The sequence below is a fragment of the Henckelia pumila genome, chromosome 1, assembly GCF_033568475.1.
Source record: "Henckelia pumila isolate YLH828 chromosome 1, ASM3356847v2, whole genome shotgun sequence".
Lineage (NCBI taxonomy): Eukaryota > Viridiplantae > Streptophyta > Magnoliopsida > Lamiales > Gesneriaceae > Henckelia > Henckelia pumila.
In genome coordinates this window covers 76,784,237-76,856,325 of record NC_133120.1, presented here as the reverse complement: position 1 = coordinate 76,856,325, position 72,089 = coordinate 76,784,237, and the positions used below count along the sequence as shown (strand labels likewise).

Below are 72,089 nucleotides of genomic sequence, written 5' to 3'. Positions count from 1 at the left end.
TGCTGACAAGTCAAGCACTCTGACACCACTCTCCCGATGTCTCTCTTCATCCCGGGCCACCAATACAATAGCTGCAAAACTCTGTACATCTTCGTACTTCCGGGGTGAATAGAGTACGGAGATGTGTGAGTCTCTGCTAAAATCTCAGCTCTCAACTGATCGACGTTCGGTCCCACATCCTACCACGGTACTGAACAATGCCATCCACAACTGTATACAAGAGATTACCCCTAGCCTCATCTCTCTGTCTCCATCGCTGCAACTCCTCATCAGTAGACTGTCCATCCCTGATCCGATCTCGCAGAACTGGTTGCACCGTCAATACTGACAAGCTCGGTGCATGACCACTCGGATAACACTCCAAGTCAAATCTCTGAATCTCGCTCTGTAGTGGTAACTGTACGGTCAAACATGATACCACTGACGACTTCCGACTCAAAGAATTTGCTACTACATTAGCTTTACCCGGATGGTAGCTAATGTCACAGTCATAATCCTTCACCAACTCCAACCATCTCCGTTGCCTCATGTTCAACTCCTTCTGAGTGAAGAAGTACTTGAGGCTCTTGTGATCAGTGAAAATCTTGCACTTCTCCCCATACAGATAGTGCCTCCAGATTTTCAAAGCGAAAACCACTGCTGCTAACTCCAAGTCATGCGTCGGGTAATTCTGCTCATGAATCTTCAGCTGCCTCGACGCATACGCAATAACCTTGCCACACTGCATAAGTACTGCGCCTAAACCCAGCTTAGACGCGTCGGTGTACACCACTAGCTCCTCGTGTGGTACTGTCACCGCTAATACCGGTGCAGTAGTGAGTGCTTCCTTCAGCTGATCGAAGCTCCTCTGACAGTCTGAACTCCAGATAAACTTCGTGTTCTTCTTGGTTAAGGAAGTCAAGGGTACTGCAATAGAGGAAAAACCCTTGATGAACTTCCTATAATATCCTGCCAAACCCAAGAAACTGCGAATCTCCGAAGCATTCTTCGGAATACCCCAATTCTGCACTGCCTCAACCTTCGACTGATCAACTGCAATCCCATCTCTTGAAATAATGTGGCCAAGAAATGCCACCTGCTCAAGCCAAAACTCGCACTTGCTGAACTTGGCATACAAACGATGCTCCCTCAAAATCTGCAAGGCTGTCTGTAGATGCTGTCTATGCTCCTCAATGCTCCTAGAGTAGATCAAGATATCATCAATGAAGACTATGATGAACTGATCTAGATATGGCTGAAAAACTCGGTTCATGAGATCCATGAAAGCTGGAGCATTGGTCATCCCAAATGGCATCACTAGGAACTCGTAATGCCCATACCGTGTTCGGAAATCAGTCTTGGACACATCTACATCTTTAACACGCAGCTGATGATAACCAGATCGCAGGTCGATCTTGGATAATACTGAAGCTCCCTGCAACTGATCAAATAAATCCTCTATCCTCGGCAGTGGATACTTGTTCTTCACTGTGACCCTGTTGAGCTCTTGGTAATCGATGCACAATCTCATACTGCCATCCTTCTTCTTCACAAATAACACCGGAGCTCCCCATGGAGAAAAGCTAGGACGAACAAAGCCTTTCTCTAATAATTCCTGTATCTACTCCTTCAACTCTTTCATCTCGGTAGGAGCAAGTCTGTATGGTGCCTTAGAGATAGGCACGGTGTCTGGCACTAAGTCAATGCTGAACTCCACATCTCTCACTGGTGGAATTCCTACAACATCCTCCGGAAATACATCTGGAAAGTCACGAACCACCTCTATCTCTGATAATGATCTGCTAGATGGTTCTGAGGCCGTGACAATACTCGCTAGAAACCCCTGGCAACCCCGTCTCAACAACTTCCTCGCCTGAATAAGAGATATCACCTGAGGAAAATCACTGCTCTGAGATGCATGGAAAGTAAACGGGTCGCCTCCTGACGGTTTCACTGACACTGACCTCCGACGAAAATCAATCGAAGCTCCATTGACTGTCAACCAGTCCATACCCAATATCAAATCAAAGCCGCTTAACGGCAAAACCACTACATCTGCGCGAATGGAGTGTCCCTGTAGCTCTAACTCCAGCTCTCGGATGACACTAGAGGTAGTAATAATCTGTCCTGACGGCATAGTGACATCATAACCACTGTTGGCAATCTCCGGTGTGATGCCTATCCGTCTGATGAACTCTAGGGAGATAAACGAATGCGTAGCCCCTGAATCTAGCAATGCAAACGTGGAGTTACCTCCAACTAGAATTCTCCCTGCACGCAGAAGAATCCCAACAATTTCATGCCACTACTAAACTTTCCCCCAACAAGACACTAATAACCCTTAATTCTAATCACAAGTAAAACATGCTTCTTATTCTAACATGCAGATAGATAACCCAAATAACAACAATTTCGAAAGAAAACGAGATTCTTAACTAAAGGGAAAATTATAAAATTCTAGGAATAAGATATACCGATGATCAAGGAGGTGTCTGGGTCTGCCTCCTCCGCCTGCATGACGAACACTCTACCAGCCGTGTTCTTCTTCCTCGGGCAGTTAGCTATCTGATGCCCTGGCTCTCTGCAGTGGTAACAAACTCCTGCTCCCAACAGACAAGGTCCCGAATGCATCTTCTGACACTTCGGGCAAGTAGGAAAACCTATAGCATTAGGGGCCCCGCCCCTCTGCTGATGTGGCCTCTGCTGCTGCGGCCTCTGCTGCGGATTCGGGCCCTTAGCCGGCCCAGTAAACTGCTTCTTCGCAGGAGGCTGCGAAGATGGTCGCTGATACCCCGACTGAATCTGTCTCTTCCCTTGATGCTCCCTCTGGATCTCTCTCCTGCCCTTCTCGGAACGCAAGACTCTACTGACTGCAGTCTCATAAGTAGGGACGTTCGCCATGCGAACGTCATGCCTGACATCCGCCTTCAGACCCTCCACAAACTGCCTCATCTTTTCCTGTGGACTGTCTGAAATCAGAGGCACAAAGTGACAGCCCCTCTCGAACTGTCTCACATACTCAACCACAGATTTGTCCCCCTGTCGGAGACTCATAAAATCCCGGATCATGCGACTGCGCACATCCTCCGTGAAATACTTGGCGTAGAAGATACGCCTGAACTCTGCCCACGTCAGTGTAGGAAGGTGAACTCCCCTGGAAGCACCCTCCCACCACAGAGTTGCATCTCCCCTCATCATATACATCGCACAGTTCACCCTGTCGGTATCTGTGATCCCCATATAAGCAAAGATGGACTCCAAAGAGCGAATCCACCCTTCAGCCACCAAAGGATCGGTGGTACCAGTGAACTCCTTGGGTCCCTTCTTCTGGAACCGCTCAGCTACGTCCTCCTCATGGGACAGTCTAGGACGTGAAGCCTGTTGCTCCAACAGAGCAGTAATCCCTGCCATCAAAGTAGCATTGGCCTGCTCCAATGCTGCAAGTGGGTTCTGCGGAGGTGGAGGTGGAGGTGGAGGTGGAGGTGGAGGTGTAGGTGTAGGTGTAGGTGGAGATCCCCCACGACTGTTCATCGGTCTGGGAGGCATTCTGCACCACCACATATTTTTTTACTTAAATCGCCATGCATAACTAAGTTGTTTAAAATTAATGCTAACTTAAATCCTTAAAAATAAATCGTACTATAAACACATAAAACTTACAGACCGGTAGCGTGGATTTCTGAGCTCGCATAGCAGTAATGACCCCTCCAAGGACCGTGCTCTGATATCAACTGAAATGACCCTAACTCTATAATTAATAAATAAATATGCGGAATTTTTTTTTTTTTAAATATGTACATACATGCCCATACATATATGCACAGAATAAATAGATTTAAAAATAATTAACTTGAATAAAAATAATGCAACAACTCGAAAACTTAACATTTCATAATTTAAATATCTGAGTCATGCGTTAAATAAAATACTGACAAAAGTGAAATAAATTAAAGTTTTGCATGCACTGAAAATTACTCAAATAAAATATCCCGAATCACAACCACTGAAAATAATTAAAATGTAACATGCTAAAAATTCGAGACATGCATAAAGACTCAGACAACGGTCACGGGGATCACTGCCAGTCTGCTCATACGTCCTCGCCTCCGGTGGGTACTACGTCCTCTACGTACTCACCTGCACCATACCAGTGTAGTGAGCCTAGAAGCCCAACATGCTAACATAACAAGGATTTAAAATAATTTAAATCACTTTAATACTAATACATAACATATACAGGAATGAGCATGCTTAAAATAATATCATGACATAACATAACTTAAATTAACTTAAATATCATAATCATACATAATACATAAACATTGTTGAGCAAATTATTTTCTAACATCGCATGGTTGTATCCATAGTGTAACCTTAAATCATACATCAAATACTGATCAGCGTGGAAACCAACGTACGTGGCGGTGACGAATCACCTCTTAAATTGGCAGTAAACTGCCCTTCAATAGTTCACATATGGGGACGAGTCCCCCTTAAATTGTCACACTACTTCAACTTCCAACATAAAATATTTTCTTTTGCTCAACCTTAAACATTAAATCATGCATAAAAATTATTTCATGAATGCATGTACTTAAATAAAATGTGTGTCCTTCATATATATTTAATTTAATTTCATACTAACATATAAATATTAAAAATAAATTCCATGCATAAAAATAATTAAATATATATTCAGGATACATGCAAATTTCTCATGGATTGTACTGAACTGCTGGCCCTAACACTCAAGCCCATTTACTTAAATCTGGCCCATTAACACTGAGACTGGCCCATTAACATACTTAAGCCCAACATTACATTTCTAAGCCCAATTAATTAATTAAAGCCCATTAAAACACTCTTGGCCCAATAACAACATATTCTGGCCCAATGGGCCCAAAAGCCCAAAGACTGGCCCAATAACTTTCATGGGCCCCTAAGGCCCTTAAAAATTAGAGGACTCACTTAATTAATTAAATTAAGCCCAATAATAATTAAATTTAACCCAAATAATTAAATGGAACCCAAATCATTTTATTTCTAATTAATTGGCCCAAAAACCAATTAAATCATAAAATACTTTAAAATTAAAAAGACTCGAGCCCGGCCCACCCAACCCGGACCAACTTAACCCGACCCACCACACTACTGACCCGACCCAAGCCATAGACCCGACCCGGAACCAACCATAACGCCTAAACCCGTCGCCCCCCTTCCCCACGCTTCTCGGTCGCGGGCAGCAGCCATTCCATGGCTGCTGCAGGCCTGCTCTGGCCGCCCCTGGCCGGAGCGCCGCCGCCTAGACGTAGCCCACGTCTGGGCGGTCCTAACCTGGCCACTAACCCAGTCCCATGCAACCCACAGACCAACACCCGAGCCCCCTTCCACGAAACCCTAGCCTGCGCCTCCAAGGGAGCCGACTGAACCTTGTGGTTTCCTGGGCTCGTTTGGCTCAAACCACTCGAGCCATTTGAGTCTAGGCAACCCTCACACGCCCTAAAACCCTTCGACCAGTAGTGGTACGAACCATGGCTAGGAAAAATCATGAAGACGATCAAGATTCATAAGAACAAACGCATAAAACCATAACAACTCTCGTTTTTTTCTGAAAATTCTTGAAGGAAAATGATGCTCACGCACACACACACGTATAAACACTGATATAGTACGTTAAAATAAAAAGGGACATGCCTTGCACCGTTATAGGAAGAGATAGAAGCATGTAGAACAAATCCGGGACGACGGGACGACGAGCAAACCTTGAAATTTCGAAGAAAAATCGGCTATGGAGCCTTGGAGATTTCTGATCGATGAAGAAGATGAAGGAGAGGGGGAGAAGTTGGCTGAGAGCTTAGGAGGCGTGAGGTTTGGGTAGAATTAGGGTAAGGTTTTAAATTTAAAAAAATAGGTTTTTAGGATAATAAAATATTAATAGGGATTTTTAATTATGAAATATATATAACTTAAAAACTCTAACTAACAATTAAAATCTGATAATAAATTTAAAAATCCCGAAATAACTAATTAAGGGAATTTTAAAAATACTAAAAAGTCATTATTTTGGCTTATTTTGAATAAAAACGGACTCCTAAAATTATATAAAATTAAATACTAAAAATATTGAGGAAATAAAACTCAAAATAATATTTTTGGGCTCTAAAAAGACTCATAAAATAATTTGGATAGAAAGATGTTATTTCGTCCGTCCACGGTCCCGTCTACACGATCAAAAATAATTAAATACCAAAAATCATAAAATCACCAATTATGGGTTAAATGCTTAAAAATAAATTAAATCATGCACAAATAATTCCACATAATTATTTAACCCATAATCTAAAATTCTAAATAAATAAATTTCCTAATTATGCATGCGAATTCACGTATTTAAAATATCGGGTGTTACAATCTTGATACATTGGCAAGACGCGCCTTTTTTTTAAAAGGAAAATTGACAGAATGGTGTCACATGGCAGCATTACAAAAGAACTACAAAAGGATAAGGGGTATAGATAAACACACTCCTTTATGTTGTAGAGAAAATGATCTTCCAACAATCATTTAGAATAGATCACAGAGATTTAAAAGAAAAAAATTCAAAAATAATCCCTATAACAAAAGAATGAGAGGTTCTTGGAAACAAAGGACAGTTTGGCCCAAACAAAAGGCCAGATCTTATAGATCAGGGAAAATAAGTGGACCTACAAGAACATCCCCAGCAACAAGCTCATCTCAAAGCAGGGGAAGAATACCATATAGAAGAACTTTCATAAGAACTCATACGAGAGTAAATGAAAGTTTTAAAGATTGCAACTGCTGGACATGCGGAGCAAGGGGACATATTTCAACAAATTGTCCAGAAAATGAGAAGAAATGAGTCAAACTCTTTGAAGCAACACCTGACATAGACCTGGCCAAAGGATGGTTTTGACCCGGACCCGACCCGAAATCGGCCCGTGGTCAATAGGCCGGTTAACCGGGTCAACGGGCTGGACCCGAAACCGGGACCGGACCCGCAAATGTCCGATCTGGTCCCGGTTTTTCCTTTGGAAAATCGGCAACCTAGCGGGTTGGACCCGCCGGGTTGGAATCGTCCAACCCGATGGGTTGGACACGTGGCGCCTCCATGGGCGCCCAGATGATCCAACGACCACTTGCTTGTGGCCGTTGGAGCTCTCAAGGGCCACGATTTTGTGGCCGTTGAGAAATCATGGCCGTTAAAACCCCGGCCAACCCGTCGGGTCTGCCGGAAACCTTTTTTTTTAAAAAAACCTACTTTTTATCTCTAAATACCCCCAACCCCCTTTCATTTTGTTTACACAATTTTTTCTTCATTCTCTCCATTCTCAATTTCCTCTAATTTCTTGAATTATCAAAAATATCAAGTCTCGATTATTGGTTTTTTGTCAATTATTAATTTATTTTCATATTTATACCAATGTTCGGAGCGGGATCAAGTCGTAGGGGTGACAAAGGAAAAGTTTTGGAAAAGAGCATCATACCACCCGAGGTCGAGTATCCTCAATTCAATGTCGATGGCTTTGATCTTGAATATTCCGATGATGAAATTCAAGAAATTTGACAAGAGGCGCAACAAAGACAAGAAGTTGAACAACCACCACGTCATCATGCAAGTCAAGAAAGTATGAACGATTTGGCGGACTCTCAAAGACAAACTCGAGCGGTGCCTCGCCCGACATCCGATATCTTCACCAAACATTTCGACAAGGTGACGCTTCCCTCCGGTGATTTGCAAGCCAAATGCAAATATTGTTCAAAATGTTACAAATTTAAACAAGGAGGTGGTTATGAAACTTTGACGCGGCATATCGAAAAAAATCATCCCGTGGAAATTGGGATTGATCGTACTCAAATTCAAATTTCGGCGTTCTCTTCTCAATCGGGTAATGAATCTCAACAATTTAAATATAACGAAGCTAGATTTAGAGAAGAAACGGCTAAATTTTGTGCGGTTGAACAACTTTATTTTAGTTTTAGCGATAAATTATCTTTTGAAAATTGGCTTTCTACAAGTGCAAATCCTTCTATTAGACATATTCCAAGAAATAGTCTCAAACGCACAATGAAAATTTTAGTTGTCGATAAAAAAAGAATTAATTAAGGAATTTTATAGTTTGAATAATAAAGTTTCTTTGTGTTCCGATATTTGGAGTGATCATTGGCAAAGTTGTTCATATATGGGTATTACATGTCATTGGATTAATAATAATTGGAACATTCAAAAAAAGTTGCTTGCATATAGATGTTTCAACGAATCACACACGGCACAAAATATTTCTCAACTTATATTTGTTATTTTAGAAGAATATGGTCTAACTACTAAAGTTTTTTCAATGTATTTTGATAATGCTAGTGCAAATACTTCTAGCATTAGTGAGCTTATTGAAGTATGTAAACCATCACTAGGTGACAAATTTTTTCATAGTAGATGCACATGTCATATTTTAGATTTGTGTGTTCAAGATGGGCTAAAAAGTTTAGGCACACATATTCAACCAATTAGGAACGCTATTCATTATTTATGGATGCACCCCCAAGTTATGAAGCAATGAGGAAAATTTTGTAGACTAAATGGTATGAAGCCTAAGAGGTTTGCACGAGACGTTCCAACTCGTTGGAATTCAATATATAAATTGTTATTATCCTCTTTTGAGTATAAAAATTTATTATGTACATTTTTCATCAATTTGTTCAAGCTCGTGATATTTATTTGTTTTCAAATCAATGGAACATATGCACTAGTATTTGTGAAATTTTAAAAGTTTTTAATGATGCTAGTGACCAAGTATCCGGTGTTTATTATCCTACTTCACATTTAGTTTTAACACATTGTTGCAACATTGCTTGCATTTTTTATGAACATGTTAAATCTAATGATAATGTTTTATCTCAATGTATTCTAGTCATGAAAGTAAAATGGGAAAAAAAATTTTGCTCATTCCTGAATTTTTTTATGTGCTTTTGTTTTAGATCCTAGACTTAAATTAGATGGCTTAAGCGACATGTTAACATTATATTATGAATCTTTGGAGCCTATTGCGGAAACGATTCCTACTATCTCATTGATTTTTTTTAATATTAAAAGTCATTTATTTGATATTTATAATGAATATAACATCAAATATGGTGGACAAATTGTTTCACATGAAACGCAATCCACTGCAACTAGTAATGTTATTTCTAAATTTACTAAAGCACAACTTTTATTAAGAGAACGGACAAAACGTCCACGAGGATCCTCAAGTTCCAGTCAGGAACTTGAGAATTATTTTACCACTACTTTTGATTTTAGTGATACAGATGAGGAACACTTCGACATTTTAAGATGGTGGTCGCAAAAAACACAAATATATCCAATTTTGTCTATAATGGCAAAAGAAATTCTAGCTTTTCTGGTTTCAACAGTTGCAGTGGAGCAAGCATTTAGTATTGGAGGAAATACATTGGACGAGAGACGTTCTAACTTAAGGTCAAAAAATTTGGAAGCACAATGTTTGCTCAATGATTGGTCAAAAGCCGCTACTCGAACACGCCATATTCAAAGTGATGAAGAAGACCAAGATAATACCGAAGGAACATCCGAAACTACAACGGGAGGAAATGCGAGTGAAGTAGAATAAAATGTAATAGATTTGTAATATAATATGTTGAAATTCTAATATATTGTTTATTTAATAAATGTAATAGATTTTTATTATGGAGATATGAAATATTTGATTGAGTTTATTTAAAGAATATGTCTTATAAAAAATTTGTTCAAAAATTAAAAAAAAATTGAAGTTGCACACTTGCCCCTTCAAATTTAATTCGAAGGTGCACCGCCCCAGCTCTGAAAAAACAGCGCTGGAGCGCTGCAATTTTTTTTTTAAAATTTCACGGGTTGGCTCGGACCCTGAACCGACAGTTCACCGGACCCAAACCGAAACTGCTGGTTCATCAACCCGAACCCAGCGGGTCCGACCCGTGGCCAGGTCTAACCTAACATGGATGATGCGGTCTTTTTTCAGGATCTTGTCCAAGAATATCAGTTTGAAGATATACCCTCAGACGAAAGCATATACGAGGAAGAAATACTTTGTAGTCAAGAAAAATCTTAGGATGAATCAGAATCAGAATCAGAGTAATGAGGAAGTATTTAGGCATGAAACACATGAGAGTTTGGCTGGATTCTTTAGTCAAACTACTATATCTCATAATATGGTCCAAAGAATTATGAGAGAAAATCCTACTTTACAGAAGTATCAAGGATTTTCGGCATGACAAGTTGAAAGAGTCTTAGGAAACTTATGGCTTAGACAAAGAAGACATAATTTGATTTATAAGGTATCCAGAAGGGAAATGACGATCCCTATGGAGTTAACCAGTAATCAAATTGAGATGCAGTTAATTCCCTTTGAAGAAATTAGAGAGGAATTACAGAAATTGAAAGCAGAAGTAGCAAAGACAATGTATTGGATTCATATTGGAGCAATCCAGATTATGATCAAAGCTACTTTTAAAGAAGGAATAGATTCACCCATAGATATCGTAGTGTGCGATAAAAGAATGGGGAATATTCAAGATGCGGTTCTAGGAACTATCTCGGGAAATTTGTGTGCAGGAAAAATTGTGGGAGTTATTTATCCAAGAATAGCCTATAATTTAGCTGACAGAGATTTTAGTCGAGCCTTGACGTTGCATCAAAACTTCAAGGAAAAACTGAAACGACCCTAACTCTATAATTAATAAATAAATAAATATGCGGAATTTTTTTTTTTTATATATATACTTACTAAATAAAATATGCACATATATGCCCATACATACTTGCACAGAATAAAAAGATTTAAAATAAATAAATAAACAACTTAAATAAAAATTGCATTCTTTAAATAAAATAAATATCTGAGTCAAACATTTAATTAAAAATACTGCATAAGAAAAATGATGTAAAATTTGCATGCACTGAAAATATTCAAAACCACAACCACTGAAAAATAATTAAAAAGTGTAACATGCTGACATAATTAAAACATGCAATGTGACTCAGACATCTATCACGGTCACGGGGTCACTGCATGTCCGCTCATATGTCTTCGCCGCCGGTAGGAGCTACATCCTCCTCTACGAACTCATCTGCACCATACCAGTGTAATGAGCCTAGAGGCCCAACATGCTAACATAACAAGGGTTTAAAATAATTTAAATCACTTTGATACTAATACATAACATATACATGAATGAGCATGCTTAAAAATATCATGGCATAAACATAACTTAAATTAACTTAAATAACATAATACATAAACATTGTTGAGCAGTTAAATTTCTAACATCGCATGGTTGTATCCGTAGTGTAACCTTAAATCATACATTAAATACTGATCAGCGTGAAAACCAACGTACGTGACGGTGACGAATCACCTCTTAAATTGGCAGTAAACTGCCCTTCAATAGTTCACATATGGGGACGAATCCCCCTTAAATTGTCACACTACTTCAACTTCCAACATAAAATATTTTATTATTGCTCAACCTTAAACATTTAATTATGCATAAAATTATTTCATGAATGCATGTACTTAAATAAAATGTGTGTCCTTCATATATATTTAATTTAATTTCTTACTAACATATAAATATTAAAATAACTTCAATGCATAAAAATAATTAAATATATAATCAGGACACATGCAAATTTCTCATGGATTGTACTGGACTGCTGGCCCTATAACTTTTATGGGCTCAAAAGCCCATAAAATTAATGGACTAACTTTATTAAAATTTTAAAAGCCCAAATAAAATTATTTAGGAGTCCAAATAATTTTATTTCAAATTAATTGGCCCAAAAATCAATTAATTCATAAAATACTTTAAAAATAAAAAGACTCGAGCCCGGCCCACCAACCCGAACCCGGACCAACTTAACCCGACCCACTACCCTACTGACCCGACCCGGACCACAGACCCGACCCGGAACCAATCCCTAACCCTAAGCCCGACACCCCCCTTCCTTTCTCGGCTGCGGCCGTGAGCAGCAGCCACTCCTTGGCTGCTGCCGGCCTGCTCCGACCGCCCCTGGCCGGAGCGCCGCCGCCCAGACGTAGCCCACGTCTGGGTGGTTCGAACCTAGCCCCTAGACCCAACCCATGCAGCCCAGCTCCTAGCCGAACCGAGCCCTTCCCGAGAACCCTAGCAGCGGCCGATCTGCCCTTCCAGCCCTCAACCTGTTCGGCCTAGCCCAATTCAGACCATAGCCCAGCCATGGCTCGACTCTAAGGACCCTACCAGACCTATGAACCATCAGCCAACAGTCCTGGACCGATCCATGTCAAAAGAAACGTGAACATGCATCAAGAATTGGAAAATATAAACACCTCAAACCATAACACACTTGTTTTTCTGAAAAATTCTTGAAAGAATCCGATGCATACACACACACACCATTATCCACTGATATAGTACAAAAATTTGAGAAAGAAACATGCCTTTCACCGGAAACGAAGAGAAAAACGAGCGTGGGACGACTCCGGGACGACGAACGACGAACACACCTTCGAAGCTTAAAGAAAATCGAGCTATGGAGTCTTGGGGATGTCTGGAACGATGAAGAGGGTGATGGAGGAGAGTGGGGTGTCGGCTGGGGCTTGAATACGTGAGGTTAGGGATATTAGGTTTAGGGTTTAATTAAGTTAAAGTATAGGATAGTTAAATATAATTAAAAAGGTTTTAATTATAAAAATTATACCACTTAAAAATCTATATAAAATTTAATAATCTGATAAATAACTTAAATATATTAAAATCCCGAAATATCAAATTAATGGAATTTTAAAAATACTAAAAAGTCAATATTTTGGCTTATTTTGAATAAAATGGACTCCTAAAATTATATAAAATTAAATACTAAAAATTTTGAGGTAATACAACTCAAAATAATATTTTAGGGCTCTAAAAAGGCTCATGAAATTAATTGGCTAGAAAGTTGTCATCTCGTCCGTCCACGGTCCCGTCTACGCGATAAAATAATTAAAATACTAAAAATCATAAAAATCACTAATTATGGGTTAAATGCTTAAAAATAAATTAAATCATGCACAAATAATTCACATAATTATTTAACCCATAAATCACAAATTTAAATAATTAAATACCCTAATTATGCATGCGGATTTACGTATTTAAAATATCGGGTGTTACAAAAACGATTGATGAAAGAAGGTAATAGACCATATTCTATTACATATCAAATTTCATAAGCTCTTTCTAATACTCACCATTCGGAATTATTTATTAAAAAAGAATTTATTGAAATTCCAGAGATTTTTGGAAAGGTTGCTCAAGCAATATACCCGAAAAGAATCGAGTTTTCTTCAATCCAAGAAATAGACATTGAAATTCAAGATAAACCAGTTCTATACAGATAACTTAAAATAGAACCCAGGAGGTTATCTTTCCAGGGTGACCGAATGACAAGTAGGAGATGAGACAAATCTCCTATTCAAGAAATTCCACCATAAGAAAAGGAGTTTTCTATAATAGAAAAACTTAGATCTCCAGAAGAATAGAAAGAAGTGAAAATAGTATATATTCAAAATTACAAGTCATCGGAACCAGTTCCCTTGTAACTCGATTTACTATTTGAAACAACAGGAAAAAGGAACTTACCAAGGAGTGATAAATATTGAAGAATTGGAAGTTCAAATCTGTGGAATTCCAGGAAAAGAAGTGGATCAGCTCATTCTTGGCCTAGAGTTCCTTGAGGACCATAAACCATGGAAACGCTTTGAAAAAGGAATAGAGTTTATGACAAAATAAAAAAATTGGAGAATTCAATAAAAATTCTACGAGATGGCCAACCAAGAAAATTGGGTAAGGGATAATCCCCTAACCAGATTTGAAAACACTGTTCACAAATAGAGAAAGAAACAACTCTTGAAGTTAGTAAATCATGAACACGATTTACTAGAACGCATTGAAGAAGTAAAAAAGAGTAACAATATCTACCTACTGAGGCCTTAGAAAATTTAAGGCTAAATAGTCTTAATTGGATTACTGAGATACAACACAGCTTATTGAAAATAGCGGGGCCATTTAGTAATCTCTTTAAATAAAATGACAACCAACTCTTTCTCCATATACATTCCAATTGGGATACTGTATGAACAATATAAGACTGAATACTTTGCAGTTTATATTGATTCAGGATCAGAAATTTGTACAGCAAAAAGAGGAGTCTTTCCTACAAATTGTGAAGAAGATTTGCCAAAAATTGTTGGACGAGATTTCTCGAAAAGAATTTTAATTCTTTGCAAAGGAATAAAACAAACAGAAATCCTTATGGGAGGCGCAGGTCATACTCCTTGGTACAAGGTAAAAACACCGCCAATATATTTTCATGATACAGGAGCTGATATCTTGTCGGAAAATAACTTTTTACAAATGTTTAAAAGTATACACAAGATAACGAGTTAAGACGACTTATGTTCACCACCATTTGTGATCATAAGATTATCGTTCAAAGACTCAAGGTTGCCTTTTATCGACAAATGTCGATAATGTTCCGCAGTCAGCGTGGTGATAAAGGACAACTTTTTCACCCAAAAATAAAAGATTCCAGGAGATTTGGAGAAACCATGTTAAAAATAACAAGAGAACAATAACTCCAAATAGAAGATATGGATCTTCTGAAGGTGTAACACCCGGTATTTTAAATACGTAAATCCGCATGCATAATTAGGATATTTAATTATTTAAATTTTAGATTTATGGGTTAAATAATTATGTGAATTATTTGTGCATGATTTAATTTATTTTTAAGCATTTAACCCATAATTAGTGATTTTTATGATTTTTAGTATTTTAATTATTTTATCGCGTAGACGGGACCGTGGACGGACGAGATGACAACTTTCTAGCCAATTAATTTCATGAGTCTTTTTAGAGCCCTAAAATATTATTTTGAGTTTTATTATATCAAAATTTTTAGTATTTAATTTTATATAATTTTAGGAGTCCATTTTTATTCAAATAAGCCAAAATATTGACTTTTTAGTATTTTTAAAATTCCCTTAATTATGTATTTCGGGATTTGTAAATTTATTATCAGATTTTAATTGTTAGTTAGAGTTTTAAGTTATATATTTTGAATTTAAAAACCCTTATTTATGTATTTTAATTATCCTAAAAACCTATTTTTATTAAAATAAAACTCTAACCTAATCTACCCCAAACCCACCGATCCCTCACGCTCTCAGCCGCCACCCCCACTATTCATCACCTTCCTCAACCGAGCAGCCCTAAGGAAAGAACACCATAGCCTCGGTTTTGAAGGTCCAAGTCGGTTGTCGTCGCCCCCGTCGTCCCGGAAACGTCTACGCAATTTCGTTCTTTTAATTCTTCGGTGAAAGGCATGATTATTCTTATTTTTACGTACTATATCAGTGTTTATACGTGTGTGTGTGCGTGAGCATCATGTTTTTAAGAATTTTTTTTCAGAAAGAATCGAACTTGGATGGATGTATGCGCCTTGTTCATGCTTTTGTGTATCATGCTCACGTTTTGGTTGCCATGGGGGTGTTCAGCTGCTGGCCAGGGGTCCTAGGCTAGGTGAGGGTGGCTTGGACTCAGGTGGCTCAAATGGTCCGAGCCAAACGAGCCCAGGAGAGGGCTGGTGCGTGTTCGGCCTTGTAGTGCGCAGGATTAGGGTTCGATGGAAGGATGGGCTGGGTTCTGTGCGTGGGTAGCATGGGGTCGGGGCTAGGGTATGGTTCGGACCGCCCAGACGTGAGCTACGTCTGGGCGGCGGCGCTCCGGCCAGGGGCAGCCGGAGCAGGCCGGCAGCAGCCACGGAGTGGCTGCTGCTCACGGCCGCAGCCGAGAAGAGGCAAGGGGGATCGGGTTTAGGGTTTTAGGTATGGTCCGGGTCGGGTCAGTGGTCCGGGTTGGGTCAGTAAGGTAGTGGGTCGGGTTAAGTGGGTTCGGGTCCGGGTTTGGTGGGCCAGGCTCGAGGTTTTTTATTTTTAAAATATTTTATGAATTAATGGATTTTTGGACCAATTAATTTGAAATAAAATTATTTGGACTCCCAAATAATTTTATTTGGGCTTTTAAAATTTTAATTAAGTTAGTCCATTAATTTTATGGGCTTTTGAGCCCATAAAAGTTAGTGGTCCAGTCTTTGGGCTTTTGGGCCCATTGGGCCAGTTTAAGTTGTTATTGGGCCTAGAATGCTTTAATGGGCTTTAATTATTTAATTGGGCTTAGAATAATTTTTATTGGGTTTAAGTATGTTATTGGGCCAGTCTCAGTGTTAATGGGCCAGATTTAAGTAAATGGGCTTGAGTGTTAGGGCCAGCAGTCCAGGACCATCCATGAGAAAATTGCATGTGTCCTGATTATATATTTAATTATTTTTATGCATTGAAGTTATTTTAATATTTATATGTTAGTAAGAAATTTAAATTAAATATATATGAAGGACACACATTTTAATTAAGTACATGCATTCATGAAATAATTTTATGCATAATTAAATGTTTAAGGTTGAGCAATAATAAAATATTTTATGTTGGAAGTTGAAGTAGTGTGACAATTTAAGGGGGATTCGTCCCCATATGTGAACTATTGAAGGGCAGTTTACTGCCAATTTAAGAGGTGATTCGTCACCGCCACGTACGTTGGTTTCCACGCTGATCAGTATTTAATGTATGATTTAAGGTTACACTACGGATACAACCATGCGATGTTAGAAAACTACCTTGCTCAACAATGTTATGTATTATGTATGTCTATGTTATTTAAGTTAAGTTAAGTTATGTTATGTTATGAAATTTTCAAGCATGCTCATTCATGTATATGTATGTATTAGTATTTAATTGTTTTAAATTATTTTAAACCCTTGTTATGTTAGCATGTTGGGCCTCTAGGCTCACTACACTGGTATGGTGCAGGTGAGTACGTTGAGGATGAGGTTGTACCCACCGGAGGCGAGGATGTATGAGCGGGCATGCAGTGACCCCGTGACCGTGATAGATGTCTGAGTCACATGCATGTTTTTGATTATGACAGCACGTTACATATTTCATATTATTTTTTTCAGTGGTTGTGAGTTTTGAATATTTTATTGGATATTGTCAGTGCATGCAAACTTTAATCATTTTTCTTATGCAGTATTTTTAATTAAATGTTTGACTCAGATATTTATTTTATTTTAAAAAATGCATTTTATTTAAGTATTTAATTATTTATTTATTTATTTATTTTTAAATCTTTTTATTCTGTGCATATATGTATGGGCATATATGTACATATTTTATTTAGTAAGTATAAAAAAAAAAAAATTCCGCATATTTATTTATTTAATAATTATAGAGTTAGAGTCGTTTCACAAGGTAACTCTAATCCATAGAAATATAGAGTTGGAGAACAAGGTATCCCTTGAAGATATCAAAAAGAGGCTCAAAGAAAGATATAACGAGCACCCTCTGGCATGGTGGAATAGAAATCAACTCAAAGTCAGCCTTACTCTAAAAAAAAAAAAAAATATGAATTCGTTAGATATAAGTCTATCCCGATGAACATAACAGATCAGAGGGATATGAGAATAATTATCAAGGAACATTTGGACCTTGGTTTAATTAAAGAAGGAGTTTCACCATATAGCAGCCCAGGTTTCCTGGTGAGAAATCATTGTGAAATAAAAAGAGAAAAACTCAGGCTAGTTATTAACTACCAAGGTATTAATAAAATTCTGGAGTTTGATGGGTACTTTATACCCAGTAGAGAACATTTAATAAGTTGCGTACGAAATGATAAAGTGTTCTCAAATTTGATTGTAAGTCTGGTTTCTACCAAATTCGAATGGAAGAAGGCAGTAAAAAATTCACAGTCTTTTCTACTCCATAAGGACACTATATTTGGGAAGTTATGCCTATGGGATTGACTAATGCACCCCAGATATTTCAAAGAAAGATGGATAATCTGTTTAAAGATTATTTTAACTTTATGTTTGTTTATATTGATGATATTCTTATAGCATCAAAAAACATAGACGAACATGTTAAACACTTAGAGATTTTCTCTAAAATTTGTAAACAAGAAGGACTGATTTTATCTGAAAAAAAAAAAGCAGTCACAGCAACAAGGAAAATCGAATTCCTTGGCATAGAGATTGATGAATCTGGAATTATTCTACAGCCCCATATTGTGGAAAAGGTCATAAACTCAAAGACATAAAACAACTCCAAAGTTTTCTCGGAGTAGTTAATTTTGCAGGGATGTTCATAAACAACCTTGCAATGTACATGAAGGTGTTCAGTCCTTTGTTAAAAAAAGACGCAAGGTTTATATGGACCGATGACTATAATAAAGGGGTAAACCAACTAAAGGAGATATGTAAGAAACTCCCAAAAATGGCTATACCAGCTGATGAGAATGATTTGGTATTATTTACAGATGACAACGACGATTGGTGGGCAGCAGTCCTTACTAAGCTCACTCCAGATGGGGAAGTACCATGCAAATACTGTAGCGGTCTTTTTACAGAATCTGAGGGAATCAGATGGCATATCAACGAAAAGGAATTTTACGCAGTTAAAAAGGCTTTTGAAAAATGGCCTTTATTTTTACTTGCTATAAAATCTACCTTAAAGGCTGATAATACTCAGGTAAAAGCTTTTTTAAGAAATAAGATTGAATCTAAACCAGAGAAAGCTAGATTATTAAGATGACAAGCTTTATGTCAGAATTATATTTTTGATATTGTTATTATTAAATCTCATAAAAATATTCTTGCAGATATTTTAACAAAGGATGGAAGGTAGTGAAGTGGATTCCATAATGAAAATGCAGAGGCATCTCAGGGAATACCTTGGGTTGCTTCAAATCAAGTTCAACCAGTTAGTCATTAATGCTGAAATGGCTGGCAGGTTAGAACAAGCTGATCAGATCAAAATATCTAATCGTATTACAGGATGTTTGCAAGCTCAAACTCAACTATGAGCTGCTATTCAAGTGCCAATTGTGAGGGCCCGGAAAGGATCACTAACGAAATCTCGCATTTAGAAGCCCATTTACTTCGCAATTTAGACAAAAATGGAATTGTGATGTTGGGATCTTGGGTAGAGATGGGGGATATTTTAGTAGGTAAATTAACCCCCCAAATGGTGAATCATTGGTTTCTCATAAACAATAAACGATAAAATCATTGGTTTTACAAGAAGAAATACAACCACTGGTTGTAGAACAAGATGCTGGGAATTCTAATACCCAAGACACAAGTGCTAATCTACCATTAGCTTTTGATGAATTGGATGAAGTAACAATTGATGAGAAGAACTCATCAAGTCAACCCTCTGCCTCTGGGATAAAAGAGGAAGAGATCAATCTTAGGTCCAACACTGATAAGGAAAAATCTAAGATTGACACTAATCAATCTATTATTTCTCCATTCCAGGTTTATCAACATAGATGGGAGAAATTGAATACAAGGAGTGAAATCAACACAAACTCTTGCAGGGTTGATGTTGCAGGAATATATCCAAGGGTTTGGCTAAAAAATAATATCAATCCTAAAGATGTAAAACTCTGGTATGAATTTGGGGCTTTGGCCTCAGTTTATACAACGTCATCAAGCTTTTCGGAGTTATCACAGTTACCAAAATGGATCCAGGAAGCAGTCCAAGAAACATGGGCAAATAATGATTATTTGTCCAGAGGAGATGTGTTTGAGTTATACTTTTTCAGTGAAGCTCCAGAACCAACAGTGAAAGGATCACACGAACCCTTTCATTTCATCAAGCTGAGGAGACCTGATATAAATAGTCATAAATTTATCAAGGATCCTAAAACTGAAGAAATACACTTGGTGTCCACTCTCGGGGAAAATGAGATCTCAACCAGAAGGGCATGGGGTATTTGAGTTTGTCTTACTGAGATGGACAAAGTCAAGTTTCCATTCAAATTTTATCAGAATTCTGTGAATGGATCGTTCCTGTTAAACACAATGACAGAGAAAACTACAGCCTTTGCGGAAGAACTCTTTGAAAAGAAGAGAAATCTTTTGTGGAACAACAAGCTGCCGAGAAGTAAAAAAACTCGTCGAAAATTTTGTAGCATGGCTCATATTGGACGATGGTCAGAGAATATCTGCCCAGAATGCCCAAATCAGAAGGAGCCAGAATTCGGAAAAACCTTTAGACCCCGAACGGATCGGAATGATTTTTCCGAGACAAGCAAAGGTGGACAAGGACCACTGAAGATGCATTTTCACAGGGGCCTACTTCAAAATCAAAAGATGCCCCGACAACCATAAAGCAGGCATGTGAGGAGAATAAAGCCAAAAAAAAAAAATGGCAGGCATGTGATTTCTTCACTAGTAAAAGATGTCATCAATAATGACATAAAAAATACAAGACAGTTGCCTCGTCCACTAGTAAAAATGTCATCAATAATGACATAAAGAAATATAAGACAGCTGTATAGATTCTCTGAAGTTTCTCGGTGAAACGGGTGGAACTACAGCTATAAATACAGGCATTTGAGGAATCTGAAGATATCGATCATTCTCTTTAGTTTTCTTACAAATAAAGTATTGTAATATTTATCTCTCTTTTGTACTAAGTTTTTTTATATGTATTTCAAGAAAAAGGCTACCATGAGTAGCTAAACAAGTTGTCTTCTCCTCTTCAAAGGAGTTAATTTATGTAATAATATTATGTCTGAATAAATTTTCTAAATCTCTCGTTCTTTCATGCTCATATTTTATAATTAAATTTATAACGCCTTAGGGTAGGAAGCGAATTAAGGTTGTGCTGGATGTCGTTGAAGGAGCTTGTGCAGAAACCATCTGCTGTGATTACGTGGTTGGAGTGTGAGGAGCACTTCGTAAAACTCGGCAGGTATGACCCGACGACATTATGGTCAAAAAGGTATTTAAATTTAATTCATCTTACGGAAGCATGTTGGACCCTAATCCAGAGTATATCGGCTGGAAACCTTGCGTAACTGATAGTCTTGCATGGCCGAGACTGATTCGATAGGTATAACAAAGTCACGTACAAAAGATTAGTTTTAATTAATTATTAATTCAAAAATGGAGACCACTAGAGAGTGAAAACAAAGAAAGGGGTGGGTAGGGAGTTAAGATAAAGAAAAGTTGATAGTGGGGAGTTTAAAATAATTTGCCCTTATTTTAAATTTAAAACTTTAAAAATATTTTATATTAAAATTTTATGTTACGAGTTATATGATTATTTAATTAATATAAAAATATATAGAAAAATTTTGTTAGAATATGGTAGATAAAAAAAATACACATACATATTTACTAAAATAAGTTAATGTCATTTTTTATAAAGAAAAATATAATATTTTGTAATATGAGAGAAGATGTACTTTTGGATTATTAAAAAATAAACTACACACCAAAATTAGAGGGTGTTTAGCTGAGCTTATAAACTCTACAAAACAAACAGCTTATAAGCCGTTTAGAGAAAATTACCAAACAAATTTTACAAGCATAAGCTTGTAAAAATTTTTTGGTTATTTTCTTTAAACGGCTTATAAGTTTTTGACAGCTTATAAACTGTTTTAAAAAAGTAAGGGTGATCTTAATTTTAAAAAAAAATCATTTCAATATTTTATATCTCCAAGATATCTTTGCATATTTTCATAAATCTTCATCATATTCTTACATATATTCATAAATCTTTATCATATCTTCCAACCAATAAGAAACCCATATCGAAAATGCCATTGAAAGGGTATCTAGAAGATGCTCATTTTCAAATGTAGACATGCTGAATGTTTATACAGGGTTCGTTCTATTGTTGTCGATGGCAAGAGCACGATTTTCAAACGACGTAACAATTCAAGTATCATGTTTCGATGACTCTGAGACATTTGTAACCATACAGCACCGCAAGACAAATGATAATCGTACAGATCCAACAAGCCAAGAACCAAAACCGCGAGCAAGTGCTTGGTCCAAGACTGATCACCATCATGAAACGTCTCGAGATTACACACCTCATCCTGGCTCAAATAATATTTTACCTGCTTCCATACTAAAGTCCTTTTTGTTCATGCAGTTCTTAAGATTATCAATCGTCTCATAAATCATAATTGTACTAGGAAAAGACGAATCTCCTGAGTAGAAAACATCAACCTTATTTTTCACTTCAATCCAACTGCATCCAGGGACCTTTGTCAGCCCTTTCTCCCTCATCAAAATACCCATGGGGTAGGTTGAAATTTTAAATATGGTTACTTTTACTCACCTTGAAACTGAAGTTCCCAAAAAAATAAAATAATCATTTGGATTGAAAAATCCAAAAGCATTTTTAAGGTGGTTGGTGGTTACTCATAATCATTTTATTTCATTTTTCCTTCTTATTCATAAATCCGTATCTGTGCTATTTATGAATGTCCTCTAAACAAAGTCAATCTGACTGCGAATAAACCACTCATAATTTAGAATATTTTGAGTTGATTAATATATAAAATTAAATACATTTATTGTCAATACAACTGTGAAGTATAAAATTTTTTTTGTATTGGTCATTTTCATCACTTCAATGTATAGTTGTATACTACTAATGGAGATGAAGTCGATGTCGATGGTTGGTGTGAGATGTTCAGTTCAAGTACCTTCGTACTAAATTTAACGATTTTATTTTCACTTTTTATTTTTTATGGACTCTAAAATTTTTATTTTTTTTTCTATTGGGAACGTTTGAGATCATTGTAAGAGCTGATTTGGCTACATACGAAGCATTGTATGTAATTCAATGAAACTTTGGGCATAAACCCTCATGGATTTACTTTGGGATTTTATTTAAAAAGTCTCGTACCAATTGACATATCTTTCCATCTTATTGATCCTCGATCTTTTTTCCATGTACACATGAACATGTGCATGAGCAACTGTTTATAAGTCAATTGTAAAGTTACAACAATTTGAGCTTGAGCTAATGAACTTTCACAATCTCAACTATTACATCGGTTTTAAGTACATGGAATTCATCGCATTTTTTATTACAAAAATAGCAAAATAAACAAAGACTCAACCGGATGGAAGTTGCTGCTTGAATGTTTCCATCAGCAATAGCTGCCATTGAAAGGGCATCTAGAAGATGCTCATTTTCAAATGTAGACATGCTGAATGTTTATATAGGGTTTGTTTTATTGTTGTCTGTAGTGACCTTGCATGGAATCACCTACTAACTGGAAACTAATAGCATGCATTAAACTTAATACAACAAAATACTTAGCAGAGTAAAACTTGCCGAATCAAAATCCATAAATTACATATCAGCTTAGTAAAATATATCCAGGCTTATTACTGTAGTGATACAAACATATCAAAAAACTTAAAAGTAAACATTATACAGCAATATCGAATCCTGATGTATAATTAACTCCTCAAGGCTCCTGCTCCCTAGTCCTGCCTTGAACTATCAGCTTCGTCCATTCTGCAACCTGCCCCGTGGAATAGGGTGTCCAAGATAACAACTAGGACGTGAGCGCTAACGCCCAGTACATAAACATGAGTAAACATATGTATATAATGTATGCAACATGATGACTGGTAAAAGGTCATCTGAAAAGTCATGTTCAGTATCGGCGCCACATGAGTGCTGCCACCACGCGGATCAACCTCTGGGTGCAACCACACTCATCTAGTACGCCAGAGTAGTCAGACATACATGTCCCCGCCGTCGCGGTACTCTCAGTGACAGACTATCGAGTATAGAGTTGAGCGGCTCTATAATCAGATATATCAAGGTATAGGCTCAACGTGTATATGCACAGGACATATGAATATGGAAAACGGTAAATCATATATCATGCCATATAATAATGCCAAATAAATGCAACATATAAACATGTATACTCGCTGGCAATCTCAGTCAATGTGTACGTACATCTAGGATAGTTTAAGTCTAGTAGGATCCTAGGTTCCAAGCCTATATTCAAAAGTTCACCGTATCACTACACAAGTTCTATAAGCCTTAACTAAGCTAATAAGTACTCCCAAAACTTAAATAGATTCCCGGACCATACCTTCGTCCATAGTAAGCCCTTTGAAGTCGCTAGTCCCGGATGACTATAACCACACCTTGGTTATTCCAGAACCTCTATTATAACCGATAGGGCCCTCAAATGTATAACTCACACTATATAACTGAAGAAGGAAACTCGGGAATTCGTATTTGAAAATGAACTCCGGAGACCCCTATTTATAAGAAATTTTCCGGTCAAGTTCGGATCGTCCGATCCAACTCACCGCCTGCATGCGAGATACGTCGAGTTCGAACCGTCCGATCGCCACTTCGGTCCGTCCGAAGTGTCCTAAATTCGACACTTGTCAAAAACCATGGCTGAGTAATCCTGCCTACTTGGCTCAGGTCAAGTTCGGGCCGTCCGATCCTACTTCGGACCGTCCGAACGTGCCTTAACTCCAAAGTCAACATGTCCTCTTCGGAACCCCCGACTTGCTAAGTTCGGATCGTCCGAAGTCCTCTTCGGATCGTCCGAACTGACCAAAATATTGAAAGTCAAATTCTTAATTCTGAAATCCGATTAAGCCCCGAAATTGGTTAATTACTAACCCTTAATCATGTTTAACATATTATTATCTTAAAATGGATTCTGGGTTACTACATTGTCGATGGCAAGAGCACGATTTTCAAACCACGTAACAATTCTAGTATCATGTTTCGATGACTCTGAGACATTTGTAACCATACAGCACCGCAAGACAAATGATAATCGTACAGATCCAACAATCTGATTCGGAAACTGATCCAACAAGCCAAGAACCAAAACCGCGAGCAACTGCTTGGTCCAATACTGATCACCATCATGAAACGTATCGGGATTACACACCTCATCCTGGCTCAAATAATATTTCACCTGCTTCCATACTAAAGTCCTTTTTGTTCATGCAGTTCTTAAGATTATCAATCGTCTCATAAATCATAACTGTACTAGGAGAAGACGAATCTCCTGAGTAGAAACATCAACCTTATTTTTCACTTCAATCCAACTGCATCCAGGGACCTTTGTCAGCCTTTTCTCCCTTATCAAAATACCCATGGGGTAGGTTGGAATTTTTCAACCAATAAGAAACACATATCTTTTGGAAAAACCTTTAGACCCCGAACGGATCGGAAGGATTTTTCCGAGACAAGCAAAGATGGACAAGGACCACTGAAGATGCGTTTTCACAGGGGCCTACTTCAAAAGCAAAAGATGCCCCGACAACCATAAAGCAGGCATGTGAGGAGAATAAAGCCAAAAAAAAGTGGCAGACATGTGATTCCTCCACTAATAAAAGATGTCATCAATAATGGCATAAAAAATACAAGACAGCTGCCTCCTCCACTAGTAAAGATGTCATCAATAATGACATAAAGAAATACAAGACATCAGTGAGATTCTCTGAAGTTTCTCGGTGAATCAGGTGAAACTACAGCTATAAATACAGGCATTTGAGGAAAGTGAAGATATCAATCATTCCCTTAAGTTTTCTTACAAATAAAGTGTTGTAATATTTATCTCTCTTTTGTACTAAGTTTTCTTTTATGTATTTCAAAAAAAAAGGCTACCATGAGTAACTAAACAAGTTGTCTTCTCCTTTTCAAAGGAGTTGATTTATGTAATAATATTATGCCTGAATAAATTTTTTAAATCTCTCGTTCTTTCATGCTCATATTTTATAATTAAATTTATAACGTCTAAGGGTAGGAAACGAATTAAGGCTGTGCTGGGTGTCATTGAAGGAACTTGTGCAGAAACCATCTATTGCGACTGCGTGGTTGGAGTGTGAGGAGCACTTCGTAAAACTCGGCAGGTATGACCCAACGACATTATGGTCAAAAAGGTATTTAAATTTAATTCATCTTACGGAAGCATGTTGGACCCTAATCCAGAGTATATCGGCTGAAAACCTTGCGTAACTGATGGTCTTGCATGGCCGGCACTTGTTCGATAGGTATAACAAAGTCACGTACAAAATATTATTTTTAATTAATTATTAATTCAAAAATGGAAACCACTAGGGAGTGAAAACAAAGAAAGGGGTGGGTAGGGAGTTAAGATAAAGAGAATTTTGGTAGTGGGGAGTTTAAAATAATTTGCCCTTATTTTAAATTTAAAACTTTAAAAATATTTTATATTAAAATTTTATGTTACGAATTATATGATTATCTAATTAATATAAAAAATATATAGAAAAATTTTGTTAGAATATGGTAGATAAAAAAAAATACACATACATATTTACTAAAATAAGTTAATGTCATTTTTTATAAAGAAAAATATAATATTTTGTAATATGAGAAAAGATGTATTTTTGGATTATTAAAAAATAAACTACACACCAAAATTAGAGGGTGTTTAAGTGAGCTTATAAACTCTACAAAATATCTTATAAGCTTGTAAAATTTGTTTGGTAATTTTCTTTAAACGGCTTATAAGCTGTTTGACAGCTTATTATAAACTGTTTTAAAAAAATTAAGGGTGATCTTAATTTTAAAAAAAAATCATTTCAATATTTTATATCTCCAAGATATCCTTGCATATTTTCATAAATCTCCATCATATTCTTACATATTTTCTTAAATATTTATCATATCTTCCACCGTTGAATATAACTTAACATGTGCGGTTATCCACATATGATTTTTTTTTTTAAAACACATATGATTTGTATATATGATTTATCCATATATATGATTTTTTATTTCTATATATATTATATATCTTTAATAATAATAATAATTAATGGGCCACGCACAGATGTAATGGGAGTAAGACATTGATTCACATTAATTGTTGTTTTTGTCATGTCTGCATCAGTCCTCCATCCAAATCTTCATTTACTTTTTAGACTTATCTCCATTTCTCAATTTCAATGTATTCTAGATCCCCTTTTTTTTTTTCTTTGTTTTTTTTTTCTTTTTTTTCTTTTAAAAACAATCTCAACTTTCCTTCCCCACTCGCCTTGATCAGCTCAAATAGCGTCAATTAGTATGGTTTTTTTTTGTTAGGGGGAAAAAAAAAAGATGAACAAATCTATTTCATTAACACGTCCATGCATGTTTATAACTTTGTTTAAACATCAAGGAATCTCCTAAGTAGTACCTTGACTCTCCGCGCGTCGAGTATTTCCGAGTGACACAAATTAATGTATATATCGTGTGTATAGATATGTCTCCGGTACCACAATGAAAAACATCATGAGAGGAGAAGTACTTTAGGTTTAGCATAAAATAATCTCTATAAAGCAATTGAGGTCTGCGATAAATTTTCGTGCTTAAAATAAATTATTTTCAGGGCCACATAAAGAAAGAAGATGAAATTTAAAAAAAAAAAAGTTGGTGAGATACGAGAGTTTGTGGTGATTCAACCCAATCAAAACAAAAGTTTTGCCATAAAACAATCATTATTTTTTTGCTTTACACACAATTTTTTATTAACTAAAATTATGTAATTATTAATATAAATACAATATTAAAAATAATGAGTGGCTCGTCTAAAGGTGGGGCCCTAGGCGGTAGCTCAGCCCGCCTTATCTCAGGGCCGCCCCCGATGATCTGTTATATATCACGTCAGCAATTAAACTAATATCTGAAAATAAAAAAATAAAAAACAGCATACCTAAAAATCAGAATTTGACGAGTTACATAACCAAAAAAAAAAAAATCATTTTCTTAGTATTATATATATATAAGTTTCATTCTCGGGAAATTAGTAAAATAATATTAAACACAAAAACTCATGTAAGACAGTCTCACATTTTAATGTTGTGAGGATTTATTATTTAGATTATCTAATAAAATATATTATTTTTTATTATAAATATGAATTGATCGAATTAACTCGCTCACAAGAAATATACGTACTCCTAACTTAAGGAGAATTCGGTCCTACCCATGGGGTAATATCCCATAGGTGGTGTGAACTTTTATGATTGGTGCAAATTATGTGAGTCCCACATAATTATGTGGGACCCACATGATATGCACCAATCACATACTTCCACCTACCCCATTGATATTATCCATGGGGTAGCATCGAACTTACATAGTACGTTCTTTATTTTTAATATAACTTATTATTAATTGCAGCAGTGACGAGGTAGAAACTAGGAGGGGGTGGGGAGGTTAACCGACCTCAAAGAATATCAGCTGACTTATTGAAGTGAATAAATAAATAAATAAATACTTAAAAATAGTCAAAAAGAGTTCCTTTTTTTGGTCCATACCATTATTAACCCTTCACTTTCAATGGCTACAATTACCTTCCAAAATGCCAAATTTGTGGCGACCCCTAAAGTTCCATTATTGCTTTATTGATTACTTGGATCTTGTTAGGTCACATTTGAATCTACGTTCAAATATATCATCAATATAACACCAAAATGTTAATAAAAAAAATATTAAAGAAATTGAGAGAATTGATTGAAGCTTGAAAATATGACCACCAATATATTATTGAAAAAGAGGGGAGAGATATTATCTAGGTCTCTCGATGAATTCACAAAAAAACGACTAACACTTGATCTGAAAAATTCATTATAATATGCCATAAAATTTTTAAAATTGAATAATTATTTCGGAATTTATTTTAATTGATTATTAAAACTCATAGTTTTAAGTATGATGTTTTCATTTAACAAAAAAAATCACTCGCTGTCAAAAAATATTATGCACAAACATAATTCATCCACATCGATCCATATGCGTTAGCAATTTCGATTGATTCACACTATAATAGATTAATCGGGGGAAAATAATTCAATACAATATAATATTGGATTCTATTAGTGGCCATTTTACCAAAATGTGCATCTAATTAATATAACAATGGGATTTAAATCTTTTATAGTATATATCAGTTCAAATATTAAATCTTGATCGCTCTCGTAACAATTATATACAACCATCAATTCCCAACATTTATGTAAACACACACACACATGTGACATACGCATGCAAACTCTTGTTGTAAGACTATTTTATGGGTTAATTTTGTTATGGGGATTTTCGATCCAACCCAACACATGAAATTACTTTATATTAATGCAGTTATAAACCAGGTCGACCACCTTACATATATATAAAGATTTGTGAGACCGTTTTACATAAGTGATTAGAGGTGTTCAAACTTATGATAAAACCGAAAAAATCAGAAATCCAAATCGAAAAAATCAAACACCGAACCAAATCGAAAACCGAAATTTGAAATTCGGATATAGATTTTAAAACCGAAATTTATTTGGTTCGATTTCGGATTATATATGTCAAAACCGAACCGACCGAAAAAACCAAAATTTCATTAAATTAATAATTTTATTTATATATTTATTCATATTATATATTTTTTATGATATGATATCTAATGAATAAAGAATCATTTTTAATAATTTTTAGTTGATTAATGTTGTTTATTTAAGTCTTTTAACCTTTGAATTTAAAGGTTTTACAAAAAAAAAAAATGTAAAAAGATAACATATTATATTTTAAAATAAGTTTAAAATATTAATTAAATAATAGTATCATACCCGAAATAAACGAACCGTTTTAGTAGAAAATCGAACCAAGCCGAAGGAAAACAGTTCGGATATTGGATTATATATTTCTAAAACCGAAATCGAGAAAATCGAAATAAAAAATCGAACCGACCAATGAACACCTCTAATGAGCTATGAATGATGAGACACAATGTTGTTGAAACCAGATCGGATTGGCCGGTTCGACCGCGAACCAGTCACGGTTTCGGTCCGAAATAATCCCAAAAAAAAAAATTTAAAAAAAATTAATTTTTTTAAAAATCTAATTATTTATTATTTCCCATAAAAATGTATAATTCTCATATCTAAAATTTAATATTTAAAATTTTTATTTTTGGTTTCATATACATGCTATTTGGTTTTAAACTTTTTACAAATAGTATTATAGTAGTATTTAAACTTATTTTGATTTATTTTTTATTTATAAAATATCTAATAATTATTTTCATGTATTGATCATATATATATATATATGTGTGTGTTTTTTAGATTTTTAACTTTGGTAAATTATATATTATTATATATATATATATATATATACATATATATTTAAAGTTTTTAAAATTTAAAATATTTAAGTATTATATAATATTATTATTTAATACAACATAACAATATTTCGGTCCAATGTTCAGTTGAACTGATCCCACCGATTGAATCGTTTTTTAAGGGTTTACTGGTTCGGTTACGAAACATGGATGTGATCTACTCATATATGTACATATATATACATATTTGTAAAAATATCGTTTAAATTATTATTGATTATGATTAACGAATTACTTTTTTATTTTTAGAATTTATTAAAATAGGTTGTTGTTGTTGTTGTTGTGTGTGTGTGTGTGTGTGTGTTGACATGTCCTTTGCGTACTAATATTAGAAGGAATTATTGTTTGAGTTGGTTACATTAATTAAGTAATCGAATTTCACTAGGAATACTAATTAATCCACTATTCTATTATATATACATATATATATGTATCCCCGGCCTCTTGTAATGTATTCCCATCATCCAAATAATTACCAAAATTTATTCTCTCACAGCAACAAAAAAGATGGCCGAGAAAGATGTGATCAACTACTCACACTCCATCGACATAGAACATGAAACCCATCACCCATCCAAGTTTGTCGACGACGATGGCCGACCCAGAAGAACTGGTATTAATTAATATATATATTTGTGTTTTTGAAGGTTTTATTTATTTATTTGGGTTTGTTAATTAATTATAAATAAATAAAATCTGAATTATATATATCAGGGACGCTGGTGACGGGCAGCGCTCACATAGTGACGGCGGTGATAGGTTCCGGCGTGCTATCTCTGGCGTGGGCGATAGCGCAGCTGGGTTGGGTGGCGGGCCCGGCGGTGCTCATGGCTTTCTCCGTCATCACTCTCTACACTTCCACTCTGCTCGCCGACGGCTACCGTTCGCACGGCGCCAGAAACTACACTTACATGGATGTTGTTCGCTCCCATTTAGGTACCTTTCCACATTCTTCTATCTTGTCTCCTTTTTTTTTTTTCAAATTTTTTGATATTTTGTGAGACATATATTTTTAATGAGTAATTTTTTTATTTTGTTTTTTTGTTTTTTATGGAGATTCGAATAGTAGACTCGTCTTTGACTAGCATTAATAACTCACACGAATTTCTGTGAACTTGAATAAGTATTTTGTGAGTGGGTATTACGAATCAATGTCTATGAGACGGATCGTTTCAACTCATATAGACAATCGAAAGTAATACTCCCTCTGTACGGCCTATATATGTTGTTTTATTTTAATTTTCACACGAATTAAGAAAAACTTATTGAAAAAGTAAATTTTATATTTATTTTATTTCTATTTAATTTATTAAAAAATAATTATACAATTTTCAAGGTGTAGTTAATAGGAGTATATTAGTAAAAAAGTGTAAAAAAGTATTACTAAATATGGTACATGACTATATATTTGGGACAAACAAAAAAGAAAACGTGGACAATATAATTGGGACGGAAGGAGTATTTTTTTGTTAGAAAAAATTAATATTTTGTTGATGTGATTTGTACATATTTGAGTAGTTTTAATCATCTTACGAATTTATAGATTTAATTCATATTTACGGTGACAAATAATAATTTGATATAAAATTACATTTTTTTAGAAGTCGGATTAGATTGAAGTTCAATCTCACAAAATTAACATGTAAATAATTTCATACGATTTTTCGAATACTTTTATATATAAAAATAAAATATGGTGGTTATTCTTTGCATAATCTTGGTTATTCTTTAGATTCGTGAAGATTCATAGATTGTGAGTGTGTGTGTGTGTGTTTTAGGGGGTTCAATTCCCTATGAATCTTGGAGTCAACTAGTCAAAGCAACCGAGCAGAAATCAAATAATGATGTTTACGTCAAGATTCTTTATTAATTTTGTTCTAATTGCCACAAATCCCTAAGAATTTTCTTGAATATGATTTATTTTCTTAATATTTTTTCAGAAAAAAATTTACATTCGAAAGTCTGCACTCGTAAAAACAAAAAAAAAAACCAAGTATATCGTTAGTGATGCGAAAGTTGAACAAAATTACTTTTTTTTTTTTAATTGACATTTGATAAATCATAAAGTATGTTACCCAACTCGCATTTGGATTTGGAAAGTATCACTTTTCATGTTTAATTAATGTTTCTAAATTTGTAAATATTCCACTCCTAACTTTTTATGTTATTAAATTTAGATTTTATGGTAGAATTTGATTATCGAACTGTTTTTTTTTTTAATAATAATAATATAATTTGTAGGCGGTTTGAAAGTTCATCTATGTGGGCTGGCTCAGTACGGCAATCTTGTTGGGGTCACCATTGGATACACAATCACTGCATCAATTAGTATGGTGTAAGGATTCTTCTTCTTCTTCTGTCTTTTTTTTTTTAACGATATAAATATATATATAACATGTACATAAAGGAAAATCATTCATATATAGTATACATGACTTTTTTGAAATTTTTTTTAGGGCGGTGAAGAGGTCGAATTGCTTCCATAGACACGGGCACGATAACATAACGTGCACGATATCGAGCTATCCGTTCATGATCATATTTGCAGCAATCCAAGTAGTTCTTAGCCAAATACCAAATTTCCACAAGTTGTGGTGGCTCTCAATTGTGGCAGCCGTAATGTCATTTGCTTACTCCAGCATTGGAGTTGGCCTCTCAATTGCTAGAGTTGCAGGTTAGTTATACTTTATACTTAACTTGTATTAGCTTTAAGTAATCAAAATAGTAAAGTACATATATCTTCGGGCATTTGAGCAATGTCTGATGTTATGTCGGTGTTCCGATGATCATAACATGTGTGTTTTATCTGACTATCAGTTGTTATAGTTTATGTAAATCTAATCTAAATAATAAAAAAAAAATGTATGTGTATATCTATAGGTGGTGCACATGTGAGGACTAGTCTAACGGGGACAAGTGTAGGACTGGACTTGTCTGGTTCAGATAAGATCTGGCAAAGCTTTAAGGCCATCGGAGACATTGCATTTGCTTATGCTTATTCTACTGTCCTTGTTGAAATCCAGGCAAGTACTTATTCGAAATATCCGCTCTTTTTACGCTTCTTATTTCCGACTTTCTGAACCGGAGATTCTTAGTTTCTACGCACAAAAACTTCTATCAGACGATTTCGTGAATGAATCTTGTGTGACGGACATTCGACCCGAAAATAATAAATAACTGATTTATAGTACTGATTGGATGATAAATAACTAAAATTGTCATATTTACTTCAAATTGTAAAATGTATTCACAACATTCTGATTTTCTTGGTGTTCCTCGATGATGTTCATGCTATATTTTCTATGTAAATTTCCAGGACACGTTAAAATCAGAGCCCCCAGAGAATAAGGTGATGAAGAAGGCTTCACTTGTGGGAGTATCCACCACAACCCTGTTCTACATGCTGTGTGGCTGCGTCGGGTACGCCGCCTTCGGAAACGATGCACCGGGGAATTTCCTCACCGGTTTCGGGTTTTACGAACCTTTTTGGTTGATAGATTTGGCCAATATTTGCATTGCCATTCACCTCATAGGCGCTTATCAGGTAAAACTCCTCCCCCAGTGAATTCATGCATGATTTGAAAACAAGGCATGCATGCATGATCATAATCATAATCATAAAACTTCTCCTACCAAAATGAAATTATTCAACAGTTGGTTAAATCATGAAACAGGTCTTTGCGCAGCCGCTGTTCGGGTTTGTGGAGAAACTGTGCAGCGAGAAGTGGCCGGAAAACAAGTTCATCACAACAGAACATGCAATAGACATCCCATTCGTCGGGACATACGGCATCAGCTTCTTTCGACTGGTGTGGCGCACGGCGTACGTCATAGTAACGGCCGTGATCGCCATGATATTCCCTTTTTTCAACGATTTCTTGGGCTTGCTCGGGGCAGCGTCGTTCTTTCCGTTGACAGTCTACTTTCCGATAGAGATCTACATATCACAAGCCAAGATACCAAAGCATTCTTTCAGATGGATATGCCTAAAGGTACTCACTTGGGCTTGCTTCTTGGTGTCTCTGGTCGCTGCTGTTGGATCAGTGCAAGGGCTCGTGCAGCATGTGAAGGCATTCAAGCCTTTCAAAACTCAGTCATGAGTCTTCGGTACTCAGATTTTAGGGGGTAAAGTGTAAACGATTCTTTTGGTCTATTAACTTAAATGCACCAGTTAATGGGAAAAAAAAAACAAAAAAACTTTTTCCCAATTTTATGCGTGAAACTTTGATTTTATGTATGGATACCATAATATATAGGCAGTGTTTGAAAGAGCTTCCTAGAAGCTCTCCCAAACACTACCATAAAGTGCTACTCAATTGATGTAGTTTTGTATAGCCTTAAACATAAATATTGACGTATCGATTTGATAATTTCATGGAGGTCGTGAAAATTACTTAATCAAGATTCATATGTTTCTATGAGGAGATATTATTTTCAAGTATAAAACGTTTGTATTATGCATCAATTGTACGGCGACACTCATTGTGATTTATACAAGAATGTCATGGAATCCACAAGAACATCCATCAATCATTCAATTGATGTTCTTACATAAAATCACAAAGAGATGTAACACACCAGATATATCATAGTGTGTTAATGTGAAGTCAAAATTTCAAATTTTGAAATAGGTTACTAAATCGTCGATCAAAAACGAAAACATAGGAAGAATTAGATCCCAGGATTATACGCTGAAAAAAAAACCGAATGTATGTACAAAACAAAAAAGTCTGAACACTCTAAACTAAAACAAATTTCACAAAAAAATCATCCAAATCAAAGAAGATACAGATAATCTAATGTTTGCAAAGATTAGGATTATTTGCATCAGTTTACAGTTCGATTCTACATCAACAATTGAACACCAAACGAACAGTCTAAGATCCAGTCCACATACCGGATAACAAAAGATAGATAACTTAGCTAAACCATAGCTACCCCAAAAGTCTAACCAATTTTAAGTCAAACCTCCAAATTTTTTACAAGTAAATATTATATGATACAAGAAAAATTCAGGAAAGGCCAGCCAAAAACAATCTCTGTGATAAGAGCATTTCTTGTCAGTAAGATCCGAACCGCCATACCTTCACCGTTCAAGATCCTTCGGTCTCACTCATTACAAAAGCTTGAATGAGACTCTGCGCAGCGTTTGTCTGCTCGGGCGTCCCGGATATTCTAATCATGGTTTCTGTTGCCCCAGGCATTGAATCAGATATGATTATTTTAGCTTCGGATATCTGGAGGGACAAGAAACGAGGTGGTTGTGAACAAATTGAACCTACTATTCAAAAAAATCAAATACTAAAAACAAAATTTAACCCAAACAAATTGAACAAGTGAGGATATGTACCTGCACCTACTGTGAGTATGTGATCGACAGCAAAACAGATATAAAATGTACAGCGGACAATTTAACACACAGATGGAGGAGGGAGACAAACAAATTTAGACGGCGCATAGTAATCAAAAGCGCAAGGCGAAATAAAGCGCTCAGGTGTCCTGGGTCATAAAGCGCAAAACGACACGCACGCTTCACAGAAATAAAGCACAACAAAAAAATATTCTAAAAGATAGTAAATTCAATTTATTTTTAAAAATATGAAACATGAGATATCAAATATCAAAATCATCATCATTTTCATCTTCCAAATATCAAATATTAAAATGCGAGGGCAGAGGCATAGACAATGTGAGGCAGAGACAATGCCAGGCAAAGTTGACTTGATATTGGGGTTTCCTCTGCATAGTTTTTAATAAATAAATGAGAAATCACACTTTTAATGGGCAATTTCTCCACTGTCAGAATTTTTTAAACAAAAATAGCTGTTTTTCTATGTTGCACGCTTAAAGCGCAAAAAGCGCACAAAAGTGCACGCTTCAAGGAAGTTGTGCACTCGCAGACCGTGCGCTTTTTGTGCTTTTAACAACTATGAGACGACGTTGAACATATTAAGAATCAGAGCCAAATGAGGCTACAGTCAATTGAAGAAAACTATGTGCATCTTCCATGAATCAAAACCAATGAAAAGGAAATGATCAGAAGAAAAGTCTAACATGTCGAGAAAGTACAAAAATAAAGTGGGAAACACAGGACGCACGAACGTGCATACCTCGAGAATTTGTCTCAGACATCCACCATCCTCTCCATAGATAGCAGGGACAACAAAACGTGGCACAACCACTTCCACACTCGTGCTTGTGATAATAGCTTGTTGATGTCCTCTACAAGAGTGAATAAAAAAATCTAAATAAAAACCCACAAGAACTTAGGCAACTCACTCATTTGTGACAATCTAGAGGACAAACCCTGGAAATCCACCAAGTCTTCTAGGAGGGGCTCCTGGATAGTCTGAGAATCCCATAGAGACAGGACCTTCCATAGGTCCCTGCACAACAGGAAAGCAAGAACGTGAACAAGTTCCATGGATTTGGAATACCATTGTAAATGAATAACTGTCAGCTTTAGAAATACTCCAAGGCAAAAACAACAAAAAAAAAAAATTAAGTTTCAGTTCAGTAACTTAAATGCAGAGGGAATGATTGGAAAAGATAAAGTTTTATCTTGCAAGCTTAAAACAAAGCAATGACATAAAGGTATTTACAATTACCGGAGGTCCCCACGGTCTGGGAAAATCATGTGCAAAAGGTGGGTGATCGTCAAGTGGATCAAAACCACCATGCGGAGGCCGACCACCAGGACCATCAAAATTGTTAAATGGTGGACCTCTAGCAGAGAATGATCCAGGAGGTGAAAACTCCCTCCTTCCCATGTACGATGGAAATGGAGGCACTTGGTCCATAAACGGGGGATTAGGAGGGTGACTCAGTGGTGGAAATGCATCTCGAAAAAAGTGATTTCTCAACTTTGTTGTTATTTGTAATAGAGCTTCTTGAACTACTTCGAAGTCCCCATTTACCTACACAACAATTAATGCAAGGAAAACACATGAAAAAATATTTTTCTTCATGATATTCTGACACAGATGTAAGATGCTAACATATTGTGCCACATCCACATCACAATGTAACAACTAACAAGAACATGATACACAACTCTCAAGAAATGGTAGCCAACATTATGCGTGCAGTTATACCTGAACTACTTCTTCATTTTCTGAAGCACAGTTCGGGATCTGGTCTTTACCCAATATACGGATATAAGCTCCAGTTGACTTCCTCATCTCAGAAATAACAGATCCACCCTTTCCAAGGAGGCATCCAATTTGATTAGAGGCGACAAGGAGTTTGGCTATCATAACTTTCTCCTTATTCTCAGGGGCAGCCCTAAATATTCTGGACTGTACTTGAAGCAGTGCCTCTTGTGGGGCAGATATTCCATCATTGGGGTGCTGCATTTAAAAGGAGTTCAAAGGTGGCAATTTAGCAACATATACCAACTGTTAGAAGTGACGGAGAAAAAGAACACAAAATCAAAGTTAAAAAAAATCATACAGCTGGGCCAGATATAACTATTATGCGATCCTCAGAATCGCCAACACCATCAAGGACCTTGATCTCACAACCAGTTTCATGTTGAAGTGTCTTCACTACAGAACCTCCCTTTCCAATTACCCCGCCTACCTTCTCACCGGTGCACAACAACCGGAAGCTCAGGATTTCAGGGGGAAGATTCATTCTGCCAGGAATACTGACCCCAGTATCATGAAATCCATGAGAAAATGGCGGCCCGTGTCCATGAAATGGACGGTTGGAAGATGGAAATCTTTCCTGCCTAGAAGGACCAGAGGAATGAGATGACGGACCACTAACATTGGCCGAAAGAGAGTCCTCATCACGAAGAAAACTATGAAGCAATTGCTGGGATACAGATTGAAGAGCTTTCCTAACAGCATCAATGTTTCCAGATATCTGCCACAATTTCCAAAGCAACTCATTATATCAAGTCAATGTTAAATCTATCATAAACTTTAGTTAATCCAAGAATGCAACTTCCACTCATTTCATTACAGATCCATTTGGTCCTAATCCATGTGTTTTAAGTCCCTTAACATGATGTGGATGAATACAAGACAACATACCAAGCGGTGTCCTTTCAGAAAGAGAAAATACTACAAAGACACACTATCTAGGTAAAAAAAATGATACTCAAATTTAGTGTCAAGCATTGACAACTATTGGACATGCTTCGGAATTAATTCACTGATAGATCATCAGTCTTTATGTGAATTGTGGAAATATCTGAAGAAAATCAAAATTGCTTAGAATTACCTGGACAAGTTCATCAAAAGAAGATGCACAAGAAGGTAGTTTGTCCTTTGGAAGAATTCGAATCTGAGCCCCACTTTCAGATGACATTTGTTTAATTACACTGCCAGCTTTCCCCAACAGGCAGCCTACTTGACTGGAGAAAACAAGTAACCTAACAACAAACGATGCCTGCTTGTTGCTTTCTTCACCTGTCTCCGGCAATCCGTCAATCATTTTATCAAACACAACCAACAAAGCTTTCTGAACTGCTGAAGTTTCATTTTCCTTCTCTGACTGGGAATGGTCAACCGGAAGAGACAGCTTGTCTTCATCAGTTTCCCCAGGTTTGTCTGAATTATCACCAGAATCAGGGATTTTTGTCTGCTCGTCATCTGGATTATCACTCGGTTCAGTGATTTTTGTCTCCTCACCATCAGCCTTAACTTGTTCGCTCACAACTTCATTATTCTTGTCCTTGTCCTTATCTGACCCAGCTATAACGACGACTCTTTCATCACATCCAGGAACAATCTCCTCAACATGGACCATTGCTCCAGTTTCCTGGCGTATTTGAGCTATATTGCTGCCACCTTTGCCAATGACAGCTCCAATTTTTGAAGCAGGGAAAAGAAATCGTAGGATGTTTCTAGCAGAAGATCCTCTAGAAGCTGCATGATCAGAACCTACCGTTGCTGATTTTCGCCATTTCCTTCGAACATTGACCTCTGAAAGAGGCCGCTCATGTGGTCTCTTAGAAGGTGTCATCTGAACAGACATTCTGAAGAAATCAACCCAAGAAAACAGTAGCTACTGCAAAGAATGTTAAGTGTTAAAATCATCGTGAAGATTACAAACAAATTAGAAAATATGCAATATCGTTTAGTAATCCACTTACATAGTAACATTGGACATGCTGAACATAGATCCAAATCATGTACATTTTTTTATTGTAAAATCGAATATGATACCAGCATAAAAACTGTCTAATATGAGGATAAGACATACTATCATTCATCATCATCCAAAGATTTAAGTGACAATCAGACTTCCTAAATGTTACACATTCAAAGTACACTGTTGATGGCTTAAATCTTGTATAGGTCATCATCGAATTGGAAGTCAGCTAAATGGCATCACTTCAAACTCTTCGTATAGTGGTGCCAAAACTGCAACTTATTTACTTGACACTCTCACAAAAGGAGTTTCATCTACTACGTTTATCCCAAACCACCCTTGTTTCTTCTTTCTACAGCTCCAAATAGTACTACCACTAACTTCCGAATATTTTGTACTTTTTCTCTCGTCCAAACACATGAAGTGTCACAAAGATGTGTTACATTTACAGGACGAACTCAGTGAACACAAATTCCTTTAAAAGATTATTCCAAATATATGATATCAGATCCTATGATTCTCTATAACTTGTCGGCTGTCGCTCTTACAGGCATCTCGATATAGGAATTCTCTTTTTATATAGTCAAGACTCAAAACCCAAACAATTCAAATTGGAATGTACACCAAGTTTACAACTGTATGTCGCAACATTTGTCTACAATTCAACTATTCTTAAGGTTTTTCCCCCATTCTTTGCACTGATATGAGGACATAATCAGTGTGCTCGTGGATCATGTATGTCTATATAAAAAAACAGATGATCCTGATGATTTCTTGTATCTATCTATATGCTAAAGTTTGAATCCTTTTTCTAAAAGAATGGAAGAATGTAATCTTTGTGCGTTAAAAATTGTTCGCATGGTTGGGTTTTTTTCTTCCTTTTCTTAGAAGTGAATTCAGAGTGGTTTTTCATTTTGGGAAAATATGTGAGGTTAGAGTGGTTGGTTCGGTTGGAATCAGGAGGGAGGGTAGGATTCACGTTTTTTTTTAAAATTTATGTTTAGGCAGCCTGAAAAATCGCACTTTGTGCGATTTTCAGTCTGCCAGAAATCAAAAAAAAAAAGGGACTTTACGCAGCTTCTATGAAGCGCAATCTTCATCAACTCAAAGCGCATGCTTCTTTTTCAAATGATTGGCTTTTATTTTGTTTATTTGGGTTAAATGTGGTTCATGGTAAGTGAAACTTGCTGCCTATATAACTTTGTTGTTGTCTTCGTCACCATGTTACAACTCTGATTAACCATTTGAAGTCTGAACAGTCATATTTATTAATTATGCAGATAGTATTTGTGTTATTACTATTATTTTTCACGTGTTCGCCCTTTTAACCGTTTCGAGACAAAAAAACACGTGTTTGCCCGTTACTTTTTGAGACAAAAATTTCCTTTTCTGTTATATTATATGAGTTTAAATCATCAATTTATGGTTTTTACCACTTTAATGATAGATTTTCTATTCTAGTTCTTAGAACCTTGTTATCACGTGTCTGTATTACCTTGCCTTATTTCAAAAGTCATTTAATGGATTGCACAAGGTTTCCCAAGATTAGCTCGCATCCAATTGACCAAATCAGTTTATGATTCGCACAGATAGTCCTAGACTCCTAGGATTCGACCTTACCTTATTTACAGATCATTTTATGAATTACAAGTGTTGGTCTAGGATTCAACCTTAAATAGCGCGAAGATCGGCATGATTATAAGATCATTTGTAATTAGTGAATGGTAAATTAGAAATTCCCCACTGCATAACGCACACTATATAACGCACATGATGTTACATTGCGCTACCTTTTAAGCCAACGATGATAGCATCCGGCGCGGGCTTTTCAGGTCAAGACTCGGGTACCGGAAATTCCGGGTAGCAAAAAAGCTACCGGAACCAATAACCTCACTACCCGACTTTCGGATACCCCAAAAAATATCAGGCAGCGTCGGGTACCCAAAAATCATAGCTTATAAACAGGTAGAAAAATAAAGACACAGTCAAGCAAAGAGCTTTCCCCGTCAACAACCCGCAATTCAATTGGAGACCTCGGTTTCCTCCACTCAGCAACAAATTAAGACCGAATTTAGCTAAAAACAATTCCATCAAAAACAAGAACAGATAAAAAAAAAAACATTCACCGCGATTATTGAGGCCGTTCAGCTCCAGAACATAATACAGAAGCGGCGTGTCTTCTTTCCTCTGCTTCAGTGCTTCAGCCGTGAAGTCCAATTCGAAACCCTAGCCAAGGAAATGAGGAATTGAATGAAACCGAAAGAAGTCCGTTTTAAAAAATACGTATAAATAAGGAGGAAATCGTGAGTCCCAATTTGAAGTCGCTGTCAAATAATCCATTAGAATAATATTGGTATTTAATTATATATATACAATAATAATATAATATTACCTGATAACCATGCACACACACTTCATGGTGTGACACATTGTATATTATATTATGTTTTTAATCATGTGATTTATTTTCACTTTAAATCATTCATTTCGTGCTCATGCGAAACATAAATGAAATCGATTAAAAAACAAATCGATAATAACTAATAGAAGAACAAAGACGAAGATTCAACAAATGATAGAAAAACTGATCATCTTAATTGCGTGCGAGCGAATCAATAATATTCAAATGATGTTGATAACGTGGAGACGGCGGATGAGGAGCAAAAACTATGTTCGTCTTGCATGTTAGAAGGCGGGTTTCTTAAAATTCACTGGGATTTAGGGTTTTTAAATTAACGCTAATTAATTAGGAAATATATGTGTAATTTTTTTATTTAAAAGGGTAATTTAGTCTTACTATATAATTAACGAGTTTTTATAAGGGATGGATATATTATAATATAAAATAATAAATAGTAAGTGTACGTGTGTGTACGCATATATAGTTTTGTAGTATGCAGAGTAACCGCTAGAGTACAACTTGTGGTTTTTTAAAAAAAAAAATTAAGATGTTTATGTTTACATCTTTGAAACATTAAATGCTGATAGAATTTTGAGTGACACATTAATATTCCACAAGAAAAGTGCAATCGAACATTTTAATTATTTTTTAAAAAATAAAAAAAATTGCATGTAAGCCGACGCTCATATTATCTTGTACACTATTGTGCAGAGTAACGCAAATATATATATATATATTCATAATATATTTTTTAGAAAAAACAAATAGTAGGAGTAGCCTAAAACCAACTAGAAACCAATTCGATTTTAGAAATTTTAGGTTCGAGTATCAACATTTTAAAAAATTTATTGACCCGATCACATTAAAAATATACAAACCTAGGTGCCCACCCCTAGATATATATATATGATGGTATTTGACTATTTTCGAACATTGATTAAAATTGAAAATTTAAAATAGTTTATCCTGGGTTACAATGGATTTCTATAGCAAATTGAGGTAATTATTTTTGTAAAGTGAGTACAGATACGAAATAGTTGTTGTAGGGACCCATTGTGCAGTCACGCAGTCCTGACCTGTGACTTGACAGACTCTTATCATAGATTCACCAGTTGGAACACCGACAAATAAGTACAATGCGGGACAAATTAAGTGCTACATGTATGAGAGTCCCCTCTTCAACATACAAGACAAAGTGGTGTATTATCCGAAAAATAGCCCCATAAAAAAACATAATGGTCATGAACTATATACCATGTCCACTACATCTCCTTCATACTTCATTTAACATTTTCATATGATACGATCACAATTCGATATAAAAAAAACTATACTTTAATCAACTCATTGGAAGTTAATAAAAAAAGATCGGCTCATTTCAGGACAGATCGTTTATATTTTATATATACTCGTGTCTTTATTAGGATCGAAAATTTGTGTAGAGGAGAGTGAATACACACATTACAAATATTTTGAATTACAATAACTCATTCTTTAAATGTTCAAAAATGAACCGGACATCGAGAGATTATATTGAGTTTGATAATAAACCAAGCCGAAGACACTCAACCTCAACATTGCTCTCTAAAAATCGATCAAACATTTTGAAAATCGTTTGAAAATATTGTAAGTTGAAACATAAAAATATTTTGGTTGAAGTATTTTATCAAACACTTTGTATGCAAGATTTTGATATATTAGATAACACGTAAAATGCTTCAACAAATCATCTAAAAAGTAGCAATAAGTAATATGCAAATAAATAAAGGGACACGAATTTGTTTATGGAAGTTCAAAAGTCAAATATTTCTTTATTTCACTGTTTTTCATTACCAGAAGGATTCTACTAGAAGACTTTGATTTATACAAGTCATTTGTACAAATCCATTTCGACTTAGGACTTACCAATCGCCTAATCAAAACTCTTAGCAACTCTCAACTACGGTTGGGACAAAAAGTTTCACAACCAAATATATTACACATTCTTTAATGTCTTTATGTAAAGACTCTTACTCAATTATTCTATTAAATACAAATATATTTTGTGTGAGTGAACTATCTTAAAATGATGTTTTCTTCTATTCTTGAACAAGGAAAATGGTTGTACAAACTCATTTTGGTATGGAAGATTTATCTCTCAAAATTTATCTATTGCATTGTTCCTTACACCATTTTTTTTGTTTGCTCTCATTATAGCTTTTTTTTCTTGTATAATCTGCCCATGTTTCAGATCTACATCCAAAAACTCTTGTTTGCTCTTCAAAATGTTGTATTTACAGCCTCCAAGAGGGATATATATGTTACATCCAAGAATATGACCATTGAAAAATGTTCTGTACTGTTTTTGACAACAAAATGACCATATTTGCGTTTCTAAACAGTTGCTAGCCAATTAAGAAGAATTGATCGGTTGCATGACCAAAACGGTTGAGTGAACAAACCGGTTGAGAGACTAACACGGTCTAGAGATTAAACTGGTTGAGAACAAAAATGGTTGATTGAGCAAACCAATAGCATGAGCAAAAACGGGTGAGAGTATGTTGTCCGTTCAGTGTTTATAACTCTTTTTCGTCACTTTCTGGGCAAATTGATGAACATTAAAGTTTGAACACTTTGTCTTAGCTTTCCATGGAATTAAAGATCACGCCATTTGGTTTTTGTATGAGAAAGTTATGCTCAAAATATTAGACCTGCTAAAACACAGTCGAGAACAAATTGGTCGAGTGAATGTGGTCCGATCGAGTGATTACATCTCTTGATTCGTCAATTTATGGGAAAAGTGATTAACATTAAAATTTTAGCCCATTGTCTTAGCTTTCTATGAAATTAAGAATCACTCAATTTAGAATTTTCACGGGAGAGAGATATGCTCGAAATACAAAACTATGTACAATCTTGAGTTTTGTCAGCAACCTGTGCAAAACCAACAACTTCAACGTGATTTATCAACTTCTTAGGATCCCATTCTGACTTTGATTTGTGAATAAATTTATTTGTAGATCATGTTTGTAGATTTGATATGCATACATAATCATGGTTATATTTGGATAGCGGAGCTGAGAGATGTGACCATTAAACTAGAGCTAGGATATCGAGTTGTTCGTTGTTATAAGTTTGTATAGCTCAATCTTGAGACGATGGTTGGGCCTAGATAAAATTCGAATTAGTCCAACCGATTTGAAATATGACTTGAAGACTTTTGTGTTGGCTGTTCAACGGTTTTGACAGCTGGTCATTTGGATCACCGAGTTATGAAATATCATCAAAATACTTCAGTTCGCCAGAAATTCAGCTTAGTTGAATTCGAGTTCATCATCTCAAAACTTCCAAAATATGATCTATCAAGTATCAACTACAAAAAAAAAAAAAAAAAAAACATTAGAAACACAATAAAAAATTTTGTCATCATCAAATAATATTTCATGCATTTTCGGACTCAACAGTCACAATATCGACTATTGAAATAATTATCATCGATTGTTGTCGGTTTTATTATGAATAATATCTAAAAATCTAATGATGTGAATAGATAAAGCTAAATAAACTATTTTATAACTCTAAATCATTTTAAAAAACGAATAAAATATATAATATGCTAAAGACATCAAAATTAATTAGTTTAAAGTTTTAGTATATTAGAGCATCTGATCTAGTTATGAACCTAATAAATAGGTTTGTTTTTGTCACATCAATTATCAAGTCAAAAGTTTAAAACCGTCATATTTAAACCTTTTGTCATCATCATACAACCAAAAACGGAACTTTTTGCCACCTAAAAAAAAAAATTTGTGAACCCCACTATCTAATCACATATTAATTCCTCAATTTAATTTATTACATTTATTTATAATTTTTACTTATATATTTAAATATATAAATATTATAATAATAATTTTAATTTATATAATTAATCATATATTAATATTTTAATAATTTAGTAATTTTTTAAAAATAAAAAACATTATCCAAATATTATTGAGAACATAAAAATAAAAGAGTACGAGAAAAACAATTAACACCATTCTTAAAATAAAACATAAAAATAATTAATGGTTGGTGTAGCGTGTCATACAAAAAAAAAAAAAAAAAAAAAAAAAAATTCGAAATTTTTTAATAAAAAAAATGCAACTGTTGAAAACTTTAAGAAAATACTAAAATAAATCCAAACGATTTGGTTTCAGTAAATGCTCACAAAAATATAATTTCTAAAAAACTTTTGGGGGAAAAGTGTGTAGAGTTCAACCTACCTTAAGGATTTTATCCGAAACATAAATTCAATGTCCCATGATTTGTCACATCAACAATATCGCATTAATTATGCTCATGTGTAAAAATATTGATCATTGGATGCATGATTTGGGCAATACCCATAATATAGGATCTCATTAAGTGGAAAGAGTGTCCTTATTCTCTTCTAAATTAATCCCTTCTACTTCCATATAAAAAATAAACACGGTTTATATTCTTAAATCATATTATTTATTTATGTTTGACTTTGAATCCACTACCCCAAGATTGTGGATTCATTTTTTTAGGTCAATTTATTTAACCATAAATTTTAAACCTTCCTATCCATACTATTAATAATTAATAAAATAAAACAAGAGACTCTATTAGTTAACTATCTTCTAGTGAGCAGTGAAATCATTTTCATAATTTGCACATTATCTTTTGAATTTAGTGGGAAGTTAACTAATTTATGAAAGACTAACTTAAAAGACATAATTAAAAACCATTAAAATTTGAAATCATGATTTTATTTTGTTAATTAAAAACTAAATATAATATAAATGATTAAATATTATATAATGAAAAATATAATACAATTTATAATACTCATTAACACCCACTTTTTTTATTTTTAAAATTTTTATAATAAAAAATTACAAATAAAAAATATAACATTTTCCCCACGTTCAAATATTTTAGAAACATGAACTATATATCATTAACTTAAATAAATTTAAATTTTAGAGTAATTTAATTTATATATTTACATTCAATAATTAATAGTTAATTTACTGTTTTAATCAAAACTAATTTTAATATGCTTAATAAAATTTCAAACATTTTAAAATATTTAAATTAAAAAGTGACCAAATATTTTTTTTAAATCAAAAGTGACCCAAATAGATATGTATTCTTCAAAAAAAAAAAATAGGAGGAGGAATTTATAAGATGCATTTTTGGTTATCAATTATAGGACGTTAACCGTCCAAAAAAATATATAGGACATTAAATTTTCAAAATAATTATACAAACACCTATTAAATAAGGTCTTCCACATCAAATCAATCAAATATTTTTAACAATGTGACTGATCAAAATTTTGGTCATTAATGTTAATTATTAAATAAAACACACCTGCTAGCTACTCATTTCGTTAGCATTTAGCATTTTTTTTTATTATTATAATATTTTACTACAATTCAAACTCCTTTCATTACTTCATTTTTTTCATTATAATTAAAGATTGTACTCACAAACATAAAATAATTTAATTACCTAGAACGGCATTTTAATCATAATGTAATTATCAATTCATATATTTGTAATACAACATAATTCTTCAACTCGTAGTGCGTCTAAATCTTGTCACTAATGTATTGTAATTGACATCTTCGATTCAATCCATTGTTAAATGACAATGATACATTGTAATAATAAAAATAATATCAACTATACTCTAAATTGTGGAGTATATGAGCCTTTTATCAATAGTTAATTAGGAGTTTGATTCTCCCAAACAATAATATTATGCAATCAAACCAATTCGACGCAAGAAGTTCACTCGAGTTATGTAAGCACACTTCGCACCTCAAGAATTCCAAAGAATAGAACGCTAACAATCCCAGTAGTTCAATCAAGCAACTAATAATCAACACCTCAAGGCAGAGTTCAACAAGAATACAGAACCATTCATGATTATCCAAACACAATCAACAATGAACAAGAATTAAACAATTCAAAGTAATAAGCCAGATTTACGTGGTTCGGCACAAGATTGCCTTCATCCACGGGGAGGGAAAACCAATATCTTATTACTGAAGATTCAATAGCCTACAAATCCCAAGATCAATCGATTACAAAATAACAAGAAGATTACAGAGTTTTCCTAAATTACTCTAAGTCATTTTCTCTTTGTGATCGTCTCTTGACTTTGATTGCAGCTCACCAATCTTGGATCTCGATCAGTTGTATTGTGTGTGTGCATTGTTCTGCTCTTCTGTTGGAAAAAAGTAACCTCGCCGATGCTTTTTAACTGAAGCTTATAACTCCTCCAACGACTCTCACACCATGTGGGCTTTATTGATTTAGTTCAAGAGTTTGAGCTTTAGTTTTGGCTTGTCCCTTGGCCACCGAGACAGGCTTAGCTTTGGGCCATGCTCAAACTTTTATTTTGGCCAAATGCATCAACTTAGTAGACACCCTATCCAACAAATAACTTATCGGGCAAGTCTGTCACACATAGTTTATCTAGTGCAATTTACTAAGTTAGCATAATTTGCATACCATTGCGTTAGTGTGGATGTTTACTCAATGTGCATTGAATGATATATAGCTCATGTTCATATGTCATAAAAATATAAATAACAAAAATAATAAATGAAAATTAATTGTTTTCATGTAATTTTGCGATTTTGTTCATTTATAATTTCAATTTTAGTACGATATTTTCTCATTTTTGACAATTTTAATTTTTTTTCATTAAGAGTGTTGATGTCGCACTAAACAAGACAAAAGCACATTCTACGTTGGTAAAATGATCAAAATTGAGGGGTGAGGTAGAAAACAAATATAATAGACTAAAACTAAAATCTCACAATATAGTAGACCAAAGTTGAAAAGAGGAAAGCATAGTGAAAAAAATAAAATAAAATTCCCCTGGTATTAACTTGCTGTATGCATCAGGCCTTCAAAAAAAACTTGACATATGCATCATATAGTGTGTCAATACATTGTGAAATTGAACTGACCAACTATTATAAGACATATGTGAGATGTTCAATGTAGATTATTTGTCGTTAATTCAAGTGGTCCACCATATGTTACTTTCAAGAAATATTCGAATCAAAATATTCAAACAAATCTAGTACAATAAAAATCAAACAATCATATGAGTTGGAAGGAATGCATTATTTTTTCTCCTTTTAAATTCTAACGGGCTTAGGATGCAAGTGTTGCTAGTTCTCTCTGATTTAACAAAAACAGGTCACACATAACTAACTAATTCATATATATCGGAGTTCTCATTGACCAATTTATACCAAGAATAAACGTCATTCCAATACTTACATTATCATTAATCTCGTTAAATTTCAAACCTTCTTCTTCATCTCAAAAACTATACTTTTGCAATCTGATTCTCATCAACCTTTTCAAATTAACTTGAACCGTGCTTTTCAATTCATAATAGAGCCTCGCTGTTTGATTTCTATGCACCATATTAGACTCATGCCCACAATCTGCGACAAGCCTTTTATTGCATTGCACTCTATCTATTGCTTTTGTCCATCTCAATTTTATGTACTTTGCTTATATTTGATGCATATTCGTAACTTCTAAAACAATTAAAGTATGGTTGCACAACACACTAAATGTCTTAAAATGATGACAATAGCAACTTACTTCATTAGTCCATATATCAAACTTTACACTTCTAATCGTTATTGATTGTCCAAGTGATTGTATGCTACACGCACATTGATTTATCATGTGTTGGGTTGCAATAATTATCCCTGCGATCGAACCATGTCGCTTGGACTGCTTGGAGATTTAAAAGATTTGAGTTGCACCATTACCACCAGCTATAGCTTTTGGCAAAATGGCAAGTGCTCGTTCTTACAATTGGTATCAGAGTCAAGGTCATGAGTTCGATTCTCATTGATTGCAAGGAGTGCAATTGTTGGAAAGGAGATTGTTGGGGTGCAATAATTGTCTTTGCTTGGTAGAGCGATCGAACCATGACGCTTGGGCTGCTGTGCGGTTTAAAAGATTTGAGTTGCACCATTACCACTAGCTATATCTTTTGGTAAAGCGACTGTTGGGAATTCGTCGATCGATCCGACGCCGAGTTTCATCATCGTACCTGCGCTACAAAAACAAAAACAAAGGAAACCAAACAAAACAGAAACCGAATCCCAATAACATACGTGAGCATATCAAAGGGAGACCGGGGCTCAGAAGCTACGACTCTCCAATTCACCGGCAATCCACGACGAAGACCACAAAGGTTCCTCACAACCCAAACTCACGCCTACACACAGTAGGAATCCCTGGCCAGCCCACGAACGAGAGAGAGGGCAGCAACACGTACAAAGCAAGGAGAAGGGCTGATGCACAAAGCAAGGAGGCCGCTCAATCTCACGCCTCTCACCCTCTTCTTCCGGCCGCCTCACTCTCTCTCATTCTCTCTGCCTCACTCTCACGCACAGAAGAAAGAACCCAAGGAAGAGGAGGCGCTGCACATAGGTTTTTCCTTCATACCAGCTGCCTCACACAGAATCTAGCCTCACACAGAAACTGAAGGAACGCACAAAAGGATATGCACACTGGTTTCTGTTCTTCTGCAGAGAGAGAGGCGCACACTGATTCCTCTCTCATCTGATTAGGGAAAAGGGGGGAATTATATATGGGATTTGGAAGTGGGCTGGGTAATATAATAAGTTGGGCCAAAGCCCAACAATCTTCACCTTTTGGCCCAACGCCGGTTTACTAGTTACGAGAGTCACCTATAGCCATCATCATCGCCCCAACAGAAGACACAAAGTCAGTACTAGCAACAGAACATGTAGCAAACACAAAGTAAGCTACGACGCTGCACCCAAATAGAACACATCTGTTAAATATCGAAGTTTAAAATTTTTCAAACCAAGTTTAAACTTTTCAACAGTTTCAAAACAAGACTCGAACCAAATAAATGCTCCACCTCGCTTGGAGCCTAGTCAAGTTCTGAAAAAATATTCCTACATAACTATTTTTCACACAGAAAAATAAAAAAAACAATCTAGCAAATTTCACAAAGAAAAAAGCACATAGTCACAAAGAAACAGGTCTCACAAAGAGACAAAAAACACAAAGCTAACACATTTTCACACAGAAAACATGCACATGGTCACAAAGACGCACATGGTCACAAAGACACGGGCGAATCACAAAGAAACGCGAAAAACATGAAAACACGACAGTAACCAAGCATGGAAACACAACAATATCCAATAGGCAAATAAAACCTAGGATTCTACCAGCAACAAATGCACACAAATCCTAGACTCTATCAGCAACACATGCACACAACATAGGCTTCTATCAGCAACAAATGCACATAACATCCGCACCAAGCGGTCACATCCGCACCAATCCGTTACGCTACTAATGCAGTAAAAGAGGTCAAGCCAATATACTAGAGCGAAACTCATCGCAAGAGTTTTGATTCCAACAAACCAGTAATGCCAACACGGCGGCACACGGCGGCAACGTCGGGCAGCGGGCAGATGTGGCATCGGGCTGCAGGGCAGCGGCAGGTGGCTGTCCAGGCGGCGACAGTCCAGGGCGGCGGTTCCTCGGCGACGAACCAACGACAACCAAGCTCTGATACCACTGTTGGAAAATCATCGTCTGATCCGCCGCCATTCTAGTACACGTTTCACCTGCAAAAATTCACAACACAAAAGGGAAACCAAAACCAACAACAAAGGCAACAATAATGTGAGTAATACAAAGGGATTCCGGGGCTCAGACGCTACGACTCTCCAATCCACCAGCAATCCACGGCGAAGACCACAAAGGTTCCTCCCAACCCAAACTCACGCCTACACACAATAGGAATCCCTGGCCAACCCACGAACAAAAGAGAGGGCAACAACACACACAAAGCAAGGAGAAGGGCTTATGCACAAAGCAAGGAGGCCGCTCAATCTCACGCCTTTCACCCTCTCCTTCCGGCCACCTCACTCTTTCTCATTCTCTCTGCCTCACTCTCACGCACATAAGAAAGAACCCAAGGAAGAGGAGGCGCTGCACATAGCTTTCTCCTTCATACCAGCTGCCTCACACAGAAGCTGAAGGAACGCACAGAAGGAGACGCACGTTGGTTTTTGTTCTTCTGGAGAGAGAGAGGCGCACACTGATTCCTCTCTCATCTGATTAGGGAAAAGGGGGGAAATTATATATGAGATTTGAAAGTGGGCTGGGTAATATAATAAGTTGGGCTAAAGCTCAACAACGACAAGTGCTTAATCTTACATCATGTATGAAGATGGACAAAGAAACTCAATGTTTAAATAATTTACCAACTCATTTTCAGATATTTTGCAAATCTCAAGCGTTTAAATACATGCAGTGTGTTGTAATGATGACGCTTTTATGACCATCATAAACATTTTTATGGTGGCTTTTGATGTCTTCTTCATTTTCTTTCATTCACCATATTTTTAAATTAGCATTTGTGTACTCACTTCTAGATGTAGCCTTAATTCTAGCCCTAAATAAGTAAATATGCATATATTAAATATCTTTGACCATTTAATATTCTTCAAGAGCAAAATAATCACTTTCTGCCATACATTGAACTCCAGTTTAGCATCACAAAATTTCATGCACCTTGTAAACATATATTTAGATAGGAGTTATTTGCACCAAATATATCTGTGAAATATTGAAAATGCACACTTTTCTCCTATAAATTTTAGTAGGCATATTCAACTCCGACCTTTTATAAAATTAGCACACGCGTTCCTTCATATGAGTGATTGTTACGCACACGCCCCTCATGTGACTGGGCAAACATTTTGATTTTTTTTTTTTGCACCAAATGCCCCTATGAAATATTCAAAATACATGTTAGAACCCTTGATAGTATAATTTTTAAATTTATTCAACCCATAATACATAATTTTTATTAAGATCCAATTATAAAATATTTACCAAATTTTTTTCATTTCATTTTATTTATTTTTATTTTTATTTTAAACTTATTATCCTTAATTAATTTGTTTCTAAAAAAATATTATTACTTTATCTTGCCACCATTATTTTATTAAACTCTTTTCATATTTCCAACTTCTCTATTAAACATGCATTCTTAAACAAAGATTTAAATTCCTAAAAGTACCAATAAGTTCATGTATATTACTTTTAGATTTAGGACTACATAGTTTTGAACAAAAAAACTAAATTTTTCGAGAAGATGCATTGCACAATTTGCAGTAAATAATAATAATACACAATTTTTATTAAGATCCAATTATAAAATATTTATAATATTTTTTCATTTTACTAATTTTATTTTATTATAAAACTCACTTCGTTTTCCAATTTCTCCATTAAACATGCATTCATAAAACAAAGATTTAAATACCTAAAAGTACCAAAATATTGAACCAAAATAATAAGTTAATGCATATTACTTTTCGATTTATGACTATATAGTTTGAACCAAAATCTAAATTTTTCAAGAAGATGTATTGCACAATTTACAGTAAATAATGATACACACTTTTTATTAAGAGTCAATTATAAAATATTTATCAAATATTTTTCATTTTATATTTTATTTTAATTTTTTTTTTATTAATTAATTTGTTTGTTCAAAAAAATTATTACTTTATTTTGCTTTCATTATTTTATTCAACTCATTTCGTGTTTTCAACTTCTCTATTAAACATGCATTCAAAAATAAGAATTTAAATGACTAAAAGTACCAAAATATTGAACCAAAATATGCATTAAATTATCATTTTTGTTCAATATTTTGGTACTTTTCGGTATTTAAATCATTGTTTATGAATGCATGTTTAATGAAAAAATTGGAAATACGAAATGAGTTTAATAAAATAACGAAGTGAGTAATAATATTTTTTCTAGAAACAAATTAATTAAGAAATAAAAAAATAAAAACAAAAATTTATAAAATGAAAAATGTTTGGTAAATATTTTATAATTGGATCTTAATAAAAATTATGTTTTATGTGTTGAATAAATTTAAAAATTATACTTTCAATGGGTCAAACATGTATTTTTAATATTTCATATGGGTATTTGGTGTAAAAAAAAAAATCAAAATGTTTGCTCAGTCGTATGAGGGACGCGTGCGTAACAATCGCTCATATGAAGGGGCACGTGTGCTAATTTTATAAAAAGTCAAAGTTGAAGATGCAAGTTTAATGGAGAAATTGAAAATACGAAAAATGTACATTTTCAATATTTCATAGGGATATTTGGTGCAAATAACTCATTTAGATATACTAGTACTAGCATAAAATACGTTCATAGATACCAATTATATACAAAACTATTATTAATGGCGGATCCAGGATTATTAATCCAATCACACTATTTCAAATTCTGAAATATTCCTTAAATTCTTTTGGTACTATCATTAAATTTGAGGCATGAGTAGTAGTTACTTTTGATATTTGATGTCATCCTATTTTTTCCCCCGAAATACACCTTCCCTGTGAATACCATTTTTTAAAAAATAAATAAAGCATAGCACAATAAATCAGTGATTAAATAATAATAATAAGTTAGAAATTCAAACATCGATTTTACCATAATCATTGTAATCTCATATATATATATACACACATATATACACATTATATATATCTATATATTTACACGCACACATCATATGCGAAGGCAAATTGCAACCATGTGTCAAACGTACGAGATATCCTATCTACTGAGATAAGATAAGGTCCAGCATATCTCACCATTAGACAAAAATAATAAATAAAATAAAATATACGCAACATCACTAACTGCTCTAATATATATATATATATATATATATATATGTATATATAAAATGGGTGTGTGTGTGTGTGTTTTGAATTCGATAAAATCTATGCTGCTAATGCATAACCACTTTGAGTGTAGACACACACTGCAAGCACGACACATCCTCCTCAAAAAATAATAAAAAAAAGAGAGATTGAAATCTAATATTTTTTTATATTTTTGTTGGTCGTCATTTAAATCTTAGTCATCATACTAAGTTTCTAACTAGCTAATTACATTTATAACATACATCTCAGAAATAAATTCCAATTTATGCAACTTATCTTAAATTTTACAAATATATAGTTTATTTAGATAATGTTAGATATCTACTTCCACGTTACACACGACAAATCAAATCCATCAAACTGAATAATGGAAACAAAAACTCACCAATTTCATTAGTTTTAACAAATATGAACCAAGTTCTGCCAAATAATAGAAATACAAAATGTCAATTTCAATTTCGTGTATGCTTATTTTTAGTCACGTATCTTTCATTAATGAAACCGAAATCAGGAAGAGCCACAACCACGCGGAATCACAACCGGATATAGACAATATAATTTGTATAATTAACCTACATAAATTATATAAATTAAAATATCAACGGTACATTAGTTAATTTTTCAGAGCTGATTGCGTCAACACTACTTATGACAAGTATAAACAAAAATAAAAAACATCATATGTAAAATTAATAATGCGCCTTCGTATTTTTAAAAATCAAGCATAAAACCTCTTATTAAATGGGTAAATGTGTGAATTTGTATGGCATAAGGTGAAATGCGTTTGGTTTTTAACAAATGAAAGATATATTAGCTTACTTATTAATAATATTTTATTTAGAGTTTTATGACACTATGATTTTTCACATGGGAGTTGAGTGCAATTAGCCCAATATTTTAGGAAAGTACAATATTCGTATTATTTTATCAAACAATTAACTTTAATTGGTTTGATTATATTTCGACTTATATCGACAAATTATTGGTCATTGAAATTTAATTGAGTACATTTAATTCAAAATTAGTTTAAACCGAAACTAATAGAGCAACCAGAAACATATGTATGTTTGTAATATTTAAAAATAAATTATTAAAACACTACCTTAAAATTCAATTTCAGTTATTCTTTTTATAGGAATTGAAATCGAAATCAGAATCCAAATCAGAATGGTCAGTTTTGGTTCTTTACAGAACAACTTGTACACACAACTCGCACATGCGCATTAGATTTTTCAACAGCTATTTGTTTATTTGTGAGACGAATTAATTTTTTATGTATTGAATCGAGTCGAGTCAAATATTAATTTAATAAAATTAACTCATAAGACGATATCATGTCGATTTTTTTTGGATGTGTTTGTTTGATCATTAAGTATATAACAGCTTAGAACAGAGTGGAAGATATGAATTGAAGATGCGTGGCTCCCACGCGGTGCCTTGGTAGCATTGTTTTCCTCTCTACGCGTGTCGGCTCGTATCGTAGCTCTATATATTTTCAACGAACAAGCTGAATAAATTACTCCATTAATTTATGCGCCTCGTGTGAAGATATTCTCGAAAATATTCGACAATTTAATTCATTTGGCGATATCAAAATCTTAATTTCAAACAAGAAAACAGGTAATTAAAGGCATTGTTTTTTTTTTTTTCCTGGAAATGGCAGATTGAATTTCGTGTGAAATTGGAATTTGAACGGAATCTGAATATATACGTACGTATACGGGGGGGTGCGTTTTGTTTTGTATGCATAGACGCAGGTATAGACAGGGTTTGGGATGGGAATGATTGGTGAGATTGCGTGTGCTGAAGGAGGAGGGGTAGAGGGTGAAGGAGCGGTGGAGGAACAGAAAATGCAGAGGAAGTATACGGCGTCGGCGGTGCCGGCATTGAATGCGGCGGTGGTGGTGGGTTATGCTCTTACATCTAAGAAAATTAAGAGTTTTTTGCAGCCCAAGCTTGAACGCTTAGCAAGGTAAGTCAATTTCTTGAGTTTTTTGGGATTGCTTATTGTAAAACAAAATGAACGTTGATTGGAATTTTAATTTGATTTTTGTTTTTTTGCTTTCTGAATTTTGATCTTGGTATGTATTTGATTCATTCTTTCCTGTTGAAAGTGACGTGATTTTCTTGCATGTGTTACTGGAAATTATCTGTCTCTGAGTTGTCTTTACAGGGTTCAGGTTTAAGTCATTTTGATCTGGTTTTATCCTTTTCTGTATAGTGTGGTTTATGGTTGAAGATGCACTGTGAGTTGGGTTTCTGAGTTTTTGGTGGTTTAATTAATTTAATGAATGACATATGGTGTAACAATTAGTGTGGATGTTGCTTCTGGCTTTAAATTTCTGAACCCCTGGATACATACTATCATCAGATAATCATGTTTTGGTTTCAAAATGCAGGAAGAAGGGAATCCTATTTGTGGCTATTGACCCAAGTAGACCCCTATCGGATCAAGGTCCTTTCGATGTTGTCTTGCATAAAGTGAGCTTTTCTATTCCTTTTTTTTTTAATTTTACCTCGCTTGTTTATTTTTCAAACGTTTCGCCATCGAGGCTTTTGTTTTGTTTTGTTTTTTTTTATTCTGTCTCACTGTATCCATAAATCTTACATTCTTGAATTGTTGTGCAGTTATCAGGAAAGGAATGGCAGCACATTCTTGAGGTTGGTTTCCTCATGGGTACTGTACTTTATATTTAGCTAATGTAAGAACCTTAAGGACATATGATAGATGTCCGCATTTAGCTATTTAGGCAACTTCATGGCAGACATTGATGATACGATTGGACGCAAGTTGTCAGCGAAGCCGCTGGCAGCCTGATGTCTTCGCATTTAAGCTTATTATCTGAAAAAATTGCAGAGTGATTTACTCTCTTCTCCATAGTAAATCATGACTTGATAATTGAGGTTGGAGCCTCAAGATTCCAGCTTTTGGAGGAAGTTGTCCTTCAATGGAATATTTAGCTGATTTGCAGCAGGTTGAGGATTCCTGGTTTTATCTTTTTGGTGATTTTTTTCTTCTAGGATTACCGGTACTGGATACAGCTTTTCAGGGATATCTAAACGATGTGTTTCTACATTTTTATAGTCCTTTATTCTTTTGTTATTATGGACTTTGGTGAAGTTAAATTCTTAATTGCTTTATGCAACAAATTGTAGGTATTTATCTATTTGGCCATTGGGACATTAATAATGGATTGTACATGTATAGCTATTGAGACCTTAAATACTCATGATTGAGGATATTTTTGACATTCACTGCATGTTTGTACGTGTGCAACATACAGATAGCTTTCAAAGACGATTAGTGTAAGAAAACCAAGTGTTGTGATCTGCACCGATCAAATGATGAGGGGTTTAATATGTAAAATAAACTTCCTTTCCTTTCTCTTGAAGTTTTGGATGTTTAGCTTTTAATCTTATTAATGGAATCAATTATACTGACTGCTTCACCTATGTGTTCGCTAAAAAATCATTTCCCCCCAAAATTGGAGATGTTCACAGTTATATCCATCATTGTCATATGTTGAAGTGTGATGATAATTCAGTTGCGGAAACGTGTCAGTTAGCTTTTAGTTCAGTATCCCGGAATTTAGTCTGAACCAAATGACTATATCTTCTGTGCCTGCAGAAAAAAAATTGCACTGAAATTTTCTAGTTAGCTTGGTGGTCTATGAAGAGATGAATGACATTTGGAAACATACTTTTTGATCTTCCTGCGTATATATCACCTTACATGGTCCCATTTTGTTTTAGCATGTAATTTGTGTCGAATATTTTGTTTTGTTTTGTTTTATTTTATTTAATCATAATTAATCATCACTCATTGGAGACCAAGCTAGTGCTTGAGCAAATAAACCCAGCTAAATCATCAACCCTCACGGACTGAAGTAGTGAAGAAAATGTTGTGGTTATGAAAAAAATAAAGTGTTTGTAGCTATTATATTGTGCCTAACCTAATTACAAAAGTTGTAGTTTGCTAACTCACCTTGAATAAGTCCTCTTGATCTTCCAACTACTTTTAGTAATAAAAAATTGTTTAATATTTTTGGTTGCAAAGGAATAGTTCACCTTGTTTGAATATAGACGAGCATATAAGCAGGTTGTGTTGGGACCCCCTCTAATCATTATTTAACTTTGCTGTAGGATTACAGGCTTGCACATCCAGAGGTAACTGTTCTTGATCCTCCTGATGCCATCCAGCACGTTCACAATCGTCAGTCCATGCTTCAAGATGTTGCTGACCTGAATCTTTCAGACCCCTATGGTAATTTTTCCAGATGTACCTTCCGCTCTTTCTTTCATGGCCTTAAATTTCTCCATTCTTTTGGCTGAGGGGTAAGGCAACGGGCATTTAAAAAAAGCTTGATGTGTTTTATGCAAACTGGCCTTCATCGGAATTATAGTGAGTTACGCAAACGGTTGGGCTTTTTTAAGTGTGAGACATTAGGGACAAAGACATGCAAACAGCGAAGGATCGAAGGAGTGGAAAATGTATCGATCAAGTTTTTGAACACACAATCAACCCCCGAGTCCTTTAGAATGGGGGTAATCCATATCTTCTCTCCAAATATGTGAGAAAGAATTTGACTTTCCCACTTCAGGTTTTGGAACATCCTTATAGTGGATAGTTTATGCAAATCTTCATCCATTCAAATTTTCGGTTAGAGCTTTGTCATAAGGTTTTTCACTTTGCTTTCAGGAACAGTCAGTGTCCCTAAACAGTTAGTTATCAAGAAGGATCCATCATCCATTCCAGATGCAGTGAACAAGGCTGGTTTAAGGTTGCCTATCGGTATGTTATCATGAATTGTATCAGTTTTAACTTGCGTGAGCACTAATTTCATCAGCAAAATATTTATGTGAAAATCGAACCGTTCTTTGGGTTGCCGAAATTCATTCTCTCGTGCAGTTTGGTATCCAGATTTGAAATTTAGTTATAATTTTGTCCTCACAATTATGGTATATTTTATTTCAATCCTTATATATTTCAGTGGCAAAGCCTTTGGTTGCAAAGTCACATGAGCTGTCTCTTGCCTATGATGAGAGCTCCCTCCAGAAGCTGGTGCCACCGCTTGTTTTGCAGGAATTTATTAATCATGGTATGAGATCCTAGTTCATCTTGTGGTTACTAACGCACTCAATGGTTTGGAAGAAAAATTGCATTGCATTAGTCTTTCCTATTCAAATTTTGTAGGTGGTGTACTCTTCAAAGTTTATGTTGTCGGTGAAGCTATAAAAGTTGTTAGACGTTTCTCCTTGCCTGATGTCAGTAAGTGTGAATTGTCGAAGAATTTCGGTGTCTATCACTTTCCAAGGGTATCTTGTGCTGCTGCATCTGCTGATGAAGCAGACTTAGACCCTGGTGTTGCGGGTAAGCATTTTCTCATTTCACCATTTGGGCGCCAAAATATGTTTCTTTCATGGCTCTGTGAAACAGTCGTCCTCTTTTAACTGAATTGATAATTAATCATTGTATAAGTTAGCGAATCTCCATTTTACTGTTTGCTCTAAGAGTACTCATCTTTAGCTTTACCTTCGATCTGCACAGAGCTTCCACCAGGCCCATTACTGGAGAGACTAGCCCGGGAGCTACGTCGCCGGCTGGTACTCCAATTCACCCTTTCTTTTCAAAGCTGTATTGATGCGATTATGTTCGTTTCTCTTGTTGGGATATTTACTTAATAATACAGTCTTTTGTAAATTTCGTAAGGGTCTTCACCTGTTCAACTTGGATATAATTCGAGAACATGGAACTCAAGACAGCTATTATGTGATCGACATCAACTATTTTCCAGGTATACCACACATTTACGCATCAAGACAGCTATTAGTCTTAGAAATGTGCAAGGGGTCGCAACTTAATTCGATCTTACATACTCGTGTATCATTTGCAGGATATGGGAAAATGCCCGAATACGAGCATATATTTACGGATTTTCTTCTGAACTTGGTGAGAAGAAAATAGGAAGAGTTAAGGCTGGCCAAAGGGGTGCAACTGTTGATTGAACCCGTGGTTACGAAATGACGATGCATCACTATAACGTAAAAATCAACTGGAGAAAAGGGACACCGGGGAAGCTTGATTCTTGTGTTGTGGCGTCACAAGTGCCTATTGTTGTGTATTGAAGGTGCAGAAATATGACTCAGATTCTTTGCGGAAGAAGTCCAGTTCTCTACTCTGTAAATCCATTTTTGTTCGAAGATTCGTCATGATTAATTGCAGTTAAGCTGTATGTAAAAGGCTCCTCCTAATTCACAAGCTTTAGATATTTTCTCTTGGTAAATTTTTTACTTCGTTTCTTTGTTTCTTTGTTTTTTTTTTTTTTTTTTTAAAATCCATTTCGAGTTCAAATTCCAACTCTAATCGACCACGGGTCATGAGAAAAAGAACTTTTTTTCTCGGGGAGATAATTAACCCGGAGAAGAAGCAAGGACGGAGTCATGTGTTGCACATGATTTAAATCGTTTCCATCATTGAGTTGAGTTTTCGAGTATTTCGAAATTCAATTTGAAAAAAGGAAATTTGTTAAACTTGGTTTAGATAAATTCGAACTCCTAATATTTACCGTGTGTTTGAATCGATAAGAAACATGAGTTTTGGAACTGGATTTGGAATTCACATCTGAATTGATAAGAAATAAGTTTTGAAATTGGATTTTGATTTCAAATTCATATAATTGAAATATATTTTGGTGTATATTAAGAATTAAATATATAACAGTGTGAATTAGTAATATAAATTTTTAAATAAATCGTATTTTGTAAAATTTACAAAAAAAAATTTAAATCTATGAGTAAGTTATATAAATATAAATATTTTTAAGAAAAATATTATTTTTAAAATTCAAAGAGTGTGAAATCTGAAAGTGATTTCATACACTATCTTTGGATGTCTAAAAAATAAAATTTAAAATTAAAATTGGATTTGTAAAAAATAAAAATATATTTTAGAATTTGATAGTATAATAAATTTTAGATAAATGATATGTAGGAACGAACGCTAATTGGACTCCTTAGCAATCAATGGGAATCGATCTCATGACTTTTGACTTTGATACCAATTGTTAGAACCGAGCGCTTGTCGTTTACCAAAAGCTATGGCTAATGATAATAGTACAATTCAAATCTTTTAAATAACATCAATTTTATCAAGATTTCAGTTAGTTAAATAAAATTCTATGAATTCTCAATAAATACCTATAGTCGGCATCTATGGTAGAATCAGTCGGCGGCATGAGAGGCAGTGGTTTACCTTGCGGGCTGCGGCGGATGTCAGAAGTTTGAGTCCGTTTTAAAATCTCATTTTAACGGTACTTTCAATTTTAAGTCATACCCAATCCCGTCTAATTCTGTTGATCCAAACACAGCTTAAGAATTTCATTTTCGAATCTCATTTTACGAAAGACTGAAATAGTATTTGTAATTTTAAATAATAACAAAGAAAATTAGGGCACAAATAAGCAGATAGCTACGGAGAAAATTCTCCTGGAGTATAAGGAGGTTAAAGCGATGATGATGAGTAAACATTGAACAAAAAACTTGGTTTATCAGATCCCAAAAGCACAGTTACATGGCAGATTCAATTGACTTGAGCATGGATGAGAATTACCCAGACGGCGCAGGCTGCGGCGGAGAAGCGGCGTCGGCGGAGACGGGAGACCATTCGGGAGGGAGATCAGGAAGCGGAGGGTAAACGGTGGGACCACGTCGTATATCCCAAGGCTGAGACTTTCGAGGGCGCGTCTTCATGTGATGCTTGGTAGCCTTCTTCTGTGGCCTAGACGAGCACTCTACCTCCAATCCTCCGCCGCCGTCAACCACTAGTCTCGCCGACGGTGCCAGTTTCTTGACGGAGACCACGCCGCCGCCGCGAAGGGGAAGGGGGACCTCCAATCGCGTGCCGAATATGGCTGAGACTGACATTGTTTCGCGTGTGAGTTTTTGGAGCAGAGCACGGTGATAAGGCTTTCGTTCGGGAACGCGTAGCCGTACAGTTTTTTTATCCACACCAGACTACTGTGGAGCAAAATCACTTATAAATAAATTTATAAATAAATAAATATATATTTTTTATTATCTAATAAGTTTATTAAAGTGATGTTTGATTATATAATAAATCTTGTTTTAAGTCGGTGTTTGCGGAAAAGACTTTTTAATCTCTCTCATTTCTTTCTTAGGGTTTATGAAAAAATTTTGTATTCCTGTCTCCATTCTGCAACCAATTAACTCGAGCTCTTTGTTGCCAGCGGATTTCTTCCTGAGCCGCCAATTTCTCGATATCTTTTCCACCTTCCCAATTCTAATAAGATTATTTTTCATATTATTACCTGATCTCAACAGCCCATTCAGCTCCTTACGCAATACAGGGATTTTCTTACCCATTTTATCGAACCTATCGCCTGCCCATGATTTGAGAATATTATTGCAAGAGGATAATTTTGTTGGCAAATTTTGAATCCTTCTGAGTCGGTCCCAAGTTCCTGTAAAATGTTCCAAGAAATCTTCCTCCAAAAGCCATTTATGTTCGAAAGTGAAACGTCTCAGCCTTCTAGTAAATGTAGATGCTATGATTGATTTCAATGTCAACACCAAAGGCCGATGATCCGAACTAGACACTTCCATCGTCCCTACTTCCACCGTAGGAAAAAGAATTTTCCATTCAAATTGCATAGAAATCTATCCAATCTTGTTGGTATCAACTCCTCACCCTTTCTACGGTTACTCCAAAGTAAATGGTACCCCTGTATACTGTAGGTATTGAAGCCTACAATCTTCTAATACTTCCGCAAAAACTTACATATGAGATACAGGCTTCAATATTCCTCCCACTTTTTTAGACTCATATAACACCTCATTAAAATCACCTCCGACGATCCATGGCAGCTTTTTAAGTTCAGAAATATCAGCCAATCTCCTAAGTTGCCACGAAAGGTGTCGCTGACTAGTAACTGGATTCCATAAAATCCTGTGAATCTCCACTGCATCTGCTCTTGTTCAACAGTACAATCGATATGCCCAATCGAGTACGAAAGAATCTTAATATCCCAAGGTTTTCGCCAAATTATCATCAGCCCCCCACTTCGGTGATCACTATCCACAGAGAAACAACTCTCGAATAGTAAACAATTTTTCCAAAGACAACATGGAGTAGTATGTAATTTAGTTTCGCTTATAAAAATAAGCGATGGGTTTCTTTCAGCGCTGTAATTCTCGGAACGCTCGTTGGTTCCCAAGCCCTCGAGCATTCCAAACCAGACACGTCATTAGGACCGCAAAGATAGAATCGGTTGCATTACCTTCCATCTCATCAATTCGAATTCTTTTAGGTGAAACAGGGAGATTTACTTGTCCTGTTAATATCCTTTTATTTTGAACTGGAATGGCTTTTGGTTCTGGCTTCATTACTGATATTGATTTAGTCTTCTTTGCCAACCGCTCCCACTTCTGTTTTTGAGAATGTTCCCCTGCTGGCATTAGACTAGAACTGCTCGAAGTCGCTTCTTCTTCCATCACCACCCCCATTTGTTCATCCTGAACAATAATTGATAATACTGGTAATAATTCTGAGGAATCTTCCACTCGAGCCAAATTGTCATCTGAGTCACTCTTCTCCCTAGAAGATTCAGGGGCAATCTCAGCTCTATGTACCCGAAATTTAGACACCATCAAATGATCAGTAAAATCTTCTTCCGCTGCTATGTTATCTTCACTAGGCAAGATATTAGTGTATTGACTGGATGCCTTAGCTGATGGTGTTTTCCTGACTGCTGAGATTGGCACCGCCCTAAGCCAGTTCCCAAACCCAAATGATTGTTCACAAGTGTATCGTTGTTTACACAACTACGAAAAAGCTTCTGGACATATGATTAATTTTGACAAATCAGCATTGACTTTTAGTCCGAATGTCTCTTCTCATTGTATCGCAGAAATTAAACAAGTGCTTTTAGTTCAGATTGTCCAGGGACATGAGTTATATTTGGGCTTGCCTACATTCTCACTACGAAGTAAAAGACTCCAGTTTGCTTTTATGAAGGAGCGAGTGTGTAAAAAAATTCAGAGCTGGAATTCTACGTTCTTTTCTTCGGGAGGACGGGAAGTATTAATTAAATCAGTGTTGCAAGCAATCCCTTCTTATGTTATGTCTTGTTTCAAAATGCCGAATTCGGTGTGTGACGGGATTGATCAGGCTTGTGCTAAATTCTGGTGGATTGACCACACTGGAAAAAGGGGATTACATTGGCTCAAATGTTCGGAGTTGTGTAAGCCTAAATGCCATGGAGGGATGGGATTTCGCAAACAAGGTGCTTTCAATAAGGCACTTGTGGCAAAGCAAGTCTGGAGATTGATTCAATTCCCTTCTTCCTTAATGGCAAGAATTCTTAAGGCGCGATATTTTAAACACAAGGATATTATGGATGCTGACTTGGAAGTGAATCCTTCCTACATTTGGCGATCATTTTTATGGAGCCGTGTTCTTCTTCAACGAGGGCTATGTTGGCGAGTAGGTACTGGACAATCTATAGTGATTGGGAAGGATCCTTGGATTCCGAGCTTACCCCAGTTTCGTTGTTCTTCGATGGTTCATGCTACTTCAAACGATACAGTAGATAGTTTGATTAGTCCGATGGGGAACTGGAATGAAGAAGCTGTGAATCAAAAAATTTCGCTGTTCGAAGCGGAATCAATTCTGAATATTTCTCTAAACAGGAGAGGATGTCCAGATTTACGATATTGGAAGGGAAATTCTAATGGAATTTATTAAGTAAAATCAGGATATTGGATGGAGATGGACAACTCGAGACCTCCGCCATTTCGATCAACTCACCAATTTTTGCATTGGTGGCAGCTCATTTGGAAACTAAACATACCACCTAAAGTTCGCATTTTCCTCTGGAAAGCTTCCAGGGATTTTATTCCTTCAGAGGTAAATCTTTACGGTTAACCATCATGTTCCAACTAATGGCTTCTGTTCTCTCTGTAATTCAGAATATGCCTCAACTAGCCATTGTATTATTTTCTGTTCTTATGCTCGAATTGCTTGAAAAAAAAAACTATATTTTGGAGACTATTGAAGCAATATCGAGGGGTCTCTTTTGTTGAGTGTTGTGTTTTACTTATGTCGTTGGTTAATAAAGAGGAGATGGGGATCTTTGCGGTGTTAGCTTGGGCAGCATGGAAAGCATATTGTAATGGGAAACATGATCAAGCAGGTAAAGTTCCAGGATTTATTTTAGCTTGGGCTTGGGCTATGTTGGATTCGTTTCACAGTGCCAAGGAGAGCTGCGACACTCCTCACTTCTTGAATAATGTTTTATCGGAACGAATCTGGAAGGCACCTTTATCAAATCAACTTCGATTGGATGTCGATGCGAGCTTTGATGGAGCCCAGAATTTATGCGGTGTTAGTGCTGTGGTTAGGGACTCACTTGGGAAGATTATAGGGGCTACAACTTGTGTTATTCGGAATTCAGGAACAGTCTTGAGTGCGGAGCTAGAAGCTGTTAGATTTGGGATGTATTTTTGTGTCGACCATGGCTTCTCCAATGCCAACATCTTTTCGGATTCTCTGAAGGAGGTTCAGGCAATTAACACGCCGGAAGATGATCTTGGGCCAGATGGTGTAGTGGTGTTAGAGATTAAATCTTTATTCAATTCCCCAGATTTCATGTCGATATCTCACATGAGACGGACCGCGAACGGAGTGGCACATATGTTGGCTAGGAAAGCTCTTTTTACTTCAACTCCTCTTACTTGGTTGCATAGTGGTTTTCCAACTTGGTTGTTAAACATTGTATCTCGTGATTGTTAGTAATATATATATGTTTGGAGTTTGTTTCAAAAAAATTGATGTTTGGGAGAACGCTGGTGTTTGGGAGAGCTTCTAAGAAAAAGCTGAGAAGTGCACTATCTTAATCATTTTTCTTTCGAGGTCGGCCCTAAACAAGATTCGTCTGTTTCTCGTTTATCAAAAATTATGAGTTAGCGATCAAACTTGAATCTTCTGAATAGCTCCGAGGTCATGTTTTTATTACATTCTGACATAGCCAATCATCGCTTCCGAAAACTTTTTCGCCAAAGAATTGTATAACGAGCAATTATTAAAATCAAACATATGATTTTGACTTTGATATCAAGTGTATGATGAAACTTAATTTTTGTTGTAAAGCAATCCATTCATCACATTTCAATAATTTTCTCATCATTGCTCCACAAGAATTTTTCTAATAATTCAGCTACCACACAATTTATAAAAAGAGTAAAAATTTATTTTGGTACAAAAATTTTGATAACTTTAAAAATTGATACATAAATTATTTTGAACGGCGGAATTGGTACATTATCCACATAAAAAGCCAATTTAGTCATTAATAAAATGTCTTATTTTTAAGAGTAATATTCATTTTGATACATGAACTATTGATAAAATGTCAAATTGGTACATGAACTATTGTACATGATCAAATTAAAAAGTTACGTTTACCCTGACTCTAAATTGCTATTAAGTCCAATTACTATTATTAACATTTATTATGTACATTATTTTATTTTTAAAGTTATTTATTGATTAATTTAAAAATATATATTTACTTAAAATTATATCATGATAAATAATTGTCAACCCAAATTATATAAAAACAAATATTTTAATACATTGATAAAAATATAATAAAATTAATATATGTCACCGAAACCCGTTGATTTTATTTATGAATCGTTGAAGCAAATATAATCAAGACAATGAGATTCTTTTTTAGGAGATTTGTCTTTTCATCACCTACAATTTTAATGTTAAACACTTTTCGAATACTATTCATCGAAAAACTAAAATGGTAATTCTTTTTGTTTCAACACTTTAGAAATAGTGTCAACTCTGACAACATATATTTATTCTATTATATTTTAATCAATATATGTACAAAAATTTTTTGTTGTATCATATTTCGAGATGATAATTATTTAAATAAATACGATATTTTAAAAATTAATCAACAAAATAAATTTAACAATAAAATTAGGGCTAATTGCATTCCGCCCCTTATGAAATTAGTATATAGCACAAAACCCCTTATAAAAAATGAATTAGATATTAAGTCCTTCACTTTTCAAAAAATTAGCTAAAAGCCCCCTGATCAAAAATTGGTGTTGCACGCGTTTGAAATGCAATTGATCATGCTTTTTTTTACTTTTTATTGCCTAAAATGACTGAAATACCCCTAAATCATTAAGCATAATATTTGTTAGGGTATTTTTCTTTGTCAAATTTTTTAACATGTGATTTTTTTAATTGTATTATTTTAAATTTTATAAATTTTAAAAATACGATTATTCGGAACAGTGAATTCACTAACTTTCTAGCCGAACATATTATTTTAATTAATAATATGAAATATAATTAATAATCGTAGTAATAATAATATGAAAATATTAAATAAATGAAAATATTAATAAAATCATAGTAACATTAGCAAATTTAAAGAACTATTAAATTAATCTTATAAACAAAATCCATTTCTTTATCTCTCAAGTGATTCAAATTAACCATATATTGTTATTATTCAAGATGATATATATATATATATATATATGTGTGTGTGTGTGTGTGTGTGTATGTATGTATGTAATTATTTATTCTTTTTTTTAATCAATTTTCTCAATTATAAAGTTTTATATTTATCAGTGATCAGTTTAACTTCATTTTATTTGATTTGAAGCCCTATTTCGTATACTATTTTGAATAAATTATATTATATATAATGTATATATATAATATGAATATATAGTAATTATATTAATAAATTAGTAAATATCGGTAAAGAAATTATGACTGACATGATAAATGATTTGAAAATTAAAATTTTCGGTTGACATGATAAATATGTTTTGATATGGTTTGAATTTTTATTAATATGTTCATTCATTCTAAGTTAATAAATTTTCATAATAATTTTATTCATTTAATTATTTATTAGAATTTTATGGAAAAAAAATTTAAGCATAATTTATATATTTGTTTTAGATCAAAATTTTAACAATGTAAAATCAAATTATACCCAAAAACTCCGGTTCTAATGTAAGGTGGGCCATTAAAGATCAATCATGTTAACTCTAATATTAATTTATTTCAAAAAAAATTAAAATTTCCTTAATTTTATATTTTTTATTTTGATAAATTTCTTTAACTTGGCTTATTTTGATTTTTAAGCACCCTTATGAGCCTTATTTTGTATTCAAATATTACTAATATTAATAATTATTATTGTGAATATTAATTTTTTATTTAGTTTATCACTAATATAATCAATGATTTTTATTATGTATTTTTATAAATTACAAAATAATAAAAATAACATATTTGGTTAGTAAGTTGGTGAATTCACTGTTTCAAATAGTAGTATTTTTCAACTTCATAAAATTTAAAATAATAAAATTCAAAAATCATATGTTAAATAGTTGGACAAATAAAAACTTACTAACAAAATAGTATACTGAGTACTTGAGGATATTTTTGTCATTTGAGATAATGAAAAATAAAAACAATTATGACAAATCTCACTTCCAGCGCGTGGAAGTACAATTTCCAACGCAAGGGTGTTTTAGCTAATTTTTTTAAAGGTGAAGGACTTAATAGCTAATTAAATTTTTATAGGGGGTTTTGTGTTATATAGAAATTTCACAAGGGAGTGGAATGCTATTAGCCCGATAAGATTACGTACACAATCGACTTTAATGATAGTAAATATTGCCTAATTAATAATTTTGATTAAAAACATGAACATTAATTAAGCTAGTTAAATACTAATTTAAAAATAATCTGCAACCCATTTATATTGGATGACGATCGAGTCCAAAAGAACCCGAGGGCCGAGACCCATTTTGAAACACCTCAGACCTACTCTTAACTTATATAAAAAATTGTCGGGTTTTTCTCGTCAGACAATTATATTCAACATATATTCTAACGTGTTTATAACAAAAATAAAATAAAAAATATCAAAATAAAGTCTATAGTAGCTTTCAAACAAATATCAAAATAGAAATTATATTGAAACAACAATTCATATAATAAATCTCAAAACATATTAATTGGATATTAACAATATGCAATCTACCAAATCACACATAAAAGACAAATTTCAATAGATGAGAAATTTATAATATATACTAGTGACAACAATACACATACAATACGTGCATCTGAAATATTTTATTTTTATTTTTTTTAAAAAAATGATTTCTTTAGTGAAATTTTATATCGAAATTGAATCCGAACCTATATAAATTTTAATATTTACATAATTAGGGTAAGATTTTTTTTATATAATTTGAAAATCCACTGATGGTCATGAATCAAGTAATTAACCACCTAAAATATAGATGCCGCCCGTAGGGCACTACCTTGCGGATGACGTGTAACCCCGTGATTGGTTAAAATTAGTGGGTTCCACGTGGGACCCATTGATTTTAACCAATCATGAGTCGCCACGTCACCCGCAGGGCACTACCCTGCGGGTAGCATCTACTTAACCGTAGAAATGTTAAGTTTGTGGGAAGAGAAACTATCTTAGGACATCTATATTGGTTGAAAAATTTTGATCAAATATTTGTGGATCTATCATTTCACATCATCTATCTATCGTATATCTCAGATAACTCATATTCCACAAAAACAACCCACAGACACATCCTTTCACAAGCCCAACTGACCCAATAAAAAGGGGCAATAATATCCATACAATGTAACCTCTTTCTCGGACCATTATTAACTTCCAACTTCGACAATTGTGGATTTTTATCTTATTAGAGCTAAAAATATGAATTGAATTTTTAACAAATTTCTTCATTCAAAATGTATATATAACTTCAAAATAAATTCAAATTTTAGTTTATTAATATTTTTTATAAGATAAAATTTTTCTCCAACCCAATTTTGATTATAATTAGTAGTTCCATAAATTGTTGAGATAATACTATTTATTTTCCAAAATTTATACAACTCTACTGTATCTTAAATCCATAGTTTATTAGAAGTATAAAAATAATTAAATATTATATTTTCTTGAAATTTGAATCTTTTTTTGATTTTTCCTTAAATCACACTCTTTTTAATCATGTTAAAAAGTTTAGATTGATATAAATGCATTGTATATTTTGGTCTTTAATTTGTTTTTTTTTTTGACGATTTTTTTTTTTTGTTTTGTTATTATACTCATGCAGAAAATTAACCTACACAATTTGTCAATTCCATGTTTTTTTTTAATCTCTGTTCTTTTGGTTTGTTAACATTTATTAGCCGGATATTTTATGACGTTTTAGTGCCTTAGACATATTTATTTGATTAAATCGTCAAAGTATGCATGAGGTCTTGATTAAATAATATACACATAATTATGCTAAATCCACTCTATAATATAATAAAATATTATTGTAATGTCTGTTTTAGTTAATATTTTATGTTAATAAAAAAATCATAAAAACCTATTTAATAAATTTATAATTTATCTATAACTACTATATCACATCCACTTTCTAAAATTTAAATATTCATATATTATATTATCTATATAAACTACATATTTAATATAGTTGCATTATAATCATCTAGGTACCATTTATTTATTAACAGTGTCACGTCAAATTATAAAAACTCACGCTCTCAAGGGATGTTCGAATTGGTAGAGTAGGTAAACGTTTGACCAAAAATCAAGAGTTCGATTCCTTCAACCAACACATTTTGGACTAACCTGTCGCAGAAGTTGCCTAGTGTGGTTTACTTGACAAGCCTAGTTTGTAGGTTATTTTGTTAGTCCGATGGTTTATCTAATGCGTACCGAAAGATAACGATTACGGATTCTCACGTCATAAAAAATAAAAAATCACGACTACTACAACAACTCTATGGGAAAAAATAACTTCATTAAAAAATTGAGAACATAAAATTAATTTTAAAAAACAAAAATGATATTTAAAAATATAATTATTTTACATAAATATTTGATATATGAGTAGGTATTTTTTTAATGACGTGAGAATCCACATCCACTACCTTTTGGTATGTATTGGATAAACCTTGGGACTAATGCAATAGTCTACAAATCACACTACAATGAAAAATAATACTTTTCAAATCGAATAAAAGATATGTCTCATAAAATTGACGTTGATTTTTTATTTGGTATTTACATTATATTCTTAAAATTTCAGCGAAAAGAATGCAAAATTGGAACCACGAGAGTGGGAAGGACCACCTAAATTAAAGACCAAAGCAATTAAAAGAAAGATTTTGTAAAGCCTCGATTAAGATTTCTATGGTCCATAAGAAAAGTACTCCAGAATTTATTCAAAATAATCTCAGCTGAAATTGGTCTGTTTATTCAGGAACATACTTAACCCAGTCTTATTGAACAAAAAAACACCTAAACAAGTGAACCCAAGCGGAACCGTTGATTCGCACAATTCGATATCTTATATTTGGTTCACACACAAATCATACATGGACTCGTGATCGTACCCAAACAAGCCTATAATTTGTTAGTCCTTCTAAGTCGAACTATTTTTTGAGTTTTGGAATCGTTAGTGGGTTCCTTTTTTCTGCTTTTGGTTTATTTTGCCAAGTGTTGCATATGTACACTGTACAGTCGCATACTTAGTATTTTCCAAGATTGCGCCAACATTTTTTTTACAAG

The 72,089-nt window shown here is 34.5% G+C and overlaps 5 protein-coding genes across 7 annotated transcripts; 4 read left to right on the top strand and 1 right to left on the bottom strand.

Moving 5' to 3' along the window:
* The first annotated feature begins 30,438 nt into the window (after positions 1-30,438).
* LOC140878969 (amino acid permease 6) lies at positions 30,439-34,519 on the top strand. The gene is made up of 7 exons (XM_073282600.1): positions 30,439-30,724; positions 30,826-31,047; positions 32,353-32,446; positions 32,568-32,785; positions 32,992-33,134; positions 33,428-33,655; positions 33,786-34,519. The coding sequence occupies exons 1-7, from the start codon at positions 30,619-30,621 to the stop codon at positions 34,209-34,211; spliced, it is 1,437 nt and encodes a 478-aa protein (XP_073138701.1). The 5' UTR covers positions 30,439-30,618; the 3' UTR covers positions 34,212-34,519.
* Positions 34,520-34,881: 362 nt separating this feature from the next.
* On the bottom strand, positions 34,882-41,476 carry LOC140877854 (RNA-binding KH domain-containing protein RCF3-like). 3 transcript variants are annotated; one of them, XM_073281447.1, is made up of 8 exons: positions 41,340-41,476; positions 38,341-39,129; positions 37,564-37,980; positions 37,206-37,460; positions 36,720-37,028; positions 36,418-36,497; positions 36,222-36,333; positions 34,882-35,348 (listed from the first exon to the last, which is right to left on the bottom strand). In XM_073281447.1, the coding sequence occupies exons 2-8, from the start codon at positions 39,094-39,096 to the stop codon at positions 35,205-35,207; spliced, it is 2,073 nt and encodes a 690-aa protein (XP_073137548.1). In that variant the 5' UTR covers positions 39,097-39,129; positions 41,340-41,476; the 3' UTR covers positions 34,882-35,204. The 3 variants fall into 3 exon arrangements, with proteins under 3 accessions (XP_073137548.1, XP_073137552.1, XP_073137555.1); XM_073281451.1 differs by having other exon boundaries at positions 38,341-39,084; positions 41,340-41,453; XM_073281454.1 differs by lacking the exon at positions 36,720-37,028.
* Positions 41,477-55,865: 14,389 nt separating this feature from the next.
* Positions 55,866-60,674, top strand: LOC140883028 (inositol-tetrakisphosphate 1-kinase 3-like). The gene is made up of 11 exons (XM_073289356.1): positions 55,866-56,025; positions 56,157-56,377; positions 56,805-56,886; positions 57,034-57,066; positions 58,549-58,669; positions 59,105-59,197; positions 59,397-59,504; positions 59,600-59,776; positions 59,954-60,009; positions 60,116-60,200; positions 60,300-60,674. The coding sequence occupies exons 2-11, from the start codon at positions 56,181-56,183 to the stop codon at positions 60,368-60,370; spliced, it is 1,023 nt and encodes a 340-aa protein (XP_073145457.1). The 5' UTR covers positions 55,866-56,025; positions 56,157-56,180; the 3' UTR covers positions 60,371-60,674.
* A 3,884-nt stretch (positions 60,675-64,558) lies between these two features.
* LOC140865706 (uncharacterized mitochondrial protein AtMg00310-like) lies at positions 64,559-65,167 on the top strand. Its single transcript, XM_073270428.1, has one exon. It carries the CDS (start codon positions 64,559-64,561, stop codon positions 65,165-65,167), a length of 609 nt encoding a protein of 202 aa, XP_073126529.1.
* A 378-nt stretch (positions 65,168-65,545) lies between these two features.
* LOC140865696 (uncharacterized) lies at positions 65,546-66,214 on the top strand. Its single transcript, XM_073270419.1, has one exon. The coding sequence runs from the start codon at positions 65,546-65,548 to the stop codon at positions 66,212-66,214; it is 669 nt and encodes a 222-aa protein (XP_073126520.1).
* The last annotated feature ends 5,875 nt before the right edge of the window (positions 66,215-72,089 follow it).

Excerpts from the sequence above, each read along its gene's own strand:
- LOC140878969 (XM_073282600.1), top strand. The coding sequence starts at position 30,619 with ATGGCCGAGAAAGATGTGATCAACTACTCACACTCCATCGACATAGAA. Across the intron at positions 33,135-33,427 it reads CTGTCCTTGTTGAAATCCAG|GACACGTTAAAATCAGAGCC; the intron begins GCAAGTACTTAT and ends GTAAATTTCCAG. Across the intron at positions 33,656-33,785 it reads ACCTCATAGGCGCTTATCAG|GTCTTTGCGCAGCCGCTGTT; the intron begins GTAAAACTCCTC and ends ATCATGAAACAG.
- LOC140877854 (XM_073281447.1), bottom strand. The coding sequence starts at position 39,096 with ATGTCTGTTCAGATGACACCTTCTAAGAGACCACATGAGCGGCCTCTT. Across the intron at positions 37,461-37,563 it reads TAGTTATATCTGGCCCAGCT|CACCCCAATGATGGAATATC; the intron begins GTATGATTTTTT and ends TTTTAAATGCAG. Across the intron at positions 36,498-36,719 it reads CCAGACCGTGGGGACCTCCG|GGACCTATGGAAGGTCCTGT; the intron begins GTAATTGTAAAT and ends CCTGTTGTGCAG.
- LOC140883028 (XM_073289356.1), top strand. The coding sequence starts at position 56,181 with ATGGGAATGATTGGTGAGATTGCGTGTGCTGAAGGAGGAGGGGTAGAG. Across the intron at positions 58,670-59,104 it reads GAATCTTTCAGACCCCTATG|GAACAGTCAGTGTCCCTAAA; the intron begins GTAATTTTTCCA and ends CTTTGCTTTCAG. Across the intron at positions 59,198-59,396 it reads TGGTTTAAGGTTGCCTATCG|TGGCAAAGCCTTTGGTTGCA; the intron begins GTATGTTATCAT and ends TATATATTTCAG.
- LOC140865706 (XM_073270428.1), top strand. The coding sequence starts at position 64,559 with ATGCCGAATTCGGTGTGTGACGGGATTGATCAGGCTTGTGCTAAATTC.
- LOC140865696 (XM_073270419.1), top strand. The coding sequence starts at position 65,546 with ATGGGGATCTTTGCGGTGTTAGCTTGGGCAGCATGGAAAGCATATTGT.